The 65,681-nt window shown below is 44.9% G+C and overlaps 1 protein-coding gene across 1 annotated transcript; it reads left to right on the forward strand.

Annotated features, from left to right (window-relative positions):
• Window positions 1-24,158: 24,158 nt before the first annotated feature.
• Window positions 24,159-59,572, forward strand: UBE2M (ubiquitin conjugating enzyme E2 M). Its single transcript, XM_077457744.1, has 6 exons — window positions 24,159-24,507; window positions 33,555-33,649; window positions 41,464-41,502; window positions 42,613-42,716; window positions 52,108-52,171; window positions 57,778-59,572. The coding sequence occupies exons 1-6, from the start codon at window positions 24,399-24,401 to the stop codon at window positions 57,916-57,918; spliced, it is 552 nt and encodes a 183-aa protein (XP_077313870.1). The 5' UTR covers window positions 24,159-24,398; the 3' UTR covers window positions 57,919-59,572.
• Window positions 59,573-65,681: the final 6,109 nt, after the last annotated feature.

The raw sequence follows: 65,681 nt of genomic DNA on the forward strand, positions 1-65,681 counted from the left end.
CTCAGGAGATCTTTTGCTTACATGAGCTACCCAAGGTGATTGTCTCGGACAGAGGCAGTCAGTTTGTCTCCCGGTTCTGGCGAGCCTTTTGTGCACAGTTGGGAATCCAGCTTGCGTTCTCTTCTGCGTATCACCCGCAGTCTACTGGGGCCACAGAGCAAGCCAATCAGTCCTTGGAGCAATTTCTATGTTGCTATATTTCTGACCACCATAACAACTGGTCAGACCTATTACCATGGGCAGAGTTTGCTCACAACAGTGCCTTGAATTCTGCCTCCTGATTGTCTCCATTTATGGCGAATTATGGTTTCCAACCTTCCATGTTGCCTGACTTGTTTGTTCCGCAGAGTATTCCTGCATTAGAGGAGCATCTTTGTGGTCTTTGTTCCACTTGGGTACAAGTCCAGGAGGCTTTGCGTCATGCTAATGATAGGTACAGACTCCATGCTGACCGCAGACGCCTGCCTGCGCCTTCCTACCAGGTTGGGGACAGGGTCTGGCTGTCATCTCGCAACCTCCGGCTTAGTGTTCCCTCACTGAAGTTTGGACATCGGTTTATTGGGCCTTTCCGTATCCTTCACAGGATTAACCCAGTGGCTTACGCGTTGGACCTTCCTCCTAGTATGCGCATCTCAAATGTGTTTCATGTCTCCTTATTGAAACCGTTGGTCTGTAACCAATTTACCACCTCTGTGCCACGTCCTCACCCTATTCAGGTTGAGAACCATGAGGAGTATGAGGTACAATCCATTGTTGACTGCCTTAGGTTCCGTGGGCACATACAGTACTTGGTGCATTGGAAGGGGTATGGTCCAGAGGAACGCTCCTGGGTTTCATCCTCTGACGTACATGCCCCTGTCCTCCTCCACGAGTTCCATAGACGGTTTCCCCTCAAGCCCGGTGGCCCTCCGAGGGAGAGGGGTCATTGAGGAGGGGGTACTGTCAGGGCTGGCTTAGACCTTCCTTTTCTGGGCTGGCTGCTCAGCTGTCAGCTAATTGCCAGCTCTCTTCTCTCTCCACAGTTACCAGCTGTTCCTGATGATGCTCGTCTGACCTGTCTACTTAAAGCCTTCCAGCTCACTTCACCTCTGACTGGCTTGCTGACCTCTCTTTTGGCTCCTTATCCTGCTTACTGTTGCTCTACTTGGATCCCTGAATTCTGGCCTGGCTGACTATCCGATCTGGTTACTGGACTCTGGCTATGCTTGACTACGATTTTTCTATTTACCTTTTTATTTTTATTAATAAACAAGTGTGATTTAATTGTACTTCTGTCTCAGTCTGATTCATGGTTTCTGACACTGGGGTCGGAAAATGAGGAAGGGCAGAAGGTGCAGGGGGCCAGGAACCATTTCATCTCACACCAAACAGATCTTCTGGAAGGAGAAAAATACTGTCCCCATCCAAAACGATAACAGACCCTGCCAGCTGCTGGCGCTGGCATGGAAGGTATCATACCGAGCATCACATGCACACCTTCTCACAGACAGGAACTGCAGACTGGGACATGGAGCACAGGAGGGGCTGCAGACAGGGACAGAGCTAGGGATCTCACTTTCCCTCACCCCCTCCTCTCTCTCTCCCACTCCCCCCTCTCTCACTCACCCTCTCTCTCTCTCCCCTCCCTCTCCCCTCTCTCTCTCTCCCTCCCCCTCCTTTTTCTCTCTCTCTACAAACCCTCTCTCTATTTAGAATGACTCATTGACACCCCTCCTCATTCTCCCAAGGCACAGGGAAAATTCTTAGAGGGGTTGTCACCTTGCTGGGTCCCAGATGTTTTATTGGCTGCATATGTCTGATGGGTGAGGGGGGTGCCCTGGAAGTGATACTGCTGAACTGTGTGCTAGATCCGTGCATCTTTCTGCAGCCATTTTTATTGCTTGAATTCTTTTTCCCATTATGGGCGTGAGTCGGGCCTCATGTCTAAGTTTTGCCTAAGGCCTCACAAAGCCTAGAGCCGCCTCTGTCTAGGCCAGTACAATGATTTCCTTTTCAAGAGTATAGTTACTTATTAACATATAAATAACCCAGTCAAGTTAAAAAAAAAATTGCATAGTTGATGGACATCTTGTGTTTTTCGTGCTGTCATTCTTTGTTTCTATGTTAAAAGTCACGTTTGCTGTTCATTTAGGATGCTACTGCAAATTTGAAGGGATAGAAGAAGCCAATCAAGCTGATGTTGGGTACAGTGTCTACCTTATGTGCAGCAATGCTGACATCTACTGGGCAAAGAATGTAAGTTACAACTTTATAATAACCTACATTCTGTTTATTGCAATTCAGACAGGGCTAGATTGAAATTATGTGCCTAGATCGACTTTCCACAAATCTGTAGTGCTACCCCTGTAGGGGACGCTGATTTCCAATTATTTTTTTCCCAAACAGTGCAAAGGCCGCCATTCACCCAAGCAACAGTTCATTCACACCAGCACCAGTAATCAGTCTAGGGGTTGTGTTTATGAGTTTTTTGCTTAAAGAGGAAGTAAACCCTGATGGGTTTACTTCCTCTTTCATTCCCTGCAAAGGCAAAGCATAATGGACTACTATGCATCGCATAGTAGTCCATTATGTGTCACTTACCTGACACAGGAGCCAGCGATGTCACCACTGTCCCATGTAGTCCAGCGCGTCCATTTTCTCGGTGGGGTCTCGCAGCTCCGCCGCTGTCATTCGGCGAAGCCGCGATGACGTCACTCTTCGTCGTTGATGGCGTGCTCAGTGCGCCTGCGCACCGCTGTCTACGGCGCATGTGCCGTAGACAGCGGTGCCTGTCTTCGGGCAAATATCCCCTAAACCGTATAGAGATATTTCTTGGACCTACAGGTAAGCCTTAATCTAGGCTTACCTGTAGGTCAAAGTGTGTTGTAAGGGTTTACAACCACTTTAAACGACTATTAATGGGAGGGGGGCTAGGGTGCATGGGATACTCCAAAACATGCAGTTGGAGGAAAATCTTCTTCTTGGGTATGTGCTAGTGTTGAACAGTCTGAAACATCTCACAGCTGAAGACCAAGAGGTGACATTCTAAATTGGTTGACACTTCACAGCTGAAAACCATGAAGCAAAGATCTTTAGCAAAAAAAAACAAAAAAATATATGAATAGTGGATAGTCTGAGTTGTCACAGCTGAAGATCATGGGGTAATTCTTTAATGAGTTGGGGCCTCACTGCTGAGGACCATAAGGCTGGGTTTACAATGGTGCAACAAACGCTCCAAAAAATGTTTTTCTTGTTACAGATCTACATGATGTGACCATAAATCACCCCTGAAGAAGAGGTCAACTGTCCATATATACCTTGAAACTTACTTTCACCTATTTACGTCTGGTTCACTCTGTCGCAGTCACACAGTTCTGGTCACTTCTAGTTCATGACAGGCGGACTTCTGGCGCTGTTCGCGTGGCGGACATATGCGTTTACATTGTGAAGAACTTTGACCCATGACACATCCATCATGGGGTACAGGACAGCCAATTGAGACATTTCAGCACATGGACAATTAGACATACCCCCTACCTTATAAATAGACCTGATCTGGCAGCCATTTTACATTCTGTCTTTTGTCAGTGTAGGGAAAGGACGCTGTGTGGAGCAGGGACAGTCAGTTTAATCACTAGCGTAGCTATTACTATTAGGTCTACAAAAGTCCTTTTAAGGACTGGTATAGGTGTACAGTATATAGGGTTGTACATGTATAATATACTTTCTTTCAAATATAGAAAGCATATTATACTTCCCTGCTGTGCTGCTGAGTGCTGACCGATTCTGCAGCTGTCTTTTATCAGTGTAGGGACCGAGAGACAGTTTGGTGTTAGGAGCAGGGAAAGTCTGCAAATCACTAGCTACTAGGTCCACAAAGGCCATTTTATGGACTGGTATAGGTGTATAGTATATAGGGTTGTACACATGTAATATGCTTTCTTTCAAATATAGAAAGCATATTATACTTCACTGCTGTGCTGACCGATTCTGTAGCTGTCGTTTCTCAGTGTAGGGAGGGACAGTTTGGTTTTTGGAGCAGGGATAGTCTGCAATTCACTAGCTAATAGCTAGCTACTACTAGGTCCACAAAGGTCCTTTCAAGGACTGGTATAGGTTTACAGTATATAGGGTTATAATACACGTATAATATACTTTCTTTCAAATATAGAAAGCATATAGTGCACTGCATGCAGTGCTCCTGACCGATTCTGCAGCTGTCATTTCTCAGTGTAGGGAGGGACAGTTTGGTGTTTGGAGCAGGGACAGTCTGCAATTCACTAGCTACTAGCTAGCTACTATTAGGTCCACAAAGGTCCTTTTAAGGACTGGTATAGGTGTACTATTTGGTGTGCAGTATATAGGTGTGTAATACACCTATAAAATACTTGCACATATAGAAAGCATAGTATAGTGCATCTCCACTGTGCAGCATTGTGACTACTGAGCAGTTCTGCAGCGATACTACAAAGAGTGACAAACGCAATTAGAAAAAAGTATTATAACTGGTGTGATAGACCAGTGGCCCCCCAAAACTACAGATTGAATCGGGGTGTTATATACCTTCTTCCACATATACTGCACTTCTCTAGAGACTTTTGTCACATGGTCATTTAAAAAATGACAGGCAGAGGAAGAGACATGCCCTTCTGCAGGGGTGGTAGGGGTAGGGCAGGAGCAACAGGCTTGAGCCAAAGTGGCAAATTGCCGAAGGTGCGTTCGATTACGTCAAAGGACGCACCGGACTTGGTTGAGTGGCTCACTCAGCCTTACTCTTCTGCAGCCTCCTCATCCTCTTGATATGCACCCTCTTCTTCACTCTCTGCACCCCCAAAGACACTACCACCAACACCACCACCACCATATATCCTCCTCTTGAGTCACAGGAATTATTTTCTGATCCCTTTGCCTTGTATGCCATTTGAATAGTTTGAACGATCCAAGATGAGATTGATCTGATTGAGGCTCACATCCCTTTGTTCTTGCCGTGAAGTACAAAAAGAAAATCTGTTCCTCTGAACAAAGCCGTAGCTTCCAGATATTGTTTCACTCTGTCCGGTAAAAAGGTCAGAAACGGTTCCACCGACCCAAGACTCCTAATCTCTGACACCCTTTTGGCAGAAGTTATCGCCACCAAGAAAACAGTCTTGAGAGTGAGATCTCCTAAAGACAAAGGATTGTTCTGATCTCCCCCCGAGATTAGAAAGAAAGTCCATGTCAGGTCACCTGAGACCTATCAGGGTTCCCTGATAGAGCCTGGAGTGGAGCCATGCTTAGAGGAGAGGTTATAAAAACCACCAGGTGGAAGTGGCTGGCCTCTTAGTCTGAACACATGAGGAGAGGTAAGCAAAGAGAGGAAGATTACTGCATGACAGTCCAGCACTAAAGGAAGGTCCCATTTGGGGAACCTGGGTCTTCTTTGAGGCCCAAGCCTGATGGCTCCCTTAAAGAATTGCCGTACTAAAACATGATTTGCAGTGACATAACTAGAACCTTCAGGGCCCAGATGCAGGAAACCATGGCGGGCCCCCCCCCCCCCCCCCCGACCTCCGGACAGGGCTCTTTTTTTTACGAGCCCGATGGTGAAATACCAGGGCCCAGTCAAGTGGGTGGCCGCATATAAAGGAACCAATTTAAGAAACATCAATTACAGCCACTGTGCCAATCAAACGCCACCACTGTACCATCAAATGCCACCACGGTACCATCAAATGTCACTACTGTGCCCATCAAATGTCACTACTGTGCCCTTTAAATGTCACTACTGTGCCCATCAAGCTCTGCCGCTGTGCCCATCAAGCTCTGCCGCTGTGCCCATCAAATGCCACCACTGTGCCCATCAAATGCTGCCAGTGTATCCATCAAATGCTGCCACTGTGCCCATCAAATGCAGCTACTGTGCACATCAAATGCTGCCACTGTGAATCCTCACTGCCCGCTCACTGTCTGCCCGCCACTTACCCTGTCTTGGTGGGGCAGCGGGTAACGGCCATGAGCGGGGTCCTCTATGCATCTCCTGCCATCCTCATCTCCTGTCCTCTCCTCCTGATGGGCGTCCAATAGCTGTGTCTATCGTTTCAGCCAATCGGGTGATGGGTAACAGACCCGCACACCTGATTGGTGGAGAGGCGGTTCAGTGTTAGGAAAGTGAATATTAATTCACTTTTCTAACACACCTGGGTAGACTGTGAGCGTCAAGCATGGCGCTCGCAGTTCACCTATTTTGAAGCATATTAGAGCCTATGGCTCTAATCAGGTGCTGCAAAAACACCCCCCGACACTGTAATTCAGGCACCCAGCACCCCAAAAGGGACCAGACACCTAAATATGGGTGTGGCAGCGGTGGCCATGGATAGATTCATGCTATGCTATGCATGAATCTATCCATTGGTCATAGAGGGGCTGGAACCTGTGCACCCTTTTGGATGCACCACCACTGATAAACACATGCACATTCACATACATACATAAGCATACACACATGCATACATACAAAAACACACACATACATGCATGCTCTCACACACACACATACAAGCATGCTCACACTCACAAGCATGCTCACACGCACATACAAGCATGCTCACACACATACAAGCATGCTTACACACACACGCACATACATGCATTGCTCACACACACACACACACACACATACAAGCATGCTCACACACACATATACAAGCATGCTCACACACACACATACAAGCATTCTCACACACACGCACATACAAGCATGCTCACACACATGCGCATACAAGCATGCTCACACACATGCGCATACAAGCATGCTCACACACACACACAAGCATGCTCACACACACGCACATACAAGCATGCTCACACACACGCACACACATACATGCTCACACACACGCACACACATACATGCATGCTCACACACACGCACACACATACATGCTCACACACACACATACAAGCATGCTCATACACACACATACAAGCATGCTCACACACACACACAAGCATGCTCACACACACGCACATACAAGCATGCTCACACACACGCACATACAAGCATGCTCACACACACGCACATACAAGCATGCTCACACACACACATACAAGCATGTTTACACACACATATAAGCATGCTCACACACACACATACAAGCATGCTCACTCACACAGACAAGCATGCTCACTCACACAGACAAGCATGCTCACTCACACAGACAAGCATGCTCACACACACACAAACACAAATACAGTAGCTAGTCTTATTAAAAAAAACGGCAGACATTTACCTTGGCTCTTCCTGCCGGGTACTGCACTGTAGGGGGGGACAAAGAGCACACACTATGCTTTCACTAAAGGCTAATGTGAGGAGCTCCCTGCATAATGCCGATTTCAGTTCGGCTGATGATCAGGGAGCTTCTCTCAGCCTCCCCTCCTATGGAAGAGTACAGGGGGCCCTCAAGGTCACCATGGCAATCTTGCGACCCCTATAAATCCGCCACTGATGATTTGCCCACAAAACTCTTGTGAAGGCTGAAATGGCTGATACGTGTATTCTTAAAGAGCTAACTGCCAGAGATAAGTCCAAACCTGATTGAAGGAAAGACAATATATCTTGAACTGCCAGAGAATTACACGAATTTGATCTGGACCATGAACCTGGACCATATACGTTCCCATACTCTATTTGTGTCATTGTGCCAATCACTTTCAGGCATTGGAGAGCCGAAAGATGAGATGATGCCGGATCACTGTCTTGGATCACTCCGATCTTTTCTTCCGGCAGGGAGATAGTGCCTTCTAACATATCGAACTGGGCCCCTAGAAACACGAGAGCTTGTGTCGGCTCCAGGTGGCTCTTCTCTAGATTCAGGAGCCACTCAAACTTTTGCAGAGTGGAGATTACTAAACTCTTGTGACTCAAGATCTGATCTCTGTCCTGGGACAATAGGAGCAAATCGTCCAGATAATGGTGGAGACGAATACCTTTGATTCGGAGAAGAGCTACTACAGCAAAAGGGACTTTGGATAAGACCCGAGGTGATGTTGTTAACCCGACAGGGAGACATGTAAACTGTAGATGTTGTTCGCCTACTGCGAAGCAGAGATATTGCTGAAAATCCTTTGCTACCGGCATGTGGAAATATGCATCCTTCAAATCGATTGATATCAACCAATCTCCCAGATGCACTGACTGCTGAATCGTAGAGATTCGATCTTGAACTTTTCCTTTCAAATAAAGGAATTGAGGTGGGTCAAATCTATCACCGGCCTCCATGTGCCGTTTTTCTTCTGTATCATAAACAGAGGGGAGTACATGCCTTTGCCACGCTCGTCGTCTGGCACGGGAACGACTGCGCCTTGATCTATTAAAAAACTCTCGTAGGTCAATAGGACCTGTTTCTTCTCCTCTGAGCCTGGAATTGTTGTGGGGACAAACCTTAATCTTGGGCTGTTGACGAAGACCCACTTGTGACTGGAGGACACTGTCTTTATGGTCCAATAATCTTGAATTGAGGCCGCCCAAACATGCCGGAAGTGGAGAAGGCGAGCCCCCACCTGACATGTTTGAGCGAGCCCAATTTCAAAAACATTTCGCGGAATCCTGGTTCACAGAAGAACCCCCTTTTGAGGTCTTTTTGAAGGAAGACTGTCTAGACTTCCATGATCTAGAAAACTCCCTGCCGGGCCTATAACTGCGCACATCCCTGGCGCGATCCGAATTATGCCTTCTTAGAAAAGGACGTTTCTGGTTCTGAAGACGTCTGTCTTGAGGGAGGAAACCAGATTTCCCACCTGTGGCCCGGGATATGGCACTATCCAGTTTATTACCAAATAAAGAGGCCCCCACAAAGGGGATCCGGCACTAAGCCTGCTTAGATGCTGGATCCACCAACCATGGATGGAGCCATAAAGCACGGCGTGCCGAGACTGCCGCCAACATAGCCTAGGACAGCAGGCGGATGACATCAATAGATGCCTCCCCAAGAAAGGTGGAAGCCATTCTGATCTCCTGAATAAGAGAATCTTTAGCCGTATCCATAGAAATTCCTCTTAAGAATTCTTCCACATTATCGGCCCAGGATTCAATAGCCTTTGACACCACTGCCAACGCCAATATTGGTTTGTATGCCATCCCAGAAGTCAGATAAAATCTTTTCAAATCTGAGTCAATTCTCCTTTCCAACGGATCTTTAAAAGATACCGTGTCCTCCAAGGGAAGAGTTACATACTCACCGCCTTGACTAATGCAGGCACTAATGCATAATCAAATCCCAAACCTGGATCTTCCAGTTCTGAATCGCTGTCTGAAACGGGAACAGAGTGGCGACTTGGCTGGGAGGCTTCCCAAGTCTCATGCAATAACCCTTCCCCTTCTGAGGGACATAATGGGTCTGAAGGGGACTCAATAGATTGTTGAACTTCCCTTTGTTGCAAGGACTCCTTTACTATCCGTCTCACCATTGACTCCAGACATTGATCTGTACCATCTCTCTCATCTGCGGCTTTAGAAAAACAATGATCGCAAAGTGACTTTCTGGCTTCTTACTAGAGTGAGCAGAAGGGGGGCACAAATAATCTCTACTGCGCTGTTCAGATCTATGATGACTAGAGTTTGCAGATGATTTATGGTGGTGCGATTTTGACGATCCACTGCGACTATAAGCACTATACTGCGGATCAGATCTAGAAGGACTATAAGGAAATACACAAGAGGGAGACAGAAATAAAAAGACCAGCTGGTATCAAATGCTAAAACTAATTCTCCAAATATACACAGCAAACCAGCTGTGTACATACCTGTTACAAGCGGGCTGGTCACTAGGGGGCAGTGAGGCATCCATCACTACTGATCGCTGACTGTAAAATACTAAACCCCCATAAGCTGCTAACCATCGCTCAGAGAGAAACAAAATACAAAGCCAGACCATCATCCTACCTTGTATTGTCCAGAGAATAGCCCGATAAGTCGCTGAATATTATGCAATCATTCCCAGGGCTCTGACAGCTCTCTCTGGATTTTAAATGTGGCCCCGTGACATCATCGGCGACGTCAAACGCTAGGTGCCTGCGCGCATGCGCGAGAACCAAGCCTCACTTCGGATCAGGACCGCGCATGCGCAGAATGCTGTGCTGGACCCGGAAATAGGAGAAAGGGGTGCTGGAACGCAGAAGCGTCAGCACCAAAGCATAGAACCAGCCGGGAAGACACAGAAAAAAGAGACAGGTAACACAAACACTGCTGCCATGTAAAGGTTTAAAAATTCTCAGCACTCCACCAATGATCATCCGGCCGAACTTGTTAGACACACACCACCAGTCATCCTGGCAGATAATGGCCACCTCACAACAGTAGGCAATAAGCCATGCGCATTGTCCTAAATCCAAATCTTCAGCGCTACTCTGCCATACACTCCATATCCATGCTTAACAGACAGGGCCTATCGGAGGAACATAGCTTGACAATCGGCCGATTTTGATCGCAGTGAAGATATCTTCAGGTAGGAGAACACCTGTTGGTCCTATTGGGTAGTTATGGAGGCGGGACTAACCCACACGTATGCTGTCATGGAGCCTGTCAGGAAATATTTTTATCTGTGGATTTTCTGCAAATATACAATATCTTATTCTAATCTGTATCACCTTTAGAAAAATTGTAAACTTGTTAAAAATTAAGCTTACGTGTAATGGGGGTAATGAGCTATACAATGTGTTATGCCTTTGTATCTGTGCCTGATTATCCTGTTAACTAAATAAAGAATTTACAAAAAAAAAAAAAAAAAAAGTAAGCTTACTCCCTCTTTATGCTTTGTTTTTTTTCCCCCCTTATTTTCATTCCTGTACCACTGGTTGTCCTAAAAATAATATACTCACATATCAAATCCAGCGTTGTCTTCTGCAACAGTACCCCTTGCTGCAACACTGCAGGTCCTACACCACCATCTTCTATACCAGGGATATGCAATTAACGGACCTCCAGCTGTTGCACAACTACAAGTCCCATCATGCCTCTGGGTGTTATGCTTGTGGCTGTCAGAGTCTTGCTATACCTCATGGGACTTGTAGTTTTGCAACAGCTGGAGGTCCGCTAATTGCATATCCCTGATCTATACCAACATTATCAGGGGGCTGGCCTCCCTTCTGGATTCTTATCCCCTGATGACGGAGGGCTGCAAATGCACAGTGAAAACAAGATTGTCCGGAGTACACTCAGTTGGCCCGAGATTGCCCCAATGCCTCCTGAGATGGATGACATGTGAAGCCCAGGAGGCTTCGGGGAGGGAGAATACATTATTTTCACCTAGGCAAGAAAATGGGGAAGAGACAGACCGGGTCCCCCAGAAGACATATTTGGGGGGGGGGGTTGCTTCTGTTTTGTAACAGGGAGTGTTGGAGGAAGAAGAATATCTAAAGTGTGTAAAGAGGGTGAAGGTCCACTTTATCTAGCTGCAGACTTTGGGCATGCTAGATATGCCCAGAAAAACGTTATCATTGTACACAGGATGGGTGTAGGGTGTACCTCATCCAGTTATCCCCCCCGCCGACATGATTAAACAAAGATACAATTACCATGTTGTTACATTTGTATCTTTCTGTTCATTGCTTCAACTGACATCATCTGCAGATCTAAATTCATCCCTTTTGATTTGCAGTCAATCTGACATGTTAAAAAAAGGCTTTGTTTTTGTTTTAATAAAATGTTTCTCTGTTTAGCTCCTTATTAACCTTTAGTTTACTCTAATCATCCCTACTTACCACCTTATTCTCCTTCTCTATTTGTCTATTGTTTCTTTGCTGATTATTTTTTGTTTGTTTCTATTTTATTAACTATCGATATTTAAACTCTTTTGTTTTTTTTTGTTTGTTAACCACTTCCAGACCGTACCATTTTGCTGGCTTAAGACCAGACCACTTTTTGCGATTCGGCACTGCGTCGCTTTAACTGACAACTGTCGTGCTGTGTGGCTCCCAAACAAAATTGACATCCTTTTTTTCCCACAAATAGAGCTTTCTTTTGGTGGTATTTGATCACCCCTGCATTTTTATTTTTTGCGCTATAAACAAAAATAGAGCGACAATTTTGAAAAAAAAGCATTATTTTTTACATTTTGTTATAATAAATATCCCCCAAAAATATATAAAAAAATAATTTTCCCTCAGTTTAGGCCGATACGTATTCTTCTACATATTTTTGGTAAAAAAAAATAAAAAAAAATCGCAATAAGCGATTATTGTTTGGTTTGCGCAAAAGTTATAGCGTTTACAAAATAGGGGATAGTTTTATGGCATTTTTATTAATAATTATTTTTTTTACTAGTAATGGTGGCGATCAGCGATTTTTATTGCAACTGCGACATTAAGGCGGACACATCGGACATTTTTGACACATTTTTGGGACCATTGTCATTTATACAGCAATCACTGCTATACAAATGCAGTCATTCCTGTGTAAATGACACTGGCAGTGAAGAGGTTAACCAGTGGGTGGCAGTGTAGGGGTTAAGTGTTCCTAGGGGTTACTAACTGTGGGGGGGCTGGGCTTTGTTTTAGTGAACACTGATCTCTGCTCCAATCACATGGAGCAGAAATCAGCATCACTTGTTGCTAGGCAGAACAGGGACATGCTGTTTACAACGGCATCTCCTCATTCAGCTGCCCCGTGAGACGATCGCGGGTGTGCCCGCAGCGATCAAGTCCGCGGGACCCGTGACCAGACACGGGGGTCCTGACCGGCACGCAAGCGCGCCGCGATGGCAGGGCAGCATTTAAAACTGGACGTACCAGTACGCCAATATGCCTGCCTGTGCCATTCTGCCGACATACATCAGCGTGCGCCAGTCGGGAAGTGGTTAATATTTTTACCCAGGAACAGAATGGGGTCCTGTCGTGCACCTAGCATTTAACTAGATTAATGTAGGGACCCAGGCATGCAGGGCAGGACTTAGGGTGGTGGGGGCCCTGAGCTTGAGTCACTTTCTGGCCCTACCTTCTATACATTACCATATTTATCTGTGTATAACACGCGCTGGCATATAACATGCACCCCAAGTTTAGGAGGGAATTTTAAGGAAAAAAACTTTTAGGAGGGAAGTTTAAGGAAAAAACTTACATTTAAATGCCCATCAATGCAGCCTTATCAGTGTCTATCTGCAGCCTTGCCCATCCATTTGCAACCTTGTCCAGTGTCATTTGCAGCCTTGTCATTGCAGTCTTGAAGTTTAAAAATGGTGCTGCCGAGATACAGAGTCCTGTGTATCTCGGCGGCTCTCGGGTCCTCTCGCAGTCCCAAGCGGAGCCGAGAGTAGCCGAGTGTACTCGGCTCGGCTCACAGTCACGCCCAGTCCCTGTGTTATGCCTATCATAGGGCGGGACTGGGCGTGACTGTGAGCGGAGCCGAGTATACTCGGCTATGTATCTCGGCGGGGCCCCCTATTGTGCGGGGCCCATGGGCTTGAGCCCAGTCAAGCCCAATGGTAAGTCCAGCCCTGCAGGCATGCCTCTGTGAAGTGAGAGTCAATTATGAAAATGTCCATGGCCTAGAAGTCTTCCCCAAATTCCCAGTTCCTTTGGCAGACCCACGAAGAGCCTGCAATGCTTGAACTCACCGATACTAGTGTTCTCCTTCCTACTCCAGCAACTCCAGACCTTAGCTGTTCCCCCTTTTTATAGCAGAGGCTGAATAGGACCAAAAGCCCAGGAACTGAGCTAAAAACTTTTAACCCATTCCCCAGCCTGGGTTGGTTGCTGACTACCTAAACTGTACACACTTTTCAACCTGCCTACATGTAAAGACAGTAAGGCCCCCTTTACACCTGAGCAAATTTCTTTTAAAATGCTCAACAAGCCCAATGCTCAAAAAAGTACATGAGCACCCTTTTGGCAGATTGGAACCCTTACCTTAAGCCCCATACACACAGATTTTCTGCTGATTTTTGTCTTCAGACTTATGAAAAACCATGTAGTGCAAGGGCCTGCCTGATTGCATACAAATTGAAACTCCTAAGGTTTGACCTCATATTATATGGTTTTGGTAAATCTAAAGGAAAAAATCAGCAGAAAATCTAATAGTGTGTATGGGGCTTTAGACTTTAATGAGAACACCTGAAAACATGCACCGTGAGTGTCTTACAAGTTTTTTTTATGCATTCTCGGCTCACACAGCAGCTCTCCACATCTAATCTCCTCCACCTCTCCTGGCCATAGTGCTTTCTATTGGATAAACATAAACACCTGAGGCTGTAAAATGCTTGTACTACACTTGTAGAAATGCTCAAAAACTCTCAAATAAAAATGCTGGAACAGTAATAGCTTGGCTTCTCTTCGCAATGTCCTGGCAACATCCTGAGAGTTTTCAGGTCAGGTTTCAGGTTTCCATCTACAGACCCTTATCTGCACAGACAATTTTTTGGTAAAGGTGAACTATGATTTTAACCTTTTGGCGAGTACATTAACACCTCCTTCTTTTCTCCATAATGGGGAGGTGTTTTGTAGTCCACCTAGATAGCAGGTTGTGGGCGAAGCTTACTGTACTCATGTGGAGATCCAGAGAGAGCCCTCGCCACTACCCCCAATGATGGGCTGATGCTGCCATTGAAAGGCTGGCATTAGGGCAGCACTCCAACTTAAAGTGGAGTTCCACCCTAAAGTGGAACTTCCGCTCATTGGAACCCCCCCCCCCCCTCCCGGTGTCACATTTGGCACCTTTCAGAGGGGTGCAGATACCTGTCTAAGCCTTTGTACACACGGTCGGACATTCCAACAACAAAATCCATCAGATTTTTTTCAGACGGATTTTGTCTGAAACTGGTGTTGCATACACACGGTCGGACAAAGTTGTCGGAAAATCCGATCGTTCGGGAAACGTGATGGCGTTCATTCGTTACGACGGGACTACATTCAGGCTAATGTAGCCAATAGCTTTGGTCTCGTAATTTGATATGAGCATGCGTGGCACTTTGTCCGAACGGAATTCTCTACAAAGGATCGGACAAAGTCCAATCGGATCATGTTGTCGGAAAATTTTATATCCAGCTCTCAAACTTTGTTGGTTGGACATTCCGATGGAAAATGTCCGATGGAGTCCACACACGGTCGGATTATCCGACAACACAGTCCGATCGGACATTTTCTGTCAGAATTTCCAAGGTGTGTACAAGGGCTAAGCAAGGTATTTATAGGAAAATATAAACCGCGCTGGGAAAAGTAGTGAAAAACAAACAAACTAGCAATATAGGCAGCAGCAATAAATGCGATATAGCACTCAGCAGAAATACAGAAATAAAAAGCTGCGCCAACCCTCTAATTGACACCCAAAAATAACAAAAAATGTGAATACTTAATAAGTGAATAATTGATACAATTATAATAATAATAAAAATATAAAAAAGTGAATGTTCAATAAGTGAATAATTAATACAGTTAACAAAACACCTCAAGTGTATAAAAATAACGAAAGTGCCTAAAAAATGACACAAACAAAAGTCCAATCAAGGAAAAGTTCATAGGTGAATCCAGATACTGGACGTTAGTGTTCTTAAATAGCAGCACCACAGTGGTTCAACACTTTCCAAAAGCGCATGAAGTGCCCGTCACCATATAGTGAATGCGCTTACCGGAAAATATATAAAATGAAGCGTTTATATATGGTCGGTAGATCACATCCAAGTTAACCTTCCTTCAGTGGGTCAGCACTCCATCTCATACCGGTACTTCATAGATAGTAATCTGTTCCGTGGTCTCAAATGAGGAACTCAGAGGTCCACAGAAAAGAAAGGAACTGACATAGCGTAATAACGTAGGAACAGTTTAATTAAAGTAAAAGTAATGCACTTACAAGTAAGTAGATAAAACACAGCATATAGGAACAATGTAAAAAGCCGGCCGGCAAACAGGAGCCCGTCCTCCTCTCCTACAACGTGGTGGCATCACTGCGTGCCTTCCCAGACGCGTTTCGTCATACCTGACGTTGTCAATGGGGAACGGGCAGCGCAGTGACGCTCCGCCTAATAAAGCTAATGGTGAGTACCAAGCCTCGTTCTGAGATGCAAGACTTAGTCGACATGCGCCATTAAAGATGATAGCAAATAGCCCTAAGACAAGCGCAGTCTGTCCAGTTATTGAAAATATAACAGATCCGCTTATCATTTGGTTTGTTAAACATCTTAGGTAAAAACTATATCCCTCGGATGTGTAAAATGTTCAAAATCAAAAAGAAAACAACATTAAAGTGGTGCATATGTGTGTTGGTGTAGCGCAGGTGTAAGATTGACAATACATGGACCGTACACCGCCTCACAATGCGCAAAAGAGCAAAGCGACCCAATTATGAATTAGGCTACAACCAATCCTCTAAAGGGATTCATGCAGAAAACATATGCAAATTCAATGTCATATGTCTATCTTATGTATGTTAATAGTCATCAAAAATGTGTAAATGGATGAAAGAGGATTATTTAGAGGAAATTACTCTACACTAGCCCATGGATATAATATTTCTCTTGGTGAGAGGAAAAATAAATAAATATATATGGAGAGTAGGGAGTGATCCATGCGCATAGATCAAACCAGAGAGTGGCATAAATTGAATCCACACGCATAGATCAAGCCCAACAATCGCATAGAAAATATCCTTCCCTTCTACACAATCCATACCTAAAATTCAATCAAAAAATTATTAGTAAAGGGAAAGGATGCTAAAAATAAAAATATAAAAAATTAAAATAACATAAGAATGACAATAAAAATAAAAATAAAGAAATAGTAATGAAATACATATATATACATGTGTAGTGAAAATATCACACATGTCTGAAGTATATAAACCAGTCTAGCATCTCAAAACCGGCAAGGCCAAAAGACAGTAATAATACATATATGAAACTAATATGGCCTTCAAAATACAGAAAATACAGAAAATATGTGTATAAATAAAAGTATATATATAAATGAAAAGTCAAACCCAGATACATGAAAAGGTAAATGGAAAAAAATAAATGACTAGGAATTGTCAATGAAAGCATTGACATCGGTGTCAATATTGAGCCCAAAAGGGGTATAAGTTTTAAGACGGTGGACCCAAGACATCTCAAGTTTAGAAATTTCTCTCACTAAAGAGCTACCCCGCCAGTGAGGTTTGTATTTGTCGATCCCCAGGAAAAGGGTCTTGGAGGGGTCTTTATTATGAAAACTCAAGTAGTGCTTAGACACAGAGTGGTTGGGAAAACCAATGATAATATTAGTTATATGTTCATTGAGTCTCACCTGTAGGGGGCGCTTCGTGCGTCCCACATATTGCAGCCCGCAAGGGCACTGCAACATATAAACCACTCCCGTGGTAGCACATGTGATACACGGTTTAATACTATGATCTAATCCAGTAGCCGTACTGTGAAAGGTAGTGGTCCGTCTCTGAAGGCAGGAATTCAAGGAACAGACCCTACACTTTCCGCATTTATAAAATCCAGTAAGCTGATCAAAAAAGCCCCTACCCCTGACCGGAGGGTCTATAACGTTTGGTGCTAGACTGTTACGGACTGACGATGCCCCTCTAAACACTACTTGAGGCCTCTCACTTACCAAATTTTTCAAAGTGGCATCACTGCTGACAATGTGCCAATGTTTATTTATCAATTTTTTTATACTCTTCTGTTGGAGAGAGTAAGTGGTTATGAAGGGGACTTTTCCCTGAATGTCATTTGCACGTGGGCCCCTTTCAACCAACAAATCACCACGGTCGATGTTAGTCACTTCATTAAGGGTCTTAATCAAGAACTCTTGTTGGTATCCTTTTTCTAAAAATCTAGAAGTGAGAATCTCGGCCTGTACCAAAAATTCTTCAACTCTAGAGCAGTTGCGCCTCAGTCTAATGTATTGGCTCTTAGGGACTAATCTATTTCTGTAAGCAAGGTATTTGCACCCACCTCCCACGGGAGTCTATGCTTCTTCCTGTCCCGGCGCGCTGTCTGCTGGGACGCACACGGGTCCCAGAGATAGTGCGGACCATTCCCATTGTGCTACGCGCCTCGCACATGCCCAGTAGGGAACCGGGAAGTGAAGCCGCAACGCTTCACTTCCTGATTCCCTCACCGAGAATGGCGGCGGCAGCAGCCGAGAGATCGATCGGCCTCGGCTGCCGACGTCGCTGGACCCCAGAAAAGGTAAGTGTCCATTTATTAAAAGTCAGCAGATGTAGTATTTATAGCTGCTGGATTTTAATAATTTTTTTTTCGGGTGGACTCCCTCTTTAAAAGCGAACACAATTATCTCCTTGTAATCTGTGGCCCAACCTCTGTACTCTTTACATTGTTAACTACAGACATCACTTCCTCATTAACTTTCATAACTTCTCTCTCATTTGAATTGTACAGCATTTCTGAACTTGTACCAGACTCCAGTAGCCCAGTAACCTGTCATCTCATTCCCAATTACATCAATTCATATCATACACTTGAATACTAAGAAGCTTGACTCTAATACAAAATCTATGCTTAGGTTACATGTAAACTAGTGTTAAGTGATCCACTGGGATGACTCCATGTGGTGAAAACAGCTCTATCTAATCAAATCTATCCCAATGAGTTAATCATATAGTGAACAGGTACATATCAGTGAAATAATATAATACATAATATATGGATAAATATGAAATAATTTTTTTTTATCTAGGATTGAGTGCATTTCATATAAGACTAAGGGCTCTTTTACAAGGACGTGTCCGTGTACGGAGCCCACTCTGCTCTGCAGCGGATCGATTCGTCATTCTCCGCTGAGCAACCAGATGACAGGTCAGTCTCTCACACACTGTGCAAGGACGGACCTGTCAGAGCGCCACTCTGCTCTATGGTGGGATAGGATGAAGAAGGACCGTAGAGTCCGTTATCACCCAATCTGATCCTCAGACGGATGCAAAAGTAGGTTTTTCCTCTGTTACACTTTTTCGGATGGGAGCGGGTCGGATGTCAGCGCACATGTCACCGATGACATCCGACGCTCCATAGAGGTCTATGGAGCGTCCATTCAGGTCTGCCTAAGAAACTGACAGGCGGACCTGAACGGATCGTTCATGTGAAAGAGGCCTAACAAGCAAATGCAAAAACGTCCAAGCAATAAAAAGAATTCTCCATGGACAAAAAAATTGCGACATCCAATGTGAAAAAGTTCTTTCAGGTGTATAGGATTATCCAAGTATTAATGGACAGTAGTGGTTGATGTATATCATAGACAGCATAAACTAAAAATGTCCAATGGGACACCAGTTCAGGATATGGTAGAAATTCCTACTCACTGGACGTTGTTGACCCTATTTGCCATACAGCAAGAGGAGTCAAATCAGGCTTGGCGGTCTCTGTGACCGGAAAAGGGAGATAAACCGACCGATCCTCAAGTCCTCTCCCGCGATCATGTGTGGTGTGACACTGATGTCTCTTAGTAAGCAGGATGAGAAAGGAAAGAGTAACCAGAGATCCTCATAGCGTAAACCGTTCCAAACTGCTCATTGAATCGAACTGCAAGGGTACAGCTACTAAAAACTTACTTAAAGAGGGATTTCACTGTAAAAAAAAAATATTGAAAGCCAGCAGCTACAAATACTGCACTGACTTAATAAATGGACACTCACCTGTCCCAGGATCCAGCGATGTCGGCAGCCGAGGCCGATCGATCGCTCGGGTCTCGGCTGCTGCTGCCACCATTCTAGGTGAGAGAATCAGGAAGTGAAGCGTTGCGGCTTCACTTCCCAGTTCTCTACTGCGCATGCACGAGTTGCGCAGCGCAATAGGAATGGTCCACGCTGTCTCTGGGACCCGTGTGTGTCCCAGCAGACAGCACGGCGGGACAGGAAGAGGCATAGACTCCCATGGGAGTCTATGCCCGGAAGTGGGTGCAAATACCTGTCTTAGACAGGTATCTGCATCCGCCTCCCCCTGAAAGGTGCCAACTGTGGCATCGGAGGGGGGAGGGTTCCGACGAGCGGAAGTTCCACTTTAGGGTGGAACCCCGCTTTTAAAATCCTCTCCCTGACCCCCAAAGATGATGAGAACATCAAGACCTGTAAGCCAGGGTTGGCGTGCATTCCACCTGGGGATCAGCATAGTGTACCGTGCATATCAGCTTGAAACTAGCCTGGTCTGACTGCGGCCATGGGTTAATGCAAAATGAGGGAAAAACGCAAACCATGTTTTTACCGTGATTTGCGTTTTACTGCAGCTGACGGGTCAAAATGTTCCTACCCTGAACACGATTCCACCACGTTCAGGAGAGGGAGGTTTAACTTCACCGTAGCAGCTCCATAGCTCTGATAAAATACTATCTTTACATGGACACATAGGCTTTCATAGGGTTGAGTTTAGGAGCTTTAGCAAAAAAAAAGCCAAAAGCTCCTAAACTCAAGTTTACGACTGCCAGTGTATATGAAGCCTAATGCCACGTACAGCCGACTGGACTTTCTGGCAGACTAGGTCCGACAGTCTTCCCCACAGACTTTCGGTGGAGTTCCGACGGACTTTCCGAATGAATGCACTTGGCCACACACAATCACACCAAAATTCTGACGGATTTGAACGTGATGACGTACGACCAGACTAGAATAAGAAAGTTCATAGCCAGTAGCCAATAGCTGCCCTAGCATCAGTTTTCCTCCGTCGGACTAGCATACAGACGAGCAGATTTCTCCATAGGAACTAGGTCAGGCGAAAAAATTCTAAACATGTTCTATTTCTAAAGTCCGTCAGATTTTTGGACAGCAAAGGTCCAATGGAGCCCACACACAATCAAATTGTCCGACGGATTTGTTCTGTCAGACCTTTGCTGTCGAAAAGTCCGGTCGTGTGTACGTGGCATTATTCTCCTCCCAAGGCCTCACCCCATCTTCCGTGACTACTAGCATGGGTCCATTGGATGTCCTGTGTCATGAATTACATCCCGATTGCTAGGGAAGGAAGCTAAGCACATGAGCTTCCTCACTACTAGGACTCTCTGTCACCTATACATATAGAAGTGCAGTGCTCAAAGCGCATAAGGTCTGTGCTTCTAAACATAAATTGTGACATTTAGTCCTCAATAAAAATTCCCAAATGTTAAACGGATGTGAACACCTCCAGAGTGTCAAAGAAAAAGCTTCAGTGCAATGTTCTCACACTATCCACCAATAGTGAGCACTCAAGACTTCTTGACAGAATATACTGACCCTCTATAGATTGAGTGGTCAAGAAAATGAATGGAGTCTCCAAAACCTCATTGGCACTCTGGGTATAGTAAAGCCAACTTGTCACATGTCAGGATATCACTCCCCACCAGCAGTCCAGGGACATTCAACTTCCTCATGTGCTACACTCATATGAAATCATAAAAACAGAACAGCCTCATAATGCAGTCTAAAAACCAGATGGTTTATTATATTAAAAGTATTCACTCACACGCATAACACAGATTCCAAAAAGCAAGCTACGGTCCTTAGCATGATGACATCACATAGCCTCTCTCCCCTACGCGTTTCGTCATATGGTGACAGTTCAACAAAGATGTCTTCAACACACATTCCTGTACAGGATCTTCCAAGTCCCCCGTAGTTAGTCCATTGGTCCCCCTTTTTGTCCCAGGTGAGAAATCCAGAGTCCTTTGATGAATCATGAGTCTATACTCCTGGAACCCCGTTACCTTCACCCATTTTGGATGGCAGTTGTTGAGTTTCGATCTTCCGGGAAGTCATTATCACTGTTCGTGATTACTGTTCCTCTCTCCCATCCCGCATCAAATCTTGATCCTGACATGGCATCCAGGGCCCTGTTGAACTTCCTCCTCACTGAATATACAGCACTTTCAATATATTCCTATACAGTATCCACTAGGGGAGCGATGACACCAACATGGTTGTCCCAGCAATGGCTTCACTGGCCCTTTAGTGGATTCTTTATAGGAATATATGGAGAAAGAATGCTAGAGAGGGGACACAGGTGACTCTGGTGGTCCGGGGATATCTGTGAGGTAGTCACCAAGAGCAATATCGACACATCCCTTGCCCATTCTTTCCAAAAATGTAAAAATACATAAAGAGCTGCAATTCCATTTAAGTTTAGTCACACGCATATACTGTGTGTGTATATACATATGCGTGTGACTACACTTAAAGCGGACCTTCAGTAATTTTTTCTATTTTCCCATCTATTAAATCTTCTGCCCATTTGCCGACTGCTGCACGCTGATGTACGGCCCTACTTTAGGCACAGATATCGTTGTTATGGCAGGAGCCAGCTGCAATATCCCCGGTATCCCCGTGTTTAGCCAGCAGTCGGCTAAAAGATAAAAGTGGTCTCTGTGGCGAATTTCGCCGTGAGATCACTTTTAGTGGTGGCGGGAGAGGGGCATTGCCTCCTGCCGCAATCCGGTGCCCTCCGCCGCTTACCGGTGCCTTTGGCAGCAGAGGAGGCGATCGCGTCTGTCTCCTTGCTAGGTATCAAGACAAGTGAGGGGAAGATGGCCCCCACATGTCTCCATTCCATAGCAGGGCGGAAACAAAGTCAAAACGTCACTTCCACCCATACGTCTTAAAGACACATTTTTTTGTTGTCATTTTTTTTAAATGACAAATTTTTATTCATTTTTTTTTTTTGCATTTAAAGCGGAGGTTCACACAAAAATTGAACCTCCACTTTTCGGAACCCTCCCCCCTTCCAGTGTCACATTTGGCACCTTTCAGGGGGGAGGGGGGTGCAGATACCTGTCTAATACAGGTATTTGCACCCACTTCCGGGCATAGACTCACACGGGAGTCTATACCTCTTCCTGTCCTGCCGCGCTGTCTGCTGGGACACACACGGGTCCCAGAGACAGCGCGGATCATTTAGATTGCCCTGTGTGACTTGCGCATGCGCAGTAGGGAACCGGGAAGTGAAGCCGCAAGGCTTCATTTCCTGACTCCCATAGCGAAGATGGCAGTGGCAGCAGCTGAGGACCGAGGGGCGGTTCGGTCTCAGGTGCCGACATCGCTGGACCCTGTGACAGGTAAGTGTCCTTATTTTAAAAGTCAGCAGCTGCAGTATTTGTAGCTGCTGACTTAAAAAAAAAAAAATTCACGGGTCTCCCGATTTAAGTCCAAATATGAGATCTAAGGTATTTTTTGACCACAGATCTCATATTTAAGAGATCCTGTCATGCTTTATTCTATTACAAGGGATGTTTACATTCCCTGTATTAGGAATAAAACTGACACAATTTTTTTTTTTTTTAAACAGTGTAAAAATTAAAAATAAAAGGTAAAATAAATAAGAAACTTTTTTTTTTTTAAATGCGCCCCATCACGCCGAGCTCGCGTGCCGAAGCGACCGCATATTAAAACGGTGTGCAAACCACACATGTGGTTCACCGCGATCTGCAGAGCGAGAGCAATAATTCTAGCCTTGGACCTCCTCAGTAACGCAAAACATGCAACTGGTAGAATTTTTTAAATGTCACCTATGGAGATTTTTAAGAGTAAAAGTTTGTTGCCATTCCATTCCATTACTCGGCGTAACATTATCTTTCACAATATAAAAAATAAAAATGTAGCTAACTTTACTGTTGTCTTATTTTGTAATACATAAATGTGGATTTTTTTTTTTTTAAAAGTGTGCTTGTAAGACCGCTGTGTAAATACGGTGTGACAGAAAGTATTGCAAGGACCGCCATTTTATTCTCTAGAGTGTTAGAAAAAAAAAAGTATGTTTGTGGGTTCTAAGTAATTTTCAAGCAAAAAAATTTTTTGTTAACTTGTAAACACCACATCTAAAAAAAGAGGCTCGGTCTTAAAGTGGTTAAATGGAACTGCAGCGCTTTATGTACATTTTAATTTTTCCCAAAGAATAGGCAAAGAATGGGTGACAGATTTTATATATATATATATATATATATATATATATATATATATATATATATATATACACACACACACACACACACACAGACACACATAAACAAATGCAGGCAGTCAGAACTGCACTACAGTACAGAGCTTTCCGAAGATAGCCGAGTGTTAGTCGAAGCCTCTGCGAACACCTCCGATTCGACGAACTCTCCCGAAATTTTGGCCGAATATTTCCGATCTCCCTCCGAGGGTCAAGTCGGACGACCCCGAAAACAGCCGAGCGCGTTTCCGGAACCAACCCTCCGAAGGCTTTTCCCGAAGGTTTCCGATCCTCCCCGAGCGCCAGCACTACCGGTTCCGGAGTTTGACGAGTGTTTCCGAAGCTGCGCAGTAGCGGCGGAGTGGCTGGGGCGCCCGCAGAGAGACGAGTGTTTCCGTTGCCGGGCTGAGCCGCCGCTGCCGCACATAGAGGGGTCGGGGGAGCGCCGGCTGTACGTGTAGGAGCCGGGAGGACAGGGACGGAGGGAGGCCGGGAGGAGGAGGAGGAGCTGCCCCCTCTGTACAGGGAGAGAGCCGGAGAGACCCGCGGGGGGAATCCAGCACGATGATCAAACTGTTCTCCTTGAAGCAGCAGAAGAAGGAGGAGGAATCCGCCGGCGGCACCAAAGGCACTAGCAAGAAGGCCTCCGCCGCCCAGCTCCGCATCCAGAAAGGTGAGCAGCCGGGCCTGGTGCAGTACACAGGGCGGGCACTGGGGGGCGCTGCTGAGGATACATTTCCCCCTCTGTATAGGGAGAGATCCCCACCCCCTTCTCCTACATCACAGGGGCACTACAAGCCCCAGCATGGCTGAGCAGGGGGGCTGCTGGGACTTGTAGTTCTTCACAGCTGGCTGCCCACAATGGGATTACATTGAAGTTCCTGCTACTGCTGGGGGGAGGGGCACCTCATGGTATGGTCAGCTGGGCCTTGTAGTTCCCATGGGACAGCCAGGACCTGCAGGCAAGTATTAGTGGCCACCATATTAAAGAATGTTGCTGGGGGGGGGGCAGTCATATCCTATATAGGTAGGATGGGAGATCATCCCTGCACCCCATACCTTTCTCTGAATCCGAGCCAACCAGTCATGGCGAGTCTTGCCACCTCAGATGTTTTGGAACTACATTTCCCATGATGCTCAGGCACTCTGCAGTGTAGTTGAGCATCATGGGAAATGTAGTTCCAAAACATCTGGGATGCCAAGGTTCTCCATCACTGCCCTAGGTTGCAGTTAGAACTTGTAATTCCCTAACAATTGGTAGGCGGTTGGACGTGCAGAATTTTGAACAATAGGGGGTAAGTGTGGTGATCAGCTTCCTACAGCATTCACAAAGGTTCTGCTGCAGTATGGAGGGTGGCCCCCAGGGGCAGTGCTGTGGTGGCCACCTCCTTCTGCAGTATAGTGGATGTCCACCATTTGGCGCTGTGGTGTCCTTACCCTGCTGCAGCACAAAGGATGGCCACTAGGGACTTTAGAATCCCCACCTTGCTGCATTATAGAGGATAGCCACTAGGGGATGCGGTGGTAAACACACCCAACTTCAATATCTAGAATGCCCACTGGGGGGGGGGGCGCTGCAGCAGCCCCACTCTGCCGCACTACAAAGGATAATCGCTAAGGGGTGCTGTGGTATTGCACCCAGTTGCAGTAGAGAGTGGCCACTAGGAGTGCCATAGTGGCCACAGCTCGCTGCATTACAGAGGATGGACACTAGGAGTGCTGTAGTGGTCACACCTCGCTGCATTACAGAGGGGGGCCACTAGGAGTGCTGTAGTGGCCACACCTCGCTGCATTACAGAGGGGGGCCACTAGGAGTGCTGTAGTGCCCCCCCCTGCATTACAGAGGATGGCCACTAGGAGTACCATAGTAGCCACACCTTGCTGCATTATTGAGGATGGTCACTAGGAGTGCTGTAGTAGCCTCACCCATTAAGGAGCGCTGTGTTAATCCCACCGCAATATAGAGGGTAACCACTAGGGGTTGCTGTGGAGTTCTAACCCCACAGTATAGAGCAGTGATGGCGAGCCTTGGCACCCCAGATGTCTTGGAACTACATTTCCCATTATGCTCAACTACACTGCAGAATGGATGATCATCATGGGAAATGTAGTTACAAACCATCTGGGGTGCCAAGGTTCGCCATCACTGGTATAGAGGGTGACCATTGGGGTTTTTGTGGAAGCAATGCCCCACTGCAGTACAGAGATTGGCCAATAGGGGAGTACCATGGTAGCCACACCCTGCTGCGTTACAGAGATGACCATTAGGGGCGCTGTTGTAGCCATATCCCCCTGCAGTACAGTGGGTGGCCACTAGTAAAGTGCTGTGATAGCCACACCCTATTATATGGAGACAGGGTTGCATTTTTTGGGCAATAAGAAAACTCCCCTTCATGCTTATTGGGGGGAATCCAGTATGCCTGCTGCTGGGGCTTGTAGTTCTAAAGCTGGCTACCCAGAATAAAATGCTGGAAGCCACCATTCTTCTTGCGGCTTTTTGATAACTACAAGTCTGAGCAAGACCCAGATCTTGGGTCAGGGCGGAGTGAGAACACTGCCCCCTGTGATACTGACAGCTGTTGGTAGGGGGCACTGTGGCAACCATATTCTTCATCTTTTTTAAAGGGCTCGGCTCATTCTCCAGCTGATGTGATGAGGAATTCCCACCATGCCAGGGGTAAGTGTAGTCTAGTTGTAGTCCCCTGAGAGCTGGGAGACCACCACATTCCTACAAGTTGCAGCATGTCTGGCTAACCAGTTCCCCTTGGTTGCACAGAGTGCACTAGGCCAAGCTAGAAATCGGTTGACAAAATAGCTGGCAACTTGATCATTGTCAGGATGGCACACAGCATCGCGCCCAGAACGGTGAGAGCGGGACCTGCTGTGGTACAGTGTCTGTGGTCACTTTCCACCAGCAGGATTGGTGGCCCATTCGATTGGTAAAGTTCTCCAAAACAGAAGGGTGGTGCCATTTTCCAGCATGCCTTGGTAGTTCCCTCTGCTGGGTATTTCTCCAATAGCTGAATGGAAATGGGGGCTGAGGAGTGCCTCCCTGCAGGAAGAACGCGTATGCAGTAGATAGAATTCCCTGATAGTTCCTCCTGGTGGGACTTGTAGTTCTTGCTCCAGGCGGCAGAGTCTCCAATTTGGGACGGACTATCCCGACTCGCTCAGCATTGGAGTTCCTTGAAAGCCGGGCAATGGCTGCCAAGTGGGGCAGGAGACTGGCGGTGACCCAACTCCCTAAATAGGACTGGAGCTAGGAATTGTGTCCGATCCATTAATGGTAAACTTCCCTCTCCAATATACCCACCTGTATGACTCGGCAGAGTGTCGGGTGCGAGATGTGGTCCCACTGCCTAACTTCCAACACATAGGGACACATATATCCATCCAGATTCTCCTGTGCTGGGATTTGTAGTTCCACAAGAGTCTCAGTCTGGGTAGAGCATTCCTTAAAGTGGAAGCTTCATCCCTGAGTTTGGTCCATTTCACAATCCAAGCCTTCATCAGGAGGTGTGCCGTGCCCCCACCACCCGGCATTCCTGAGCAGCCAGTACTGAAGACACCACTTGTGTCCACCATGGGAGGGGAGTCACACTGGCCATACATACATGCATTCATTTCATATACAGTACCTTGCTTCTATAGGCATCAGTGTGCAAGAGGCCTCAACATAGAACTGAAGACAGCACCTTTTTTTCTTTTTCTTTTTTTTTTTTTTTTTAGTTTTAGATAGAGCGGAGAGGGATTAGAACCCCTGTCAGGTTTTTAGTACTGTTTGTGCCCTCATTAGGGAGAGTCACCCTCCACTATTTATCATATTGATCATATTTACCATTACCAGCAAAAGTGAAAGAAAATCTCAAGTTTTGGGTTTTTGCCAAAACAGGATTAGAGGGGAAATCTTTGACTGGAGACATTAGTTCTGGTGACCCTTGTTTTGCAGGGATTTCATCTCACTTCCTGCTTTGGCTATGTGACAGGAAGTATAGGGAAATCTCTGTAATGGGACACCAGCATGATTTTCCTTGACTAAATTAATACTATATTAGTCTAAAAAATTACAACTAAAACAATTCGGATGACTAAAATACGAATAAAACTAAAATGGCATTTTAGTCAAGAGTATGACTAAAACTAAATTAAAATTTGATGTCAAAATTAACGCTGGTCTGTAGTGCATGTTCAAACCTTAAAGAGGAAGTAAACCCTGATGAGTTTACTTCCTCTTTCATTCCCTGCAAAGGCAAAGCATAATGGACTACTATGCATCGCCCGTTTTCAGGCAAATATCTCCTAAACTATATAGGTTTAGGAGATATTGCTTGGACTTACAGGTAAGCCTTAATCTAGGCTTACCTGTAGGTCAAAGTGGTTTGTAAGGGTTTACAACCACTTTAATACCATAAATAATATTAGATTTTCAACTCCAGCAATGAGTTTGGAAATTGTAGAGAAATGCTTAAATAACGCATTACAATTTAAAGTGGTTGTAAACCCTTACAAACCACTTTGACCTACAGGTAAGCCTAGATTAAAGCTTACCTGTAGGTCCAAGAAATATCCTAAACCTATACGGTTTAGGAGATATTTGCCTGAAGACAGGCACCGCTGTCTACGGCGCATTGCGCCGTAGACAGCGACGCGCAGGCGCACTGAGCGCAGCATTTCCAACAATGGATCTGCCGCGCGTGTCGGCTCCCGTGCGCATGCAAGATGGATGCGGCGGACTACAGGGGACATCGGCGACTTCGCTGGCTCCTGTGTCAGGTAAGTGACACATAATGGGCTACTATGCGATGCATAGTAGTCCATTATGCTTTGCCTTTGCAGGGAATGAAAGAGGAAGTAAACTCATCAGGGTTTAATTCCTCTTTAACTACACCCATTAGATTTTAGTCGACTAAAATGATTTCAGTTGACTAAAATATACCAGAGATTTAGTTGAAAACAAAAGAAAAAAAGGCGCCTCTAAGTGCAGAATTAAAACTTTTAATATCCCCAAGCAAGATTAAAAACACTTACAGAATCAAGTATAAGGCTGCATTCACACCTGAGCGTAGCGTTTTCAAGCAGAAAATTGCCTAAATTTACCACGATTTGCCTCGATTTTGTGCAGGGCAAAAGGTCACCAATGTTAAAAGAAGAAAAACGCCCAAATCTGCTCAATTCGAGCGACAAAAAAGGGTCCGGAACTTGTTTGAGCTTCAGGCGTTCAGCTTCAGGCGACATGGAGTGGAGATGTGAACCATCTCCATTGAGAATAATAGATTTTTTCCCCCTCTAGCGTTTTGTAGCTTCAGGCTTCAAGCTACAAAACGCTCAGGTGTGAATGGGGTCTCAGAGGCATAACATGGATGTATGAAGCAGGTGATGCAGCATCAGAAGGTCCCAGTGTATCATCACGGCTTACCAGGGATAACGATATGCAGCAGCAGAAGGTCCCAGGATAACCAGCAGGTGAATACCCCAGGCTCTGGGAACACTGGTGAAGCAATCGCACCGTCTGAGTCAGCGTGGAGCATGAATCCCGGAAATGACGTCAGCGGAGGGAACGACAACCAGCATCGTTATCCCTGGAAAGCTGTGATGATCCACTGGGACCTCCTGATGCCGCATCACCTGCTTCATACATTCATGGTTATGCCTCTTCTTATCCTTGATTCTGTAAGTGTTTTTAATCTTGTTTGGGGATATTAAAAGTTTTAATTCTGCACTTGGAGGCGCATTTTTTCTTTTATTTGTTTTCTATTAGAGATTGCTCCCCTCTTTGAGTGCAGCCCTAAATGTTTGAAGACCACTTCATCCATCCAATGCCTGGTCCTGAAAATCTGAGTGCCCTTGACATACGTTTTATCAGAGATTTAGTTGACTAAATACAACTAAAACAATTTCAGAAGACTAAAATGGCATTTTAGTCAAAAGACTAACACTAAGCTTGGGTTCACATTAATGTGATTTGAAATACCAAATCGGTGGCAATTGCTGGAAATGGCAGTGTCCGAATCGGTGCGACGCCACACCGATTCCCAAAAGTAGTTTCTGTACTACTTTTGGCAAATTGAGGGTGCGATTTTCCATTATCTATGCAGAAACCCGCACAGATGTCTCTGAAATCGCCCCCAATGTCAGGACTGACATGCAGGAATGAAACCCAGCAAGTTAGCACCATTTCATTCCTGCAGTCAGTGTGAAGCTGGGCTAAAACTAATTCGAAATTTGATGCCAAAATTAACACTGTGGGACACAAATGGTAAAAACCAACCAGACGGGTTATAACCTTCCCTTACTCTCCAAAATAGAAAAAAAAACTTTTGCTTTTAAAGTTGTTCTAAAGTCACAAGTTTTTTTTTTTTATCTTATTGAATTCTATGTATTCGAATAAAAAGTTTCAGTGTGCAGCAGCCCCCCTAATACTTACCAGAGCTCCTGCTTGATCTAGAGATGTTGCAGGAGGGCCACAAAGGCCGGGGACTCTCTCTCTCTCCTGATTGGCTGAGACACAGCAGCAGGCACCATTGGCTCCAGCTGCTGTCAATCAAAGTCAGTGAGCCAATGAGAGGGGGTGGGGCCAAGGCCGAGCCACGCCTACATGTCTGAATGGACACACAGGGCAGTGGTTCGGGTGCCCCCATAGCAAGCTGCTTGCTGTGGGGGCACTTGACTGGAGAGGAGGGGCCAAAAGCACCAGCAAAGGACCCAAGAAGAGGAGGGTCCAGGCTGCTTTGTGCAAACCCACTGCACATAGGAGGTAAGTATAACATGTTTTTATTATTTTTAACAAAAAAAAAAAGACTTTAATATCACTTAAGTTTTACAGTAACAGTCCTATTGGTCTACTTTCCCACAATTGAATTTCCTGTTGAGAATGATCAAAAAGTGTATTTTCAATACATAGTAGAATTGCTCATACTATTTATACTATTATCTGTTTCTGTGAAGGATCGTTCCATCAGATCATTAAAGTGGTATAAAGTCATTTCAGTGATTTTTACCTACAGGTAACTTATAATAAAGCTTAGCTGTAGATAAAATGAATATCTCCATGGAGCAGCATCGGGTAACGTCAGCGGCGCATGCGCTCTGAAGGAATAGCATATACATGCCGTTCCTTCAGAGGTCTGTGTCGTAAACGGTGACTGCGTGTGCATATGTGGGAGTGACGTCATCGCGGCTCGGCCAGTCAGATAGCCATAGTCCCTGAACCCAGATGGAAGACCGGGTGAAGATGGAAGCAGTAACCGCGCGATGCTGGAGGACTTTGTTTTCAAGGTAAGTTTTTCATAATGTGCTAGTATGCGATGTATACTAGCACATTATGACATTGCCTTGCAGGAGAATTTTTTTTCCTTTTACAAAGTTTACTACTGCTTTAACTGTATGGCCATCATAAGGCCTCATTTATGCTAGCAGTGTTCTCTGAAGAGTGATCCACATTCATATCACTCTTCAATTATTTTTACCTCACCATGGCTATAACGCTGCCGTGCGTATGCCTCCATCAGCTCACTGTTGTAAGAATTGTAGATAGTGTTTGTGGGCTGTCGGAAAGGGTAAAAACAAGACACAACCGCCTGTTTTCAACGCCTGCATGTGACCAAGGCCTGTGTTCACAAGCGTTGAATTTAAAGCCGCCATTAATCCCTTTATGCCCTAGTAACCCGTGTGCATCGGCAAAAAGCTGGGCTGTAACGCCCACATGGCAAAACATAAGTGTTGCTGGGCGGGCAATGTTTTTGTGCTAGGAGTGCGTTCCCATGAAAAACACTGTGCTTCTGGGAACGGCTCTCGGACCTGAATAAACTTTAGAAACTGGGTCCCATGTGACCACTGTGACAGCCAATCACTGTGGCCATATTTCTGCCGCTTCCCGCCCCCTGGGCATTAGAAACGTTTAAAGGGCGTGCCAGGGTGGACAGGAAGGGGTTAATGCTAGTTTTGGACTGTTCACCTAGCAGGAGTCTGTAGGACAGGATAGCAATTGTATGTTCGGGAAGCCAATGTAACTCCTCCAGTGTTACAAACTTTAAAAGGGCTCACACTGGTGGGTATGGCCAGAGTGAAAAATAAAAAGTTGGTTTCAGAAGAAGACTTACCTCTCTGGCAGGTGCTCACTTCTTTCCTGCAGAGCTCTGGTCTCCTGAAGTCTTTCCTAGCTTCCGACCCTTCCAGATGTGTTGCATGCCCGCATTCTCCACCACTCACTGTGGTTCTATCTTCTACCGATACAGTAGTGCTGGAGGGGGTACCAGGCACCTAGCATTTCTAGTAAGTGTCAGCAGCTGACGGTTTTAGCATGACAAGAAAGCAAAGTAAGCCTGCTTAAGATGTAAGTACACATAAAAATAGTAGGGGTGCTGAAATTAATCAACGCATCACAATTTGGGTGTCCCCGATGCAGCATCGATGCATACGGCCAGAAAATTCATTGCCAGGTGACGTCCCTCCCAGGAGAGCACTTCGGGCGTATTGGTAAAATTACTGTGTTTTAATAAATCTCGTGTTACAATGAATGAAGTGCCCCGCTGTATGTGGTGTTAAAAAAAAAAATGGAACTTCATACCGAATTTCCCAGTACAATACATGTGACTGCCGTGCCCGGCCCGCCTCTCTCCTCTCATCAGTCCTGACGTCAGCGGGGAATTCTCAGCCCCGCCCGCCTCTCTTCTGATCTGATAGCTATTAGCTACAGTCAGCGGGCGGGGCTGAGAATTCCCCACTGACGTCGGGACTCAGGAGAGACATGAGGTTGGCCGAGCAGTCACATGAGTGGCATGTATTGTACTGTGAAAGTCGGTATAAAGTTCCATGTTTTGTTTTAAAAAGCGAGGCACTTCCTTCATTGTAACACGGGATTTATTAAAACCGTTATTTTAACAACGGGAATGCCAGGGTACTGTCTGTCAGTGGTGGTGGCCCATGCATTGTGGGGGGGGGGGGGGGTTAGTGAAGTGATGGCTGCGTTTGATGGGCACAAGTGGCTACATGTGATGGGCACAAGTGGATGCATTTGACAGGCACAGTGAGGCTGCAGTTGATAGGGAAGGTTCAGTATTTGTCAGTTTGTTTGCGCGCACCCCCCCCCCCCCCTTAAAATTTTGAGCACACGAAGGCAGAGATGGGCTGGATTGCATATAGATGAGAAAGCTCAGTGCTAGGAGTCAGTCTTTACTGCAGTGCACATGTGCTTACAAGAGGAGTGAGCAGAAGGATGACTCCTCAGTATGCTGCTGCTCCTTCACTGGTTGAGGGTGTGTTCTAGATCAAGCTAAGTTGCCGCTGTGGAGGTCCCAGCCTGGGCAGGGGTAGCCAGATCACAAAACGGGCTGAACTGAATCACAACCGTTGGTCTGGTTGTACATTTCACGTGTGTTTTTAGAAGAATTTCAGACCATAGTGAGAATATTTACCTTTCAGAATATATAAAGCCAGAGAGTTTTGAGTTTTTTGCTCATGTCACTACATGAGAGAAGGGGGAAAAAAAAGCAGCAGGTCTGTCTTAGTGCCTAAAGAAAGACCTGTCCTTGTTGACCATGGCGGCCAATCAGATGCTCCAATTCCCTCTGATGCAGCAGGAGGGAGAATGGACGGTGGAGCCTGGTTGTAGTGGGCAGCAAGAAGAGATCTATCTTCAGACACTTTGAACACATCCGCCACTCTGTCCTGAGAAACGGAATGGATTTTGCTGCACTGACGCCGCTGCTGATTGTTTTGCAGATATCAATGAGCTGAACTTGCCGAAGACGTGCGAAATAGAGTTCTCCGACCATGACGACCTTCTTAATTTCAAGCTAGTCATCTGTCCTGATGAGGTAGGTGTCTGAGGATCAAGATCTCACACAGGATGGCCACTGACAATAAGGTAGAACTCCGCTCCTCTCACCCTCCCCTCTGTGGCGCCAGCATTCCCCCCCCCCCAAAAAAAAACGACATGCCAAATGTGGTATGTCAGCGGGTCACGGTTTCTTAAAGTGGAAGTCCCATTTTTGGGTGGAACTCTGCTTTAAGGATCCTCGCCAGCCTTTAGTGGATTCCCTACAGCAGTGGTCTCCAAATTGTGGCCCAGGGGCAAAGTGCCGTTCAGCCCTTGAGTTGTTCTTTCCACTGATGGCAATAATGGGGCATGATTCCTTCCACTGACATAAACTATGGGGCGATATTCCTGCCACCGACCTCAATGATGAGGCACTATAGCTGCCACTGACACCAACAATGGGGTGCTTTGTTTGTCTATTTCTGCCACTGACACCAATTATTTATCTCCCTAGTACCAAAGATGGGGCATTGTTTACTTCCACTATACACAATCCAGCCCCCCTAAAGTTTGAAGGACAGTAGACTGGCCCTTTGTTTAGAACATTTGGAGACCCCACTCTGCAGGAATATATGGAGGATACTGAAAATTGGCAGTACAGCCCCCAGCAACCTCTTATGTGTCACTGAGACGGGAAGTAAGCAGGAATTCTCCCTAGAGAGACACAGCTGACATAGGATCCAACCCTTCCCATTTCTATTGAAAAAAAAAAATGGGGTTCTTAGTTTACAGACATGCCATGTACAGATTTCCCTTTAAAAAAAATAAAAATAAAAAAAACAACAAAATTATTCAGCAATCAATTTGCATTAACCCTGAACTTTTTATTTATTTTTTCAAATGTACCTTATATGCTTATCCCTTTCCCGCCGAGCGTACGCACATCTGCGTACTCGGCTTCCGGGGGTTATACCGGGATGATGCCCGCACCTGCAGGCATCATCCCGGTACCGATTTTTACAGCAGGCGATTGGCTATCCAGGCATAACAACCGATGCGGCTAAAAGCCGCTCGGCTGTTATGCCGGAGGAGCGGGAGGGGACGCCCCCCCCTCCCGCCGCCTCTCGCCGCTGTTACCGGTGCTCCCGCTCGATCGGGAGCACCGATTAAAGATCCGTCGGCTCTGGCTGCTGGGGAGGAACTGGAACGAAGCCGTAATCGGCTTCGTTCCAGTCTCCTCATCGTAAACACGGAAGCGACGTCATGACGTCACTTCCCGTTTACTCGGCTGCCAATGGCGCCGGTTTTAAAAAAATATCCGGTATTCAGAATCGCCGTTTTCGGCGATCTGAATACACTGAAGTGTAAAGGAGGGGTGGGGGGTCTTTTAGACCCCCGATCCCTCCATAAAGAGTACCTGTCACCACCTATTACTGTCACAAGGGATGTTTACATTCCTTGTGACAGCAATAAAAGTGATCAAATTTTTTTTTTTTTTTTTAAACAATTTAGTCATTTAAAAATAAATAAAATAAATAAAAAAATAAAAAAAAAATGTTCAAAGCGCCCGCCGTCCCCGCGAGCTCGCGAAGCAAAGAAAACGCATGCGGAAGTCGCGCCCGCGTACGTAAACGGTGTTCAAGTCACACATGTGAGGTATCGCCGCGATCGTCAGAGCGAGAGCAATAATTCTAGCAGTAGACCTCCTCTGTAACGCTAACCTGGTAACCGTAAAAAATGTTTAAAGCGTCGCCTATTGAGATTTTTAGGTACCGTACTTTGTCGTCAATCTACAAGTGCGCGCAATTATAAAGTGTGACATGTTTGGTATCTATTTACTCGGCGTAACATTATCTTTCACATTTCGCAAAAAAATTGGGCTAATTTTACTGTTTTGTTTTTTTTTTATTCATGAAAGTGTCCCTTTTCCCAAAAAGTTGCGTTTAAAACACCACTGCGCAAATACCGTGTGACATAAAATATTGCAACAATCGCCGTTTTATTCTCTAGAGCCTCTGCTAAAAAAATATATATAATGTTTGGGGGTTCCAAGTAATTTTCTAGCAAAAAATATGGATTTTAACTTGTAAACACCAAATTCCAAAAATAGGCTTAGTCATGAAAGGGTTATCCTATTACAATGCATGGGGATTTCTTCTTTACGTGTTTGAGGCTGTGGGGGCTCGAGCCATTTCAGGCAAGTTAGAGGAAGGTCTCAGCGGTCATGCTCATCAATATTTCAACGGAAAGCAGACTGGGGGCCACCCTTCACAGAAAGGTTGGTCTCCAGTCTGGATGGTAACTTCTTTAAATGGTGTTGTCACCATCCTGACTTTAAAGCAATTTTGTCACTGTAAAGCCCACCCACGGACCACATTGGACTCATCTCCTTAGTGCTTCCCTACTGGGGAGTTTGAGTTCCTGAAACACGTTGTTTTTTCTTCTGACCTCTGTGAACAATAAAGTTCCTCTGGATTTCAGATTTGTGCCGTTCCGAGCATTTGTATGTTCTCCAGACTGAAATGCAAATGATGGGAAACGTTGAGGAAAGTAAAAACCTTCCCTTTTTGTGGTCAGTGCAAGGAATTATGCCCCATTGTTGGTGTCAATGGAAGCAATTGTGCCCCATTGTTGGTGTCAATGGAAGCAATTGTGCCCCATTGTTGGTGTCAATGGAAGCAATTGTGCCCCATTGTTGGTGTCAATGGAAGCAATTGTGCCCCATTGTTTGGTGTCAATGGAAGGAATTGTGCCCCATTGTTTGGTGTCAGTGGAAGGAATTGTGCCCCATTGGTGTCAGTGAGAGGAATTATGCCCCATTGTTTGGTGTCAGTGAGAGGAATTGTGCCCCATTGTTTGGTGTCAGTGAGAGGAATTGTGCCCCATTGTTTGGTGTCAGTGGAAGGAATTGTGCCCCATTGTTTGGTGTCAGTGGAAGGAATTGTGCCCCATTGTTTGGTGTCAGTGAGAGGAATTGTGCCCCATTGTTCGGTGTCAGTGAGAGGAATTGTGCCCCATTGTTCGGTGTCAGTGGAAGGAATTGTGCTCCATTTGGTGTCAGTGGAAGGAATTGTGCCCCATTGTTTGGTGTCAGTGGAAGGAATAATGCCTCAAGGGGCGTGTAAAGGCTGGCAAAAGGCCGCATTTGGCACCCACTAGTCTAGGGGGATCAGGAAAAGCACTTTTATGGTTCTTTAACACTTGCTGTCAGCAGGGTGGTAAAAACAAGACAGTGGAGCCACGTTTCTACTGCCCTGTTGCATTTGCTGGGCAGCACCACTGTTTGATGCAAACCATTCAAATGAACGGGGTCACACTGCAAATGTATGCAATGCATGTAGATGTCACATGGTAGTGTGTTTTTTATGGGGTAGTAAAGAGGCGGCATTTTGTCAAACGCCTCTGAAAAGAGGTCCATTGTGGATGGATTTTCAGAGGGGCAGCAAGGGCTGCTGCATGTGTAAGGCTCACTTACCTGATCCCCTGCTTCTGTAGGCTCCTCTGCACTACAAGACTTGCAGCTGTTTCCTCCCTATGCTCCGGCGGTCGGTTGCCATCTGAAATCATTAAGACTGATGCAGAGTCCATAGCCCTGCATTGGACATGAAACTCCAGCCCACTGCTGGAATGTAGGGGAACGCTGTCTGAGTAAAACAGCTTATTCCAGTCTCCTGGATATAAGTGAGCATTTAAGCTTTGCAGTGCGGGGGAAGAGGATTTTTACTTGTTTCTGGAGTTGGGCATTAAGCCAGACGTTTCAAACTTGGTAGGCGATGAGCAGGATCCGAGCCTTATCAAGGTTGCTGCTTTTTAGATTCATGCTTTAATTTTGATTCCTCCAGCAGCCGCACAGCCTGTTATTGCAGCGGCCGGGCGCTAATCCTTTAAGAGAAGCTGATTGTCTGTTTCTTGAACAGCAGAGGTAGAGCGGAGTGTTCCTTGTGTTACTATGGTGACCTGATCGAGGAACTCGATGTTTTCTCTCTGGTACCCATCCAGAAAAAAAGGTGGAATGGCTGCAGAATTACTTCTATTGTTGTGCAGATTTTAGTTTGTGTTCGGCGGCGGTGAGCCACGTACAGCCCGCCAGCTCGCCTTATCTGCAGAAACATTAGGCAGCGCCGGGAGAAATGAGCTTTCATTCGGCTGCAAAGGATGAAACATTCACAACATGAAATTGTCATCTTCCCGCCTGCAGTGTTCCGATTTGTAAGCCAGAAACGTTTTCCTATCAGTATAGACAGTGTGGGGGGGCAACCCTAACCCAAGAGTGTATTAACTGGGGGCACGACTCCTGGAGCTGACAGAGTAGATGTAATGGAAATTATTACTACAGTGTTCTCAAAAATATAAAGGTAAAACGACATTTAAAATAATACGAACAAAAAAATTGAATATAGCAAAAATATAACTTAAAGGGGATCTTCACTGCATTTGAGCACCACAAACACTAATGTATTTTTTTATTATTCAAACAAACTCCCCCATCCAGCCATGTCTCCAGCCTTTATTTTGGTAAGCAATCTATTTGAAAAACCCCCACAAATTGCCTTTTTTGTAGACATCACAAGGGGGATGTCATTTTTTTGCTACAATTTATTTTTTATTTTTATTTTTTGGTTAAAACGAGTTTAAACGGGGTGCACTAAATACAGCTCATACAGGGCATAATGTACAAATGTGGAGGATAAGGAAAGTAAAGGGTCAAAGTAGTTGTAAGGACTCATAGACTGCATGAAGGTATAAAACCTTCTGTGTGCAGCATGCCCCCTAATACTTGCTTGAGGTCCCTCTGGATCCAGCGATGTGCATGAGAGTAGCCGCTCTCCTTCTCTCTTCCTCCTCATTGGCTGAGAAAACAGTGAGAGCCTTTGACTGTCAATCACAGCTAGTGAGCCAATAAGGAGCGAGAGCCTGGGGCAGGGCCGAGCCACTTTTTGTTTGTGAATGGACATAGCAGTGGCTTGGGAGGCTCCATAGCAAGTTGTTTGCTATGGGGGCACACGGCCGGAGGTGGCGCCTGGAGCGCTGGCAGGAGGAGTTTTGAGGCTGTTCTGTGCAATACCAATGCACAGAACAGTTAAGTATAACATGCTTGCTTAAAAAAAAAAAATCTGCCTTTTTAAAGTGGCTGTAAACCCTCACCTTTTAGGAAAGAAAAAAAAAAAAGAACCCATTCAGTTAAAAATGAAAAGTCAAAACATTTGTGTATAGATAGAGTACATTCTAAATTAATTTGTTTCCCCTTTTTATAAGTGATCACAAAAATAACTAACAAGTTCTACTTGCCTGCTCTGTAATGTTTTTGCACAGAGCAATCTGAGTCCTCCTCTTCTTGGGTCCCTCTTTGGCACTCCTGGCCCCTCCCTCCTGTTGAGTGTCCCCATAGCAAGCAGCTTGCTATGGGGGGCACTTGAGCCGAGCCACAGCTCCATGTGTCCATTCAGAGACAGAGCGGTGGCCCCGCCCTGCTCCCTCTCTCTCCTTATTGGCTCGTTGACTTTGACAGCAGTGATCAATGGCACTTCGCTGTTGTCTCAGCCAATGAGGAGGGAGCGTCCCTGGCAGCCAAGTCTCTTGTGCAACATCGCTGGATAGAGATGGAGCTGCTGCACACAGAAGGCTTTTTATCTCAATGCACAGAATGCATTAAGATACAAAAAAACACCTGCCTTTACAATCGCCTTAAGCCAGCCATGGTTGGTTGGTTGTTTTTGTTTTTTTCTTCAGTCGGCTAAGCTGATTAAAAAAAAAACACAAATGGGTTCTCCCATCCAAAGATGTGAGGTGGATGGAAAAATCCTCCCTGTTGTGTTATTGTGACAGTGAGGACTCCTCTGCTGTCAGAATACACTGATCAGTGTTGCAGCCCATTGGCTGTATGCGCTAATCGAATTTAAAATTTTCCAACATTCCCGTTTGAGAGAAGCTGATCATTCGAATGACTCTCGAGCAGGAACGTCCATGGATGAATTGTAATTCGGCCTGCCCTCGCTGAACTGAAAGGGGTTGTAAAGTAAAATTTTTTATTTTTTTAAAATAACAAACATGTCATACTTACCTCCACTGTGCAGCTCGTTTTGCACAGAGTGGCCCCGAACCTGCTCTTCTGGGGTCCCTCGGCGGCTGTCTCAGCTTCCTCCCGCAGGTGCTTCTCACGTTAATGCGAGCTCCCTCGCATTGGTGAGAAGCACTGCGGGCGCGCTCCCGTGATACAGCCGGCGGCTGTAGCCGCTCGCTGTATCACAAGGCCCCGCCCCCCGGCGCGCTGCGTCATTGGATGTGATTGACAGCAGCGCGAGCCAATGGCTGCGCTGCTTTCAATCCATCCACTCCAGCCAATCAGCGGCCAGGCTGAGTGGCGAAGAGGACGGCGGGGGCGAGCGCGGGATTTTCGAGGGGTCAGGTAAGTAAAACGGGGGGACTGGGGGCGCCGGCAGTGTGAGATGTTTTTTCACCTTAATGCATAGAATGCATTAAGGTGAAAAAACATTTACCTTTACAACCCCTTGAACAATTCTAGATCCATCTATGGCGACCTACAAAGGGGACCTTCTTCAGATCCACTTTAGCGCCTTGAACTTCCTCCCCCTCCTCATTGTGAATCCCTGTTAGATTTATGTTATGGTGTGTATACTTTATATCCCCTTCACACATCCCAGCAAACTTCAGGAGGATGGACTATACAGCTGCCAGTGAGCGGAGCCAGTGCCTTCAGGAGCCACCCGTCAGAACCTGGAAGAGGCAGGCGCGTTCTTATTAGAAGAACCAAGATGGCAGTGTAGGGATCACCCAGACTGTGATCCCTGAGCAGCAGATTGCAAAGAGACAATCCTGGATTGGCTTGGGAGGTGAGTATAGGAATCAAGAACAACCCAGAAAAACAGATGAGGGTGGGGGAATTAAAGAGGTTGTAAATCCTTGTGTTTTTTCACCTTAATGCATTCTATTGCATTAAGGAGAAAAAACTTCTGTGACTGGGCAGCCCCCCATTCCCCCCGTTTTACTTGCCCGAGCCCATTCGTTCCCATGGCAGAGACGCCCTCTACCTTTCTCCCCAGGATTCTCGGCTCTTGATTGGATAGATTGATAGCGCAGCCATTAGCTCCCACTGCTGTCATTCAAATCCAATAGCGCCGGGGGGCAGGGCCGAGACTGGCATTCTGCGTCTATGGATGCAAATGCTGGACTCGGGCGTGCCCATGCGGTAACCCCCACGGAGAGCGCCTCTCCTAGGGGGTTTCCCGATGCTGAGAGGAGCCGCAAGCGCCGTTGGGGGATCCCAGAAGACGATGATCAGGGGCCACGCTGTGCAAAACTGCACAGTGGAGGTATGTATGGCATGTTTGTTATTTAAAAAACAAAACAAAAAAAGAGGGTTTACAACCCCTTTAAGAATAAAATTGAGTGACTAAGCACAGTGGCTTAGTGGTTGGCATTTCTGCCTTGCAGTACTGGGATCATCAGTTTGAGTCGCAACCACAGGACTACCTACATGTATGTGCTTGTGTGGTTTTCCTCTGGTTACTCCAGCATCCTCCCACACCCCAAAGACATGCTGGTAGGTTAGTTGGCTTTTGAATTGACCCTAGCATGTATATACTGAATATGCAGGAGAGATGGAGACCATAGATTGTAAGCTCCTTGAGGGCAGGGAGTGATGTGAATGTACTGTATGTAAAACGCTGCATGAATTGTCAGTGCTATATAAATACGTGTAATAAAATAAAATTACTATGCTATCCAAAGGTAAAAAAAAAGTTTTGCATTAAATGCTCTTTAATTTTCTTCTCTGCATATTCCCTGTACATATGTTGTGTTCTCACATTGTTCAATCATGTTGCTGACATAACTTTTTTTTTTTATTAAAAGGGCTTTTACAAGGGTGGCAAATTTGTCTTCAGTTTTAAGGTGAGTTCTTACACATAATTACAGAAATACGAGGTATCAGATTAATGTTCATGTCGTTTTAGTCTTGGCACACAACAGTGGAAATGGTTCTCTTTGTACTGCACCACATTGCCCTGAAAGTGGTCTGCAAAGCATCACCCCCATCAGGTGCTGCAGACCCACTGGTGCCAGTACAGCACTGCCCTGAAGCATGTACTGGTTATGATTCTGCGCATTTTGTTATAATTAACCCATTGGACTGCGTTCCCACTAGTGCAATTCCAAAGTTGCACAGTTTCGAAGTGGCTTTTGTGTGACTTTACACGCTGGCAGGAAGGTCTCAACATAGTGCAGGTACGTTTTCCAACTCGCTATATCTTTACATTGCCCTAGTGCAGGGGTGCTCAACCTGTGGCTCTCCAGCTGTTGCAGAACTACAAGTCCCATGAGGCATAGCAAGACTCCGACAGCCACATGCATGACACCCAGAGGCATGATGGGACTTGTAGTTTTGCAACAGCTGGAGAGGCACAGGTTGAGCACCCCTGCCCTAGTGGGAACAGAGTCTTAAAGCAGAGTTCCACCCAAAAGTGGAAGTTCCGCTTATCAGGTACCTGCCTTCGATTATGAGAGATCTTGCTGCGGCAACATCGCTGTGAAATTTGCCCCTCTTCCTTCCTCCGCCGCCAGGCCACTCGGAAAGCACAGCGCGCTTTGTGCATGCACCGTTCTTTTACTACGAATGGTGGAAAATCTGTTAAATCCATAGCCTGTGCAGTTCAAATGTTAGTCATTGGTTTAAAACAATGGCCACTAGATGGAACCAAGTTTCACAGGAATTTCCTATAATATGTAAACCAATCTAGTGGCCAGATGCAATATTTTCTGTTTTAAATCAACGATTTTCATTCAAACAGCACATTTACATTTTTTTGCCACTTGTGCACAGTACGAATGGATGTGAACTTGGGCAAATAGCTGTCCAAAATCTTATAAATCCACCCCTAAGTGTTTGAATAGTATTTGCTGTCCAATGATACATTTTTGTCTCTCATTGCCTGTTACTTTATAAGTGAGCAAAATACAGGTTTGGCTTTCATACAGTCACACTTTTTTGTCTCTCCTCTGCAGGTGGGACAGGGCTACCCTCACGATCCACCAAAAGTGAAGTGTGAGACAATGGTATATCATCCAAATATAGATCTAGAGGGTAACGTCTGCCTAAATATTCTAAGGTAAGTGGATGAACCTCAACAGCATTCAGACTAAATCTGAAACCAGACTTCATGAAGATGCATATACATTTGAGGATAAAAATTTAACATGTTACGGTTTACCAGTCCTTGCATATGTTGGATGCATTAGTTTTCTTTCTTTTTTCTTTAGGACTTTTTTCCCTTTTTATGTTCACCTAGAAATCCTACCAGCAACACCCTGTCTGTCCTAGGGTGAAAATGCTCACTCAGTAATGTTTAGGAGCAGTGTTGTCACCTTAGGACAGGACTACAGAATGTCTCCCTCTTCTCTTTTCCACAACATGAGGGATGTGTTCTGTAGTCAACAGAGAGCTTAGAATGTTGCTAATTGAAAAATTAGCAGAGGCAGAGAAAACGAGAAGTTATTCATTCAGTGGATTTCTTGTAGGATTTATTTTGCACGTACGAAACCAATATAACAGAATGATTTCAGTTATATTTAACCACTTGCTGTGTGTGTGTGTATGTAATATATATATCTATATGTATAGGTGTGTTATTTATATATATGTGTGTGTGTGTGTGTGTGTGTGTGTGATCTGATCCCCTGCAGATTTTGTACGCTTTCCCACTTACAGAGAAATTAAGGGTCTATAATTTTTATCACAGGTGTATGTTAACCACTTGCCGACCGCCTAACGCCGATGTACGTCGGCAGAATGGCACGGGCAGGCATAAGCACGTACATGTACGTGATTTGCCTCCCGCGGGTCGGGGGCCCGATCGGGCCCCCGCCCGGTGCCTGCGGCGGTCGGTTTTCGTTCGGGAGCGATCCCGGACGAGGGGACGGCCATTCATTCATGGCCACCCCCTCGCGATCGCTCCCGACGAATAGAAATCCCCGGTGACATCACTTCCTCTCCTGTAATGTAAACACAGGAGAGGAAGTGATGTATTCTCTCCTCCGTGTCGGTATTTTTCGTTCCGACACGGAGGAGAGCGGATCAGTGAGTTGCACCAACACATCCCACACACAGTAGAACATGCCAGGCACACTCACACCCCCCCTTTACCCCCCGATCACCCCCCCAATTACCCCTGCCCCCCAGTCACAGTGACACCAATGTCATTTTTTTTTTTTTTTTTTTTTTTTTTGCATTGGTGTCATTTGTGACTGTAATAACTGTTAGGGCAGTTAGAGTTAGCCCCCTTTAGTTCTAATGTACCCCCCTAACCCCCCCAATAAAGGTTTAACCCCGTGATCACCCCCCGTCGCCAGTGTCACTAAGGCTGGGTTCACATTGCAGCGGTTTATGAGAACGAATGTGATTCGCACCGCACTGCAGTGCAAATCACATCCGATCTCTGTGCGATTCGAGTTCAGCCATTCGCCGCACCCGCCGCACCCGCCACACCCGCCGCACCCGCCGCAAATTCGCACGGGACCCTTTTTTTGGCCCGCAGCAGAATCGGATCGCATGGGTGTTCACACCATGCGATCCGAGTTTGCAGATCGCACTGCGATATGCGAACTGATCTGGGGGTGTCAGTAACATTTCACTGACACTCCCAGCAGTTCGCATAGGGCAGTGTGAACTGCCGCCGGGAGGCATGCGATGCGGGAACCCGCCGCGGATTCGCGGCGTTTCCGCATCGCTCCAGTGTGAACCCAGCCTAATAAGCGATCATTTTTCTGATCGCCGTATTAGTGTCCCAGGTGACGCTAGTTAGGCAGGTAGGTATTTAGGTTCGCCGCAGCTTTTTATAGCGCCAGGGACCCCCATATACTACCGCATAAAGCCCCCTGATTGCCCCCTAGTTAACCCTTTCACCAGTGATCACCATATAACTGTTACAGGTGACGCTGGTTGGTTAGTTATTTTTTTATAGTTTCAGGGCACCCGCCATTTATTACCTAATAAAGGTTTAACCCCCTGATCACCCGGCGGGTGTCATTTGTGACTAATAACTGTTAGGGCAGTTAGGGTTAGCCCCCTTTAGTTCTAAGGTACCCCCCTAACCCCCCCAATAAAGGTTTAACCCCGTGATCACCCCCCGTCGCCAGTGTCACTAAGGCTGGGTTCAGATTGCAGCGGTTTGAGAACGGATGTGATTCGCACTGCAGTGCAAATCACATCCGATCTCTGTGCGATTCGAGTTCAGCCATTCGCCGCACCCGCCACACCCGCCGCACCCGCCGCAAATTCGCACGGGACCCTTTTTTTGGCCCGCAGCAGAATCGGATCGCATGGGTGTTCACACCATGCGATCCGAGTTTGCAGATCGCACTGCGATATGCGAACTGATCTGGGGGTGTCAGTAACATTTCACTGACACTCCCAGCAGTTCGCATAGGGCAGTGTGAACTGCCGCCGGGAGGCATGCGATGCGGGAACCCGCCGCGCATTCGTGGCGTTCCCGCATCGCTCCAGTGTGAACCCAGCCTAATAAGCGATCGTTTTTCTGATCGCTGTATTAGTGTCACAGGTGACGCTAGTTAGGCAAGTAGGTATTTAGGTTCGCCGCAGCTTTTTATAGCGCCAGGGACCCCCATATACTACCGCATAAAGCCCCCTGATTGCCCCCTAGTTAACCCTTTCACCAGTGATCACCATATAACTGTTACAGGTGACGCTGGTTGGTTAGTTATTTTTTTATAGTTTCAGGGCACCCGCCATTTATTACCTAGTCTCACTAGTGTACCCCTAAATTTAGGGGTGTCTACTTTCCAAAATGGGGTCATTTGGGGGGGGTTTGTGCCATCTTGGCATTTTATGGCCTTCAAAACTGTAACGCCCTTAGAAAGCCTGAAGGCGGTGCTTGGTTTTCGGGGCCCCGTACGCGGCTAGGCTCCCAAAAAGTCCCACATATGTGGTATCCCCGTACTCAGGAGAAGCAGCAGAATTTATTTTGGGGTGTCATTTCACATATGCCCATGGCATGCGTGAGCAATATATCATTTAGTGACAACTTTGTGAAAAAAAAAAAAAAAAAAAAAAAGTTTGTAATTTTCCCGCAACTTGTGGCAAAATATAAAATATTCCATGGACTCAACATGCCTCTCAGCAAATAGCTTGGGGTGTCTACTTTCTAAAATGGGGTCATTTGTGGGGGTTTTGTGCCATCTTGGCATTTTATGGCCTTCAAAACTGTAATAGGTAGTGAGGAGTGAAGTCAAATATTTACGCCCTTAGAAAGCCTGAAGGCGGTGCTTGGTTTTCGGGGCCCCGTACGCGGCTAGGCTCCCAAAAAGTCCCACATATGTGGTATCCCCGTACTCAGGAGAAGCAGCAGAATTTATTTTGGGGTGTCATTTCACATATGCCCATGGCATGTGTGAGCAATATATCATTTAGTGACAACTTTGTGAAAAAAAAAAAAAAAAAAAAAAGTTTGTAATTTTCCCGCAACTTGTGGCAAAATATAAAATATTCCATGAACTCAACATGCCTCTCAGCAAATAGCTTGGGGTGTCTACTTTCTAAAATGGGGTCATTTGTGGGGGTTTTGTGCCATCTTGGCATTTTATGGCCTTCAAAACTGTAATAGGTAGTGAGAAGTGAACTCAAAAATTTACGCCCTTAGAAAGCCTGAAGGCGGTGCTTGGTTTTCGGGGCCCCGTACGCGGCTAGGCTCCCAAAAAGTCCCACATATGTGGTATCCCCGTACTCAGGAGAAGCAGCAGAATTTATTTTGGGGTGTCATTTCACATACGCCCATAGCATGTGTGAGCAATATATCATTTAGTGACAACTTTGTGTAAAAAAAAAAAAAAAATTTTTTTTTTGTCATTATTCAATCGCTTGAGGCAAAAAAATAAAATATTCAATGGGCTCAACATGCCTCTTATCAATTTCCTTAGGGGGTCTACTTTCCAAAATGGGGTCATTTGGGGGGGTTTTGTACTGCCCTGCCATTTTAGCACCTCAAGAAATGAGATAGGCAGTCGTAAACTAAAAGCTGCGTAAATTCCAGAAAACGTACCTTAGTTTGTAGATGTGACAACTTTTGCGCAAACCAATAAATATACAATTATTGACTTTTTTTTTACCAAAGACATGTGGCTGAATACATTTTGGCCTAAATGTATGACTAAAATTGAGTTTATTGGATTTTTCTAATAACAAAAAGTAGAAAATATCATTTTTTTTCAAAATTTGCGGTCTTTTTACGTTTATATCGCAAAAAATAAAAATCGCAGAGGCAATCAAATACCATCAAAAGAAAGCTCTATTTGTGGGAAGAAAAGGACGCAAATTTTGTTTGGGTACAACATTGCATGACCGCGCAATTACCAGTTAAAGCAGCGCAGTGCCAAAGTGTAAAAAGACCTCTGGTCATTTACCAGCAAAATGGTCCGGTCTGAAAGTGGTTAAATGATAGACTATCAACCAATAATCCAGAAAAAAAAAACACAAAACAAATGCTTTAAATTAGGGCTGCAACTAACGATTATTTTCATAATCGATTCGTTGGCCGATTTAGGTTAACCGATTAATCAAAGCAATAAAATAAAAAAAAAGCGGGGTCAAATTGACGTTCTAGTCCCAATTTGACGTTCTTCGTTCAATTTGGAAATAGAAAACTTCTTGGTCAAAGGAATTTTCAGACAGTGTATGTGGTTTTTGTTCAGAAATTAAGTGAAAATTTCAAACAAAATTCTTTCATTTAGTGAATGTACAAAGATTTTTCGTCTGAATATTCTCACCTGAAAATTTAAAAGTAGGGCTAGCATAAGGCTTGGTACACACCTATGCAGTTTTTGCTTTTGATCTGTTTCTGCAGTGCTTTTTGCTGTTTGTTTTGATTTTTGCGCACGTGAATTTACTGCAATTTGCGTTTTTTGCATTTCTTTTTTTTTTTTTTGGGCAGATTAAAAAACACAAATTTGCAGCAAAAACGCATTACATTCTTTTCTGCAGCTTCTCCATTGAAGTATATTGAACCAAAAAAAAGCACCGTTTTGCGTTAAAAGTCCCCGACCCTTTCCAAATATGCAGCGGCTGAAAAAAGCACATATATGAACGTGTCCCATAGCAAACCATGTAAATGAACTGTAGTGCATTTCTGCAAAAAGCACCAATAAACACACAGATGTGAACCAGGCCTAAAATGTTTAGTAACATAATGGGGTTAAAAAGACTAAAATTATCCCTTTTATGGTACAAAAAAAGCAAATCACTACTGGAAGGGGTTCATTTTTTTTTTTTACTGTAGAACTGTGAATGTAATATTTACAGTAGTGATTATATTTTTGTACTATAAAGGGCTCATTTTAGTTTTTTAGTTTTTTTTTTTTTTTTTTTTTTTTTAACCCCATTGTTACTGGCCGATTAATCAATTATGAAAATAATAATCGATTAGTTGTTTCAGCCCTACTTTAAATTGAGTTGCAGTTCAGTGAGTAAAATAGGTATTTGAGCCCCAATCAAAACTTGACTTAGTAGTTGGTGGAGAAACCCTTGTTGGCAAGCACAGAGGTCAGACGTTTCTTGTGGTCGGTTTCCAGGTTTGCACACATCTCAGGAGGGATTTTGGTCCACTCTTCTTTACAGATCTTCTCTAAATCCTTAAAGAAGTCCAGCCTGAGTTTTTTTTTTTTTTTTTTTTTTTTAGGCTGGGCCCCTCCTCTGGGTCACAGGAGTGCAATTTGTTTTGCACTCCTGTGATCTGTTTTCAGTGGAGATCGGTCTGAATTCCATTCTCCGCTGACATCACTGTCATCAGTCAAGGCAGCACATCATCCCAATTTCCAAGTCTGAATCAGCTGCCCCCCCACTCACAGCTTCACAGCTCAGCGCTCCAATGAGCGTGGAGAAGCAGAAAGGAGAGACACTAACTGAAGTCAGCAGCTCTTCTCTCTGGGATCTGTGAAAACTGAGCCATCGGCCATGTTCAGTGGCTCGGTTCTCAGAGCAGAGACGGCGAGGAATAGCTGCAGTATCAGTCTGATACTGCTTCCAACTAGGTAAGTATGAACTGGAAATTAAAAATAAACTCTTTTTTTAATGTTTCTTGGCAACTTGAAATTTCAGCGGCCTCCATACATTTTCTATAGGATAAAGGCTTGGAGACTGGCTGGCCACTCCATTACCTTAACCACTTGCCGACTGCCAATATACGTCCTCACTTTGAGGACAGTTAGTGTTATGGCAGCAGCTAGCTACCGTGTTTTCTGTGTTCAGCAAGCGGTTGGCTACAAGCTAAAAGTGGTCACCGCAAGACCACTTTTATCGGCAGTGGGAGAGGGCCCCCCGCCACGCTACGGTGCCCTCTGCCACTTACCGGAGCAGTCGGCGGCAGCGGAGGCGATCTGGTGTCCTATCAAATATGGTCCCCCATCGGATAGTGTCCGGATAGGTACAGTGTGACAAAGTATTGCAAATACCGCCATTTTATTCTCTAGGGTGTTAGAAACATTTTTTATAATGTTTGGGGGGTTCTAAGTAATTTTCTACCCAGAAAAATGTTTTTAACTTGTAAACAACACATCCAAAAAGAGGCCGGTCCTTAAAGTGGATGTAAACCTTTATTATTATTATTATTTTTTTTTGTGTAGAGTATAAGATTTCCTATCATTTGAGCCCAGTCTTGCCACAAAGAGTTAACCCAGCTCTGAGCAATCCTCTTTTATTGTTCAATGAGATAAATCTTGACAAACAGAGAAAAACGTTGTCAAATCCTCCCCCTTGCTGTGAGTGACAGGTGATTTACACATCTCGTGCACTAGCCTAAGAGACATGCATTCTTTTTTTAATTCCCTCCCACTCCTTTCTTCTGCTGCTCTGCAAGGATTGGATGTTCCACACCTCAGCATAATTGGGCATGCTGAAGTCACGTGGGGTCTTTCCTGTCTTTTCAGTGGATGTTAGAGATCATAGCAGAAGTTCAGTGTAATAAATACACAGGAGAAAATACATATTGATAAGGGGAGTGTAGAGGTGGGCGGGGAGTCTACTGACATCACAAGTCTATCGCTGAGCTCCAGACAACAGACCCACCCACAGAATCTGCAGTTTTTCGGGTCTCATAGCAGATAGAGGGGAGCCATTTGACAGGTGAAGATACATGCAGGAGGCATGTCTCTCCTTATAGATAACCCCTATGGCAGTAGTTTAGAAACAAGGACATTGGGTTTACATCCACTTTAAGTCGTTAATGTGCTGCTTCTCGAGCCACTCCTTTGTTGCCTTGCGGTTATGTTTTTGGGTCATTGTCATTCTGAAAGATCTGTATCCATGATCCATCTTTAGTGTTTTGGCTGAGGAAAGACGGTTCTCATCCACGATTTTACAATACATGGCCCCGTCCATTGGCCCCTCAATGCAGCAAAGCCAGACTGTACTTTTAGCAGAGAACCCACCCCAAAGCATCATGTTTCCACCTCTGTGCTTGTCTCTAGGGATGGTATTCTTAGGGTCATAGTCAGCATTTTTCTTCCTCCAAACACAGCGAGTCCCCCTCCTCAAGAAGGCACATGTACAGTCATGCCAATCAACACCTAAAGGATTCAGAGAGAGACTGTGAGAAAGTGCTGTGGTCAGATGAGACCAAAATTGAGGCCAAAAAAAAAAATTATGCAAAAATAAAGTAAAAGCAACCTGGTAGCCCTGCACACGCACACACACACATATGGCGTGCACGTGTGTTTGTAAAGAGCGCTTGCCCTACACGTGAGGTATTGCCACAAACGTTGGAGTGAGGGCGGCACAGTGGTGTAGTGGTTAACACTTTCACTTAGCAGCAAAAAGGGTTGCTGGTTTGAATCCCAACTACGACACTACCTGCCTGGAGTTTGCATGTTCTCCCTGTGCCTGTGTGGGTACTCCGGTTTCCTCCCACACTCTAAAGACAGCCTGTCTAAATTGATCCTAGTATATGTATGAATGTGAGTTATGCCGTGTACACACGACCGGAATTTCCTGTCAGAAAATGTCCGGTCTTCCTGATGGATTTCCGACCAAATTTCTGACAGACTTCCGACCGAACGGACTTGCCCACACATGAACGGACCAAAGTCCGTTCATTTTGAACGTGATGACGGGACTAGAAAAGGAAGTTCAGTAGCCAATAGCTGCCCTTGTGTCGTTTTTGGTCCATCGGACCAGCATACAGACAAACGGTTTTCCCAATGGGGATTGAGTCAGTCGGAAAGATATGAAACATGTTCTATTTCTAGGTCCGTCTGAATTTTTGAAGAAAAAAGTCCTGTGAAGCTCACACACGATCGTAATATCCGTCGGAATGATTCCGTTGGACCTTTTCTGCCAGAAAGTGCGGTCGTGTGTGCGCAGCATTAGGTTTTAGGGTCCTTGAGGGTTAGGACTGAAGTGAATGTATAATGTATATGTAAAGGGCTGCTTAAATTGATGGCGTTATAAATATCTGAAATAAATAAAGATAAGGGTCAGTGTTATTTTAAAATAAAATAAAAAAATTGTAAAATGTTCCCAGTACAGGAATAAATGCATGTGCATACCATAGAGTTCAATATTGAGGCCAGTTTTATTGTTAAAGAGGAAGTAAACCCTGATGGGTTTACTTCCTGTGTCTCCCTGCAAAGGTAAAGCATAATGGGCAACGATGCATCGCGTCGTTGCCCATTATGTGTCAGTTACCTGACACAGGAGCCATCGATGACACCGCTGTCCCCTGTAGTCCGAAGCGTCCATCTTTTTCCGGGTATCGCTGCTCCGGCCACTCACAGTGCTGGAGCAGCGATGATGTCACTCCCGCACATGCGCATGGGAGCCGCCACTAACGGCATATCGCCGTTGACGGCATGATCAGTGCCCCTGCGTGCCGCTGTCTACCGTCTACAGCGCATGCACCATAGACAGCGGTGCCTGTCTTTTTGTAAATGTTTTAGGAGATATTTCATGGACCTACAGGTAAGCCTTAATCTAAGCTTACCTGTAGGTCAAAGTGGTCTATAAGGGTTTACAACCACTATAACTCTAAATTGATAACCCTTTAGAGGGTCGCCTAAGGACAATTTTGGGTATCAGAGTTTTTTTGCTTTTTTGTGGGTGGGCACAATTTTGTTTGTTATGTTTGGTCTGTTTACCTGACACAACCTCCTCTTTTTATATTTTGTCCACAAAATGGGTGTTATATTGTATTTGGGTGCACTAAAACGAATTTCAGTCTATATTTTATTTTATTTATTCTGAAAAAGAGTCTTAGAATTTGCACACTGCCCTCTTCCCAATTCCAACTTCATTTTTACTACCACAGGAACGAGCAGTGCCCTCCTAGTACTTACACTGTATATGGGATTGATCCTCCTGCGGGCAGGTGGAGGCAGAGAGCGTGTTACTATTATTGAGGTGGCTGTGGTTATTAGTTCTTGGAATGATGTTCCCATCCATTTGCTGGGATTGTCCAGACTGATTGCTTTGTGTGTAATTTTCATAATGTATATTTACAGGGAGGACTGGAAGCCTGTACTCACGATAAATTCAATAATATATGGCCTGCAGTATCTCTTCTTGGTGAGTATTGAGCGATATACAGCAATGGTTGAATATCATGCAGGAAATTTCCACTTTTATTAACCCCTACTCAGCCCCTCTCTTTAGCTGGATCTTATCGCGGGGAAGGGTGACAGATTGCGTTTGAATGTCAGCAATGGTATCCTGATCAAAAAAAAGTCTGTGCCACCAGGTGCCGATCGTAAAGAGAGCGGGAGATGTCTGTGACTGTCACTGTGCTGGGGGGGCACAGTTGGTGCGCTCTTATGTGTGGCATGGTCAGCAAGAGGTTACAATGGGCTCTTTGGGGACTCTGCCAATGAGGAAGCAGAGAGCCGAGGCACTGGTGCACATCACTGAATTGAGAGGGGGCTCAGGTAAGTATTTTGGGGGGCTGCTGCACAAAGTTTTTTTTTTTTACCTGCATGCATAGAATACATGCAGGTAAAAAAAAACTTCTGCCGTTAGGAACACTTTAAAGGGTAACTCCACTTTTGTGGGGGGGAAAAAAAGCAAATAAAGAAGAAAAAATAGAGCATTCACAATTGCGACACAAGTCATATTGTTATTGACTGTTATTAACAATGACCTGAAAATGCAATGCGGCTACCTGGAGGTGTTCTGTACACCAAATTTTGTACAGAACACCCCCCAGAAACATAATTTCCTGCTTGTGTGATTGGCTCACTGATTTTGCCGGAAGTCGGCCCTAAGATACAAGTCAGATTTCAGGCACCCCCTGCAACAAAAATGTTGTTTTTGGTTAGATACTCCCAACAGGAAATCATGTCTAAAGGGATGCAGACCCTGCAGTTGCAGCAGATGATTTAATAATTAGGAAACTCATATTAGATACACTTTTGCACATGGATAGAGACAGTGATTTCTTCAGAATAGCAAAAGGCAGGAATCTGCACCAAAGTTTGTTAAAAATCCTTTCAATGTATAATATGGATATAAAAAGTCTACACACACCTGTTAAAATGTCAGGTTTCTGTGATCTAAAAAAATGAGACAAAGAAAAATCATTTCAGAACCTTTTCCACCTTTAATGTGACCTATAAACTGTACAACTCAATTGAACAACAAACAACAAATCTTTTAGGCGGAGTGAAGTAAAAAGCATTGTACATCTTGGCAATATTTGCCCACTTTTTTTACATTAACACTCCAAATCTGTCAGATTGTGAGGGCATCTCCTGTGCACAGCCCTCTTCAGATCACCCCACAGATTTTTAATCGGATTCAGGTACTGATGGCATTTGTCTACTACAGGGCTCGACAAAACCCGGGCACCAGGTCGCATTTGCGACTAGAATTAGCGAACTGGCGCCTGGGGCAGCACAGCTGGGGGTATGCTGTCTCTGCGGACCCCCCCGGCGCGATCGCGTCGGGCCGCGCCGCCGGCGGCCGGTAATTTAGCCCCCGGCTTTGAGGCCTTCTACGATCCTATGGTTCCTTCTGGAATCTGGCGCCCTCTTGTGGTGGCCGTTGGAATTACAACCAGCAATGCTAATGGATGCAATGCTAATTTTCCCTGCCTGCCAGCCTATTTTCCTTCCCTTTACTCAGAACCCCTAAAAATTATATATATATATATATATATATATTATTCTAACACCCTAAAGAATAAAATGGTGGTCGTTGCAATACTGTCTGTCACACCGTATTTGCACAGCGGACTTACAAGCGCACTTTTTTGGGGAAAATGTATTTAATAAAAAAAAATAAAAGACAACAGTAAAGTTAGCCCAATTTTTTTTAATATTGTGAAAGATAATGTTGCGTCGAGTAAATCGATACCAAACATGTCATGCTTCAAAATTGCGCCCGCTCATGGAATGGCGACAAACTTTTACCCTTTAAAATCTCCATAGGCGCCGTTTAAAAAATTCTACAGGTTGCACTTTTTAAGTTACAGAGAAGGTCTGGGGCTAGAATTTTTGCTCTCACTCTACCGATCGCAGCGATACCTCACATGTGTGATTTGAACACCGCTTTCATATATGCGTTCGCTTCTGCACGCAAGCTTGGCAGGACAGGGCGCGTTTAAAATATATATTTTTTTATTTTAACTTTTATTTTTATTTTTTTCACTGTTCTTTAAAAAAAAAAAAAAAAAAAGTGTGTCACTTTTATTCCTATTACAAGGAATGTAAAAATCCCTTGTAATAGAAAAAAGCATGACAGGTCCTCTTGTATATGAGATCTGGGGTCAGAGAGACCTCACATCTCATATTTACACTAAAATGCAATTTAAAAAAAATTTGTCATTTGAAAAAAATAAATATGTCTAAGAGCTATGGGCAATGACTTGGAGACAGGTGAGGGGCTGGGGGCGCTATCTTCCCCTCACTCTTCTCCATGTCAGGCCAGGGACAGGTCCAGATCGCCGTCACGGACCCGGCTCCTAACTTTTTTAGCTGGCTCCTAGATTCCAAGCAAATTTGTCAACCCCTGGTCTACTATCTAATATGAGTTTGAATGTGATTGCTTAAAGGGGTTGTAAAGGTTCATGGTTTTTGCATTGATAATGCATCCTATGCATTAAGGTGAAAAACACCTGTCAGTGACCGGCCCCCAGCCCCCCCTTTTCACTTACCTGAACCCTCGAACTTGTCCCACAGGGACGCGCCGTCTCTCTGCTAGGGGGTTGTCGGATGTTGATTGGATAGATTGATAGCAGCGCAGTCATTGGCTCCTGCTGCTGTCAATCAAATCCAATGATGCGGCTGCTGAGGAGTGAGGCCGAGTCCTGCATTCGGCATCTATGGACCCCCCCCCCCCCCCAAATATTTGTTTGTTTTTCAACCGAGTTGTACACTTTATAGGTCACATTTAAAGGTGGAAAAAGTTCTGACATGATTTATCTTTGTCTCATCCTTTTACATCACAGAAACCTGACATTTTAACAGGGGTGTGTAGACTTTTTATATCCACTGTACATTGATCACCCAGAGGGAAATTGTTTTTTTTTTCCCTCAGCAGTGGATTTAAGGCTCAGTTCCCATCAATGCGTTTTTTTTTCATACTTTTTGCAGAAACGCAGAACATTATTTTTAACATGGGTTCCTTTTGGAGCACGTTCACATCAGTGCGTTTTTGGAAAGGGTCAGGGACTTTTTTTGGTTTAAGAGAGTTCAATACAGAAGCTTCCAAGAAGCATGTAGTGCATTTTTTAATCTGCCAAACAAACTCCGTAAAATCACGAAAAAACCCCCCCCCCAGAAAACGCACTGCAGAAATGCTCAAAAGCAAACTGCATAGGTGTGAATGGAGTGGTATTAACCGCTTCAGCCCAAGGAGGATTTACCCCCTTAATAACCAGGGCATTTTTTGTGATACGGCACTGCGTTATTCAGCTGACAATTGTGTGGCCGTTCAATGTTGTACCCAAATAAAATGTTGTGTTTTTTTTTTTTTTTTTTTGGTGGGATTTGATCACCTCTGCAGTGAGTATAAGTTTTTGCGCTATAATGTAAAAAAAAAACAAAAAAGCAATAACTTTGGGGAAAAAAACATTTTTTTTTACTTTCTGCTAGAATACATACCCAATAAAAATATGTAAAAAAATAAATAAAATTTCTTCAATTTAGGCCAATGTATATTCTGCTACATATTTTTGGTAAAAAAAAAAAAATCCCAATTAGCATAATATTGATTGGTTTGTGCAAAATGTATTGTGTCTACAGACTGTGGGATATTTTTTATGGCATTTTTATTTTTACTAGTTTTTACTAGTAATGGAGATCAGTGATTTTTAACGAGACTGGGGCATTGTGGTGGACAAATCGGACACTAAGTGATACTTTTTAGGGACCAGTGATGCCAATACAGTGATCAGTGATAAAAAAAAAAAAATGCATGGTTTACTGTATGAATGACACTGGCAGGGAAGGGGCAATCAAGGGGTTAAGTGTGCTCCTAGGGAATGCTTTCTAACTGTGGATTGGGTGGACTGACTGGAGGAAGGGAGACATACTTGCCAAAATCATTGCTTTCAGCAACCCAGATTCTCCTCCTCTTGGGTCCCCGCCAGCGCTGCTGACTCCCCCTTGACCGGTGTCCCCATAGCAAGCTGCTTGACACACATCCCTGTGCTGTTAGAGGAGAGGAGACATGTCGTTTGTTCCTAGTAAGTAGGAACAGCAAAATGTCTCCTCCTACTCGGTCCTATCCCCATACATTTAGAACACATTGAGGGAACACATTTAACCCCTTGATCGCCCCCTGGTGTTAACCCCTTCCCTACCAGTGTCATACACAGTAATCGGTGCATTTTTATAGCACTGATCACTGTATAAATGTGAATGGTCCCAAAAATGTCAAGTGTCTGGTCTGTGTCGCAATACCACAAAAATCGCAGATCATCACCATTACTACCAGAAAAATAATAATAAAAATGCCATAAATCTTTCCCATATTTTTTAGACACTATAACTTTTGCGCAAACCAATCAATATACACTTATATCTATATGTTTGGTAAAAAAAAACGAGAAGAATATATATTGGCCTAAACTGATGAAGAAATTAAAAAAAAAAAAACATTTTTGGAGATATTTATTATAGCAAATAGTAAAAAAAATTGTTGTTTTTTTTTTTTTTTTAAAGAAATTGTGTATAGCGCAAACAATTTAAACTGTAGACGTGATCAAATGGCACCAAAAGAAAGCTCTATTTGTGGGAACAAAAGGACGCAAATTTTGTTTGGGTACAGCATCGCATGACCGCGCAATTACCAGTTAAAGCGATGCAGTGGCAAATTGTAAGTGCTCTGGTCAGGAAGAGGGGGTAAAACATTCTGGGGCTGAAGTGGTTAAAGGATGCTCAGTTGGTACTAAGGGGTCCAAAGTGTGCCAAGAATATATCCCCCACACCCATTACACCACCACCAGCCTAAACCGTTGCTACAAGGCAGGGTGGATCCCTGGATTGCTTTCATGTTGTTTACTCTAAATTCTGACCCTACCATCTGAATGTCACAGCTGAAATCAAGACTCATCAGACCAGGCAACATTTTCCAATTTTCTATTGTCCAATTTTGGTGATCCTGTGTGAATTGTAGCCTCAGTTTCCTCTTCATAGCCGACAGGAGAGGCACCCAGTGTTGTGGTCTTCTGCTGCTGTAGCCCATCTGCTTCAAGGTTCTGATGTGTTGTGTGTTCAGAACTGGTATCCTGCATACCTTGGATGCAACCAGTGGTTATTTGAGTTGCTTGTTGTCCTATCATCCCAAACCAGTCTGCGCATTCTCTTCTGACCTCTAAGATCAAAAGGGCATTTTCCTGCACACAGCTGCCACTTACTGGATATTTTCTCTTTTTCTGACTATACTCTATAAACCCGAGAGATGGTTTTGTGTGAAAATCCCAGGAGATCAGCCGTTTTTGAAATACTCAGACCAGCCCGTCTGTAACCATGCTCAAAGTCACTTAAATCCCCTTTCTTCCCCATTCTGATGCTCAGTTTAAACTTCAGCAAGTAGTCTTCACCACGTCTTGCTGCCACGTGATTGGCTAATTAGCAATTTGTGTTACTAAGCAATTAAACACTTGTACCTGTATTTTACACTAATGTCTATTTCCTAATTACTGTAATGTCAGTTTTTTTCTTGTTGTCTATTAGGAGCCAAACCCTGAAGACCCATTAAACAAAGAAGCCGCTGAAGTTCTTCAAAACAACAGACGCCTGTTTGAACAGAATGTCCAGCGGTCCATGCGGGGGGGCTACATAGGATCCACCTATTTTGAGCGCTGCCTGAAATAAAACTCTGCAGCTTCCGAGTGCAAAACCCACCACCCATCTGACCTTCTTCTCTCCTCTTCCTGTCCTAAACCCCCCCCCCCCCCCCCCTTCTTATTCCCGTCGCTCATCCATACAGCGCCTCCCCCTTTCTTACAGCCACGCCCACCAAGTCTGGGCGGAGCTCCCGATGTGGATAGACCTATGCAAGGTCCCATGTCCTGCTGCTATCCCTTTGTATTGGGAGGGAGCACTGCGTGCACATATTACAGTACTCAACAGCGCCACCACCTGGCTCTCAATACCTCACGTCCTTCTCCCCCACCTCCCTCGCAGAGCTTCTATTTATTGATGGGTTCATAATTTATCCATGACCTTTTCCCAAGATTTTCTTTTGCCATCATAGAAATTTCTGAACGTCAGTGACTGAATTATAAGGTTTTTTTTTTTTTTTTGTTTTTTTTTATTTCTTTTCATAATTTCTTTAGCCCATGTGAAGTCATTTCAGAATTTCGGTGGCCTTAAAAAGTTTTGTTAATATTTTCTGTTTTGATCAGCATTTTCCACCCATTGTCTCTTCTCGTAATTTTATTAAAAGACAGAAAAGAATCCATTGAGTCGGCTGGCAGGCTTTTCTTTTGAGTTTAATTAACCCCCCCCCCTTCCACCTTCTGTTGCCGATCCTACCAGCTAACAAATATGATTAGGATCCTTCCCAGCCTCCCTCTGGTCATCTGCTGACCTACCAAGTCAGACAAAAGGGCCGTGGGTACCCATTGCATTTAAAGGGCTGTGGCTGTTCTACCCAGTTTCACCAGCAGGTGGCACTGCAGGTGAAAATTACTATAATGGCACAGAGTCTGATTATGAAATCTTGGGGAGTATTGTGGAAAGAAGGAACTTTCCATGGTACTCTGCAAGCTGAATTAATTTAAGGTGGAATTCCTTTTAAGATGGAAACAGTGATACATTTTAGGGATTTCCAACCTACTGGAGATGCAGAACTGCAGATAGAACCCAATGCTGCTTTATTTCTAAAGGATTTTTTATTTTTTTTTTAAATAGAGAGGTTCTGGTGGCATGCTGTTTCACCATCGTCATTACTACTGGGACAGAAAGTCACAAAGTCCTTAAGACAGTAGGCCTTCTGTTCCCACACTTCTGTATCTATCATTGTTTCACGTAACGGCCTCCTTTCCCTTCATCTTGGGGTCAAGCGATCTGTAAGTACGCATATTTATTAACGTGCAGCTTTGCTGTGGTTTACCCCACGGGCTGAAGGCTGTCGGCGCTGGATGTCAGTGCGGGTCCCTGCGGGTGGGTGGGCACTGTACTCTTCAGGGTTACACGGCAAAATCTACAACTTTAAGGAAGTTCTGGAGCCCAGCTGCTCTCTCCTTTGTGACAGCCATGTCTATGCGCCCTTTTATGCTTAAGGGCGGAGGCGACCCTTCAGTTTTAGAGCCTCATTCACAAAGCTTGGTGACATCAGTTATTTTTATTTTTTTTTGTTTTTGTTTTTTGTTTTTTTTTTATTAAAGAAGAATGACAGTTTACTGTGCAGTAAATGGGTGCCGCGGTCTTGTGAATGAGACCCTTTAGAGTCCACTTCTTGACGTGTATGGTTTTAAATAATAAAACAAAAAGACAAAAAATAAATAAAAGGTAATAAACCGGATCGTTATTGGCCTCTGGTGTTTAATGTGCGGGGATTGTGTTTTGGAATTAGAGGAACTCTACACCGTTGTAAAAGAGAGAAAACGCTCATTGGTCTTTGTACCTATTGATGAATAACATAAATGTCATTTTCAAAGCCAACACACTAAAAGGATCCTTCTCCTTCCAAAAAAAAAGTTATTTTTAAATATTCGCACGACTGAAAAAAAAATGAAAAAGATCGATAGAGCTGAAGATCTGCTTACATTTTGCTTCCCCTGGTTCCTCCCTCATCAACGTGCTAATGACATTTTTAACCCCTTCACGCCTAAGGGTAAACAAAGTTAATGTCTAAACACAATTTTGTAACTTTGATATGTTAGTAAAACCGTACATACACTACGTTGTCAAAAGTATTGGGACGCCTGCCTCTATACGCGCATGAACTTTTAATGGTGTCTGTAAGGTTCAATATTGAGTTGGCCCACCCTTTGCAGCTATAACAGCTTCAGATCCTCTGGGAAGGCTGTCCGCAAGGTTTAGGAGTGTCTACAGGAATGTTTGACCATTCTTCCAGAAGCGCATTTGTGAGGTCAGGCACTGATGTTGGACGAGAAGGCCTGGCTCACAGTCTCTGCTCTAATACATCACAAAAGTGTTCTATTGGGTTGAGGTCAGGACTCTGTGCAGGCCAGTCAGGTTCCTCCACCCCAAACTTGCTCATCCATGTCTTTATGGAACTTGCTTTGTGCACTGGTCCAAATTGTTTGGTGGAGGTGGGATTATGGTGTGGGGTTGTTTTTCAGGGGTTGGGCTTGGCCCCATAGTTCCAATGAAGGGAACACTTAAGGCGTCAGCACACCAAAACATTGTGGACAATTTCATGCTCCCAACTTTGTGGGAACAGTTTTGGGATGAACCCTCCCTGTTTCAACATGACTGTACAAAGCAAGGTCCATAAAGACATGGATGATCGAGTTTGGGGTGGCGAAATTTGACTGGCCTACACGGAATCCTGACCTCAACCCAATAGAACACCTTTGTGATGTATTAGAGCGGAGACTGCGAGCCAGGCCTTCTCATCCAACATCAGTGCCTGACCTCAGAAATGTGCTTCTGGAAGAATAGTCAAACATTCCCATAGACACACTCCTAAACCTTGCGGAGAAGCCTTCCCAGAAGAGTTGAAGCTGTTATAGCTGCAAAGGGTGGGCCAACTCAATATTGAACCCTACAGACTAAGACTGGGATGCCATTAAAGTTCATGTAAAGGCAGGTGTCCCAATACTTTTGACAACATAGTGTATTATTGCAACTACTTTGTGCATCCACGTGGATTATAGGTTGGAGTTTTTTTTGTTTTGTTTTTTTAGGAAAATTTGTCTTTTTGGTGGTAAATGGTAATTGATATCTCCCTCATTTCTTCTTCTTCTTTTTTTTCTTTTTTTTTTAAAGTTCAGCCTGGGCTCATTTGGCTGGGCTTCTCCTATGGGTCATTTTCAGCTGAGTGGACTGAAGTCTGCTCTCTGCTGATGTCACCAGGATCAGTCCAGGCACTGCGTCATTGGAAGTGTGGACCTGCCAGGACTGATGGCAGTCTCCGCGAGTTGCTGACACGGCTGCCACCCATCCCTCCACAGCTCAGCGCTCCAATGAGCGCAGAGCAGGAGAGTTGCTGATTGACAGGCAGGAGCTCTCTGCTCAGAGAACAGAGTCATTGGCCATGTTCGGTGGATCGGTTCTTAGCGCAGAGGTGGCGGGGGACAGTTGCACCATTGGTCTGATGCTGTTTCCACCTAGGTAAGTATAAAACGGCAAAAAAACACCAAACCCATAAATGTTCCTTTAATTATTATCAAAGGAAAACTAGCTCAAAATAGTAAAAAAAAAACTTGTTTTAATTCAGCTGCATGATTCTCGCTACTACCATACCCTCCTACCACCAAACAACCCAAAATAAACATACTGATGCTAGTTTAAAAAAAAAAAATATATATATATATATATATATATATATATATATATATATATATATATACCTGCCTAAAATATACTGACCTTGAACCCTGACCTAGATCAAACCTTAATCTAGCTATTTTTTTATTTTATTTTTTGGTTTTGTTTTAAGCCCCGGAGGATTTGGTTGGCCAAAGACCAGAGCACTTTTTGCAATTCGGCACTGCGTCGCTTTAACTGACAATTGTGCGGTTGTGCAAGGTGGCTCCCAAACAAAATTTACATCTTTTTTTTATTTAATTATTTTTCCTCAGTTTAGGCCGATACGTATTCTACATATTTTTGGTAAAGAAAATCGCAATAAGCGTACATAGTTTGGTTTGCGCAAAAGTGGGATTTTCTATTATTTACAATCGTTTTTTTTGCCCCATTCTATGTATATGCACTTTCACCAGGTGAATAACTATGCCAATTCTTTATAAATTAACCCCTTTGTGTCTGGTTCACAGGACTGGCTGAACAGAATAAAAAAAAATGTATCTTATGATATGTAAAACATGTTCAATATATGTTATTGAGGTAGATGTTTGACTAGAGTTCTGCTTTAGGATGGGCCTAGAAGTAGTGTTTTGCCCATAGGGAGCCACATTTGATCAGTAAATGGAGAAGTGTGTGTTATGATGACCATACTGCTGCCAGGTGTCCAGGAACAGAGGTCATTTTATAATTGGAGACCCTGCTACTTCTCAGAATGTATCCAAGACCCATACCCAGATAGGAGCTAGTACAGGCATTCTTAACAGTCAGGACCTGTGTGTTCCAGTGGTGCATGCACTGGTGTGAACTATGCCATTGAAAACCGTATAACTTACTTTCCATGCGTTTTTGATGCAGAAAGAAAAATACACTGTACTGCATGTGGTGTGAACTGACCCTAAAACAAGTCCTCACCTCTGTAGCTGTGGGTACTGTAGAGTAATTCTCAGCAGAAGCAGTAAAGGCCTCCTTTCAGTAACTCTGCTCCCCCTACTGGCAGTGATTTGGCAGCTCAGCTCTCCAGTCATAGAGTTTATGGCTCTGTGTTTACATTTGTAGGCTGGAATGCTACTGAGCCACTGCAGGGAGGGGGAGATAAACTACAGCAGGGTTTCTCAACTCCAGTCCTCAAGGTGCCCCAACAGGTCATGTTTTCAAGATCGCCATTATTTTGTACAGGTAATTTGATCAATCCCACTGCCTTAGTAATTACCACAGCCATTTCATCTGAGGGAAATCCTGAAAACATGACCTGTTGGTGCGCCTTGAGTTGAGAAACACTGAACTACAGGGACATCCTGGAGAGGGGAGAGCTAAGCGAGTTACTAGTGAGAGGAGGAGCTGAGCTGCTGAATCACCACTGGGAGGGGGGAGCTGAGCTCCTGTGTCAGAGCAGGGGGAAGATGACCAGCTAATTCTTTGGGAAACTGCTTGGATGGGGGGGGGGGGGGGGGTTGCTCAACTGCTGATAGGGGGAGAGCAGGGTAAACTAATGAGTTATTATAGTGATGAGCTGAACTTCTCTGGGTTTAATGTGTGTCCTCCTTAAAATCCATACAAACCCTTTTGTCTGATGTGGATTTTTAACCTCTTGCTTACTAGGTACTTAAACCCCCCTCCTGCCAAGACCAATTTTCAGCTTTCAGCGCTCTCGCGCTTTGAATAATTGCACGGTCATACAACACTGTACTCAAATGAATTTTTTATTTTTTTTTCACACAAATTGAGCTTTCTTTTGATGGTATTTAATCAATGCTGGGGTTTTTATTCTTTGTTTTTTCATTTGTCTTTTTTTGTTTGTTTAGCAAACAAAAAAAAATATGTTTCATCGTTTGTTATAAAATTTAGCAAACGGGTAATTTTTCTCCTTGATAGTTGCTGATGAGGCTGCACTTATGGGTACAGATAAGGCGACACTGATAAGATGGGGCACTGATCGATGTCACTGATGGGCACTGGTAATGATGCACTGATAGGTGGTGCTGTGGGCACTGATAGGTGGTACTGTGGGCACTGATAGGTGGTGCTGATGGGCACTGGTAGGTACCTCCACGATTGGGATTGATGTCCCTCTCGCAGCCGCCAGTGATCGGCTTTTTTTCCCCCTCCTCACACTATGAGTGTGAGGAGGAATAATAGCCGATTACTGGCTCTGTTTATATCACATGATCAGCTGTCATTGGCTGACAGCTGATCATGTGGTAAGGGGTCGGGATTGACCCCTTACTCCGATCTGTGATCAGGCGAGTCTCATAGACTCACTGATCAGAGTGCTCCATGCACCCTGCAGGGAGTACGCAGGCTGATCAAGGATGGGAGGACGTCCAGGGACACCCTCCCGGCAAATTTAGGCCGCGTTGTAGCTGTCTTTTGCCAATAGCGTGGACGGCAATTGGTTAAGCGGGTACCTCACATTAAAAAAAACGTAACAGACACTTCAGAGCACACAGCCTGGCTGGCCAGGTAAGGGGGGGGGGGTCTAAGTGTGCATCCCCCCCACCTTCCTGAACTATGAGGTGGGTCTAAAAAGTTTGGCGAATAACATCAGAAAGCAAACAAGATAGAAGGATATTATCCTTGTAGTCCGAGTCTGCAAGTGAGAAATGCGATACTGCTAAGAACCAAGGCCTGGGGTGTGCCGTGGCCTAGCTGGTCAGTATGCCTGAAAAGAGGGCATACCCTGAATGTAAGAAAAAGTACTATGAGTGTGTATGAAGGCTGGGGGAAACGGGTGGATGAGAACCCAGAAATGCTGACCACAGTGGCCCTGAACAGAGGAGGAGGGTTAAATAGCCCTCTCAAATTCCTCCCACAAATACAGGCTAGATTTGCACTTGTAGTCAGAGTCTTCAAGTGAGAAATGCGATACTCAGAAGAACCAAGGCCTGAGGTGTGCTATAGCCTAGCTGGTCAGTATGCCTGAAAAGAGGGCAAAAAGACACAAATTTAGGTGAAGAAGGGAACGTAACAATCCATCAAGTGGAGTACTGCGTGCGTGGGTGGCAATCATACGTATCCAGTAAGTATCCGCTATGACAGGAGAAACCCACCGACTCCTGACTTGATGTTGAGAAGGAACCCCCTATGGAACTTGCAAAGCTACCCAGAACCCAACTAAAGGTCCCGCGAAAGATTGGATTGAGCCTGATGCCCGAGACAACCCACACATGAGAATGCTTGTGAATGAGAGGATATGTGGGGGAAAGGGTGCAAGGGCTGGCCCGAGGAGCCCTGCAAAATGATGGCCGAGAAGATCGACATGATACAGACACCAGTGAAGTAGCTCAGTGAAATGCCCCCAACCCCTGGCCTACCCATACTTGGTATGGGGAAGCGAGAGAGTGAGTGCAAAAGGACAACTGGCAGGAGTGCGAAATGATGGATACCTGATGGATGTAATGGAGTAGGTGGATGAGACCCATGCGCTATGGCAATAAGCATCGTCAAACATGGAGAAACCATGCTAGACACAGAACACTGGCCCCACCTGATTGGATCTGGTTGTGCTTCAGCCTGTGACCTGACAACCGAGTCTGAATCCTGAAACGAAGAAGGAGGGCCAGACTCCATCCCAGGGAAAAAAGTCCCATGGCATAATACAGTCGTGCCCAAAGTGACTGAAGCGCAACATTCTAGACAAGAGATCAGAGCCAAGAGGGGAATCCAGAATCATGATGACATTTGCCCAAACCTACCAATTAAGGACCATCAAGAGGACATGGCTCAGCACACACCCTATGACAGAAACGCTATGCCAGAAATGCTGAAAGGAAAACGCTATGACAGAAACGCTATTACAAAAATCCTGGGGCAGAAACGCTACCATAGAAACACTGACAGAAAATACCTGCATCCCCCTCCCCCGACCTGAGGAAAGCTCAGACCTGGGCTGCAAAGCCAGAAGTATGTCTACTAGAGGAAATAGTGGTGGAGGGTCATGTATTCTATGCCGTGGTAGGAAGAGGTAATAAACGCAGATCTGCGGCTGGTGACACTGCAGCCACCAGCTAACACCACATGCAGCCAAGCTACCACGCTGAACCTAGAAAGCCATCTGCTGACATGCATGAAAGACTAGCCTATGCCAAATGAATGTTGTGTGGCAAGGTGGGGACACCTGACAGTGGGGGACAGCCAAG

This window comes from Lithobates pipiens, unplaced genomic scaffold, assembly GCF_037356315.1.
Source record: "Lithobates pipiens isolate NorthernLeopardFrog02 unplaced genomic scaffold, aLitPip1_a1.2 Scaffold_27, whole genome shotgun sequence".
NCBI classification, from domain to species: Eukaryota; Metazoa; Chordata; class Amphibia; order Anura; family Ranidae; genus Lithobates; species Lithobates pipiens.

What these genes read in the sequence shown, in the direction of transcription:
- UBE2M (XM_077457744.1), top strand. Translation starts at nt 24,399, where the DNA reads ATGATCAAACTGTTCTCCTTGAAGCAGCAGAAGAAGGAGGAGGAATCC. An exon ending in TAGTCATCTGTCCTGATGAG is followed by an intron (nt 33,650 to 41,463) that starts GTAGGTGTCTGA and finishes TTTTATTAAAAG; the next exon opens with GGCTTTTACAAGGGTGGCAA. An exon ending in GTCTGCCTAAATATTCTAAG is followed by an intron (nt 42,717 to 52,107) that starts GTAAGTGGATGA and finishes GTATATTTACAG; the next exon opens with GGAGGACTGGAAGCCTGTAC.